This window comes from Stenella coeruleoalba (assembly GCF_951394435.1).
Source record: "Stenella coeruleoalba genome assembly, chromosome: 2".
Taxonomy (NCBI): domain Eukaryota; kingdom Metazoa; phylum Chordata; class Mammalia; order Artiodactyla; family Delphinidae; genus Stenella; species Stenella coeruleoalba.
In genome coordinates, this window is record NC_137147.1 from 119,173,190 (window position 1) to 119,245,278 (window position 72,089).

Consider the following 72,089-nt stretch of genomic DNA (forward strand, 5'->3'; position numbering starts at 1 on the left):
TGAGAGGATTTATGGAACAGAAATGTGAATGGAAATATAGACATGCTATATCTTTTTAGTACGTCTATAGGTGGCAATGTGGATGAAAACATAGACACAGGCAAAATCAGAGACTGATTCTTGGGGAAGCTGAGGAAGCTTAAGTCTCAGGACCACCTACTTGCTTCAGCCTTCGAAAGCCCAAGGAGGGGTCCCAGCGCTGTGTGACATGGTTATCCGATTTTGTGCAGAAGATATTTTAAACATAATGGGTTAAGATTTCTGTCTCTTTCTTTTTGGCTTCATCTTTTTTCACATTTTTGGGTAGAACAGTGCAGTGGCCCCAGTCTTTTTGGGGACCTACCTTAGAGGATGAATTGAGAATCTATTTAGTCTGGGTTTATGAAGATCTATTTACATGGTTCACTGTTATTTCTATGCACAGTCAATTTATTATTAGCAATTCTGGGGTAGGAATGCCTTAAGTACACTCTGACAAGTACACTTTTACAAATAATCAAAAGTAATGAATAACATCAATACACTGAGGGAAAAAATCAGTATTAGGTGATTTGACATAAACCATTCATATTGAAAGAGCTACAAATATCACTTACCTAGAAGGAAGCAAACTGGTTAATGAGTGATGTTGAAGAGTATTTCACTCCTCAGGAAAAATTGAAATGCCCTGAAATCTTAAAGCTCATATATAAAAAGACTTGAGAAAGATTTCCCCATGTTTGACAATAATTCTACATAAAAATTGCCATTAATGAGAGTTGTGAATTTTAAAATATTTTTCCAAACGTTCAATAGTTTTAAAACTATAGTTTTTCACCATCTTAAAAAGAAAAACTAATTTTTTTCCAAATTTCTCTATAGAATGAGATATTATGAAATTAGTTATGTGAAGAGGCACTCAAAGAGTATGTAGGAAAAAATGTAAGGGAAAAGTATTACAGAGATGCCAGACTGTTAACTTGAAAATTTATTATGGTAATAATCTGGATTTTGTGATATTTGTGGCATTTGTTAAGCTTTTAAAATTTGCAATTTGTTGTGCTTCTTTTTTTGTTTTAAATAAATGATGCACTTAATACCTGATGCTGTATACTATTAATATTTTTTCTTAAAGAGGACAGTCAACATTGTGTAAGCTTCAAGGTTGATAAAACTTGTCCACTATGGGTATAATTACAAGTCAGAATGTGACTCTCAGGGCCTTCAACAGCTACAGAGCAGGATGAGGATCTGCAAGTTTGGAGGATTTGGGGCAGTAATAAATTTCATTCTATGGAGATAAGAGATGGAAGGGAATATTTGGAGAAGAGAAGACTGAAACCTGTAAGACTGAGCTAAAGTGAGATGGGGAAGACCTGGGTTCTGAGAGGCTGAGAAAAAAAAAATGCAGGAAGACATATAGTGAAGGGATCTAGAGACTACACTGCTGTGCCTTGCTCAGTATAAACCTCTTCTCCATCTTTCTTGCAATTTTTTTTAAATTAATTAATTATTTAAATTTTTGGCTGCGTTGGGTCTTCGTTGCTGTGTGTGGGCTTTCTCTAGTTATGGCGAGCGGGGGCTACTCTTCATTGTGGTGCACGGGCTTCTCACTGCAGTGGCTTCTCTTGTTGCAGAGCATGGGTTCTAGGCATGCAGGCTTCAGTAGTTGTGACATGCAGGCTCAGTAGTTGTGGCTTGCAGTCTCAGTAGTTGTGGCACACGGGCTCAGTAGTTGTGGTGCACGGGCTTATTTGCTCCATGGCATATGGGGTCTTTCTGAACCAGGGCTCCAACTGTGTCCCGTACATTGGCAGGCATATTCTTAACCACTGTGCCACCAGAGAAGCCCCAGCAATTCTTCATTAAAATAAAAATAAATGTGACTCACCAACGCTGTGGTGCAAGTGGACACTTTGATGAAATACAAGGGGACCAAAATAAGCAGAATTTTCAAGTTTGGTCCCTTGATAAAACTGAGAAAGAAGGAAGCCCAAGATAAAACAGAATCAAAATCCATGTTATAGAAACGGAGAGGAAGGAAATTTGAGGGATGTGGAATAAGCTATATAGAGGAGATGATATTTCTTTCTGCCCTAAAACTTTCTTTGATAGAAATAAAGACTCAAGCAAACCAAGGGAGTTTATATAAGAGGATGCAAGACATGTTTATTTCTACATGCTGCTTTCCGTTTTAGGAAAAATTAAACTCTATCATTTAGGTCTGTCAATCTGACCTCTTTGCCTAGGTTTTAATCAATACTATAGTTTACTTTGACATTTTTGTACATAGCAGCATCTTTTTTTCTTTTTACATCTTTATTGGAGTATAATTGCTTTACAATGGTGTGTTAGCTTCTGCTTTATAACAAAGCGAATCAGTTATACATTTACATATGTTCCCATATCTCTTCCCTCTTACGTCTCCCTCCCTCCCACCCTCCCTATCCCACCCCTCCAGGTGGTCACAAAGCACCAAGGTGACCTCCCTCTGCCATGCGGCTGCTTCCCACTAGCTATCTACCTTACGTTTGGTAGTGTATATATGTCGATGCCTCTCTCTCGCTTTGTCACAGCTTACCCTTCCCCCTCCCCGTATCCTCAAGTCCATTCTCTAGAAGGTCTGTGTCTTTATTCCTATCTTACCCCTAGGTTCTTCATGACATTTTTTTTTCTTAAATTTCATATATATGTGTTAGCATATGGTATTTGTCTTTCTCTTTCTGACTTACTTCACTCTGTATGACAGACTCTATGTCTATCCACCTCATTACAAATAGCTCAATTTTGTTTCTTTTTATGGCTGAGTAATATTCCATTGTATATATGTGTCACATCTTCTTTATCCATTCATCTGATGATGGACACTTAGGTTGTTTCCATCTCCGGGCTATTGTAAATAGAGCTGCAATGAACATTTTGGTACATGACTCTTTTTGAATTATGGTTTTCTCAGCGTATATGCCCAGTAGTGGGATTCATAGCAGCATCTTAAACTTTATTTTCCTGTTATTTAGAAAATATTGCTATTATATAGAAATACTGTTAATATTTATATATTAACCTGGCATCCTGTAATATTCTGTAATTAATTCAAGGATTTGTGTTTTATTTTTTGTGGTGTCCTTAGGATTTTCTATGTAATAATTTTGTTTCCTATGAATAATGTTCTTTTAAATATTTATGTCATTTTTCCTTTTTATTGCACTTGCTCAACCTTTAGGAAAAATGAAATAAAATAGGACTTCTTACTGATGTCTTGATCTCAGTTGAAAATATTAAATGTACCACAATTAAATAAAAACTTTTCATAGATATCTCTTTATTAGATTGAGAATATTCCTAGTTTTCTGTGAGTTTTTATCATGAATGACTGTTGAATTTTGACAAATGATTTTTTTCTGCATTTATTAGATAATCATGTGATTTTTCTCCTTTGTGCTACTAATGAGGTGAATTTAACTTTTGAATGTTGAACCAACCTTGCCTTCCTGGGACAAATCATATTTAGACAGAACATATTTTTATGTATTATTGTATGCTATTTCTCAATACTTTGGAATCAGGGTTATGCTGAACTCATAAACCAAATTAACATGGCTTCTTTCCTTCTTATTTTATGAAAGACATTGTCTGACATTGATATTTTTTCTTTAAATGTTTGAAAGAAGTTAAAATTGAAGGCATCTGGGTCTGGAGATATTTTTTGCTTGTTTCTTTGTTTTGAGGATAGGGGAATAAGAAACTTTTAAATTTTATATTTAACATTTTTTTTTTTTTTTTTTTTTTTTGGTGATACGTGGGCCTCTCACCGTTGTGGCCTCTTCCGCTGCGGAGCGCAGGCTCCGGACACGCAGGCTCAGCGGCCATGGCTCACGGGACCAGCCGCTCCGCGGCATGTGGGATCCTCCCGGGCCGGGGCACGAAACCGTGTCCCCTGCATCGGCAGGCGGACTCTCAACCACTGCACCACCAGGGAAGCCCTAACATTTTTATATTTAATTTTAATATTTAATTTTAATATTTTTATTTTAATATTTAATTTTAATAAATATAGAGTTTTATGGACTATTTTTGTTCTTTAAAATATATGTTGAACTCCTAACCCTTATTGTGTCTATATTTAAACGTGGTGCCTCTAAGAAGTAATTAAGGTTAAATGAGGTCATAAAGATGGGGTCCTGATCTGATAGCATTAGTGCCCTTATGAGAGACACCCAAGTGCCTAATAGAGTCCACATGATGCCATAGAAGGAAGACAGCCATCTGCAAGCTAGGAAGGGAACCCTTACCAGAAACTAAGCTAGCTGACACTTTGGTTATGGACTTTTAGCCTCCAGAACTGTAAGAAAATAAATTTCTATTGTTTAAGCCAGCCATCTGCAGTATTTTGTTATGGCAGCCTGAGCTGACTAACACATAGGAATATGCAAATTTTCATTTTCTTCCTGTTGACCATTTGGAAATTTGTATTTTTTAAAGTAAATTGTCAGTTTTGCCTAGGCTATTAAATTTATTGGCAAAAAAAACTTAAAACATCCTATTATTATCCTTTTAATTTCTAGAGGGTCCATAGTGATGCCCCTCTTTATTTTTCTTGATGTTGATAATTAGAATTGTCTCTCTTTTTACTTGATCAATCTAGCAAGCTGTTTATCAATATTATTCTTTTTGCTACTTATACTTTTGATGATTTTCTTTATTCCTTCTGTTTTCTATTTCATTGATTTCTGATTTGATCTTTTTTTTTTTTTTTTGCAGTATGCGGGCCTCTCACTGCTGTGGCCTCCCCCGTTGCGGAGCACAGGCTCCGGACGCGCAGGCTCAGCAGCCGTGGCTCATGGGCCCAGCTGCTCTGCAGCACGTGGGATCCTCCCAGACTGGGGCATGAACCCGTGTCCCCTGCATCAGCAGGCAGACCCTCAACCACTGTGCTACCAGGGAAGCCCCTGATTTGATCTTTTATTGCTTTACTTCTACTCTCTTGGGATTTACCTTATTCTCTCTCTAGTTTCTTAAAGTGGAATTTTATTTTATTTTTTAAATAAATTTATTTATTTTATTTTTGGCTGTATTGATTCTTCGTTACTGCATGCAGGCTTTTCCCTAGTCGTGGCAAGTGGGGGCTACTCTTCATTGTGGTGCACGGGCTTCTCATTGCGGTGGCTTCTCTTGTTGTGGAGCATGGGCTTTAGGTGCATGGGCTTCAGTAGTGCAGGCTCCGTAGTTGTGGCTTGTGGGCTCTAGAGCGCAGGCTCAGTAGTTGTGGTATATGGGCTTAGTTGCTCCACGGCATGTGGGATCTTCCTGGGCCAGTGCTCGAGCTTGTGTCCCCTGCATTGGCAGGCAGATTCTTAACCACTGAGCCATCAGGAAAGCCCAAAGTGGAAGTTTAGATTATAAATTTTTTTAATTTACTGTTTTTACTTTTAAGCATTTAAAAGTAAAAATTTCTCCTAAGAGCTGCTTTAGCTACATCCCACAAATTTTGATATGTTATATTTTTATTTATCATTCAGTTAGAATAATTTCTAATTACACTTGCAGTATTTTACTTGACCCCTGAGTTATTTAGAAGTCTATTGTTTAACTTACATATATTTTAGGTTTTCTTATCTATTTTATTGTTTCTGACTTCTAATGTAATTTCATTGATGTCAGAGAAAATAGTTTACAAGATTTCAACTTTTTTAATCTATTGAAATTTACTTTATAGCCCAGCATGTGATGTAACTTGTTGAACACTCTCTGTATAATTGAAAAAAAAAATATCAACATGTATTTACCATTACTGGTGTAATGTTCTATAAATGTCAATTAGGTCCAGTTTTTGATAGCATTGTTCAAATCTTGTATATATGTAATGATTTTTTGTTCAGTTTTTCTATTACTTACTGATAGAGATATATTGAAATCTCCAAATATGACTCTGAATTTATCTAGTTCTCCTTTTAGGTCTATTTTTTTCTTCATTTACTTTAAAACTGTGATTAGATGAGTATATGTTTCAGATTGTTTTACCTTTGTGAATACCTTTTTTTTTTTTAAATTGGAGTATAATTGCTTTACAATGTTGTTAGTTTCTGCTGTACAGTAAAGTAAATCAGCTGTATGTATACATATATCACCTCCCTCTTGGACTTCCTCCCCACCATCCCACCCATTCAGGTCATCATAGAGCACAGAGCTGAGCTCCCTGTGCTATACAGCAGGTTCCCACTAGCTATCTATTTTACACAAATGGTAGTGTATTTATGTCAAACCTAATCTCCCAATTCATCCCACCCTCCCCTTACCCCCATGTCCACATGCCCATTCTCTATGTTTGCATTTCTATTCCTGCCTTGCAAATATGTTCATCTGTACCATTTTTATAGATAAACATTGATACTTTTTTCATTATTAAATGACCCAATTTATTTCCGGTAATAATATTCCTTGTTTTCAATCTACTATGTTTCATATTAATAAAATTACATGAGCGTTCTCATAATTACTCTTCCCATGGCATATTTTTTTCCATTCTTTTACTTTCAATCTATCTGTGATTTTATATGTAAAGTGCATCTCTTGTAAGGAGCATCTCATTGAGTCTTAGATTATATCCATTCTGAATTTAAAATTTTTTACATGGAATGTGTTACACCTATTTACATTTAATATACTTAACTATATGTCTAAATTTAAGTCAAACATTTTTCTTCTGTTTTCCTATTTTTTTCCATTTTTTGGTTTCTTTGTTTCTCTGTTTTTGTTTTCGATTTAGATTAATATAGAAATTTAAAATATCCCATTCTATCTCTTCTATTGATTTTTTAGCTATACTTATTTGGATTATTGTTTTTGTGGTTGCATTTGAGTTTTACTCTATGCTTTCTTAATTTATCACAATCAGTCTTGAGTTAGCTTTGTACCATTCTGTGTATAATGAAGTAACCATATAACTGTGTAACTTTATTTATACTTTCTCCTACTTTTTGTGATATTTTTATCATACTGTAATTTTAAATATTAAAACCTCATAATACATTGTTATTTTTTTCTTTAACTAGTCTTTTAAAGAGTTTTTGATTTTTAAAGAATTTAAGAAAGTAAAGAAAGTAGTCTTTATATTTACCATTTCTCTTAGGTCCAGAGGACTGTGAGACCACAGGCATGAGGCTACATGATGGTAAGACCCCAGTTAGATATCAGGAAACAGATCCTGACAAATGTGACACTGTGAGTTGGTGAAATCTTTCTGCTTTTACTCCCAGCCTCTGCTTAATTGTCTACATTCCCCTGTAAAGGAAAACTTGACTGAGAGGATTCTCTCTGCCTTTGGGCTTCTCCAGATCAGTCTGTCATGGCATCCCATAGATTCATCAAAAAATCTGGTTTATTTCTTCTTGTCTAAGTAAATACTGTCCTTTCTGAAAGATTTGTTCCTCAGACCACCAGCCCAACACCTTCAGCAATTGACCCAAGGTTTGAGTTTGTCCTATATTTTTCATTTACTAAGAAAAGTCTTGTCTTTCCAGAGTTTAGTTCTTTTGAATTTCTTTGTGTCCACAGATCTTTGATGATATTTTTAAAAAGTATGTGTTGTTTGTTGTTGTCTTTTAATTGTTGTTCATTTGGGGATTTCTTATTATTTTCTTGGGAGTTAAAGTCTATCATTTCTTTCTTTATCCTAAGCAAAAGTGGGAGATTCTAGATTGTCTCACTCTTTTCTTCCTTCATTCGTTCTTTGATTCCTTCCTCCCTTCCTTCCTTTCCTTCTTAATATATAAAATAGATTTCTCTGCACCTCATGTTCCCACAATTCAAGATTAACCAATGCTTTAAAGCTCAGTTTAAGGTTCCCTTCTCTGTGAAAATCTTTCACAAATATACACATACATGTCCACCTCTGACAGAATCTTATTTAGCAGCGTTATCATTCTTTTGGCATTTATATAGACTGTTCTTCATGGTTAGTTTTTTTTAAGAGTTTTTTAATTAAGAGTTCTTAGTCAAGAAGTGTTCCTGTCCCAACAGAGTTCTACTTCCTTGAACATAGGGGCCATGTTCTTTGTTTGTTCATTTGTTGTTGTTGTTATTTTATTTTTTTAATTCATTGCAGCTCAAGAGCCAACAGAGTAACCATGAATTTGTTTGAAGATAACAGTGCCCATAATTATGACAACAATTCTCTTGTCTGAGATTACAGGAAATAAGAGATATGAAGTTGCTTTTCCACATAATAAATCTTCATTGGCACAATAAAAGATGTAATGAAGCACTCTCCAAATACACATGTGCTTACTGTGTATACATTATTATAACATAAACATGAGTATCTTTAAACATAAAGTCAGGATGTCTGACTCTGACAAATATAAATATACTCAAATGTGTAGATAACCTTATATGCTGTGACCATTTATTTTATTCTGGGTACAAGTGTTTAATATAGGCTTTGAGAATTTACAGATTATGATAAAAAACATAAAATTATGGTGAAAAATATCTTATATTTAGTTCATTTAGGAAATTAAATTTAGGAAATTTAGGAAATTAAATTAATTTAGGAAATTAAATCCTCTTTATAAACATATTAAGAAAATTTTTAGTGATGAAAATATTGTTTAAAAATTCAAACACAATTCAGTGTGTCTTTCTTTGAAAGCAAATTTCTAATTCTCAGATGCCCCTCCTTTTAGTATCCAGCATACTTGTAATGATTCTTCTTCAAATTCAGAAGTATTATGAAAACATTGTTTATGAGAATGATGTTCACTAATCATGGTCATAAGTTAGAACATTATGTTACATTCTCAATATATATAGTTACACAGGCATTAGCTGAAAAATGTAGAGTACATTTTGAGTTAAGAGATAGTATTTTCTATAACAAAATTATCTACAAATGCTATATAAAAATTACTTAGTGCAATAGAGGGGGCAAAATATAGAGAAAATTACTTGAGTGGATCCACAATCAAAGGTCATTAACTAGGATTTGCATCCTGGCAAAATTTTGACAGTCAAGATTTATAATCCAAGTTTCTGGTGGTCACTTTCCATGTCATGATTAAAATTTTGAATAAGTCACCTTAAGGCGGAGTAGCTTCATGGCTTACTTTTACTTCAGAGATTCACCAGGCCCTACTTCTTGTTCATTTCCCTTGTACTCTAGAGTGTCCCTGGATCTGTTCCCCTGTTGAGAGCGTCCTGCTTCATCATTCTCTTTCTCCCCTGTCTCCCTATTTGGTTCTTTAAGGTCAAAAAGAACAGAAAGTTGTGAGACCTATAACAAACTCAAAAAGGCAAATTTATTGGTTAAACATTGGGCTTAAAGAATCTGTTCCTAAAGAAAGTTAAAGAATTTTAATTAGAGTTTGAAAAGCAAACCCAAGAAATTCACTCACCACACTGAAAATAAGTAAAAGTAAAATCTTTCATTTATGTCTTTCACATTACATTGTGCAATGTTACTTAAGGTCATGAGGAATATCTTACTCATGCTTGCATCTCCAGCAGCTCAACAATGTCATGGCTAAATACTGGCTAAATTAACTAAAACAAAACAAAACAAAGCAAAAAGGGAAGAAAGGAGGCAAAGTTAATTTAATTTAATAAGTTAAACAACTTGGACTTTAAAATCATTTTAGTCTGAATCCTAGGACAAAACAATCATATTTAATTTAAAATGTTTCTTGATTTATTTTTCAATTTATCACTCACCTTTTACAAACCCTTTCAGATCTTAGTTGAATCTCTCACTTATTTGACTTGTCTCATATGCGAATTTTCCTGTACTCTTTAGTTACAAATCTGCAAACGTATGGGTTGAATAATGACTGGCATTTGTTTCTCCTTAGAAGCTGTCAATCATTGCCTCCCCACATCCTCCCTCCTCTCAGGGAGTCCATCTTCATCCAGGGACTCTCTCAGGTAGTTGGTCTTACTCATCCATGTTTATTCTAGGAAACAGAAACCTCATCCAAACTGGTTAAATGATAATAGAAATGTCCAAAAGTAGAGTAGCCTTTAAAGTTAGTTAGAAATCTCAGTGATGGCACTACAGAACCTCTTATCTGTTTGATCTGATTTATGTAGAATCAGCTTCCTCCACGATTTCAAGATGGCAGTCAAGAACTCTAAGAGAAACATACTTTTTCTTCTACAGTGAGAGAGAGAGAGAGAGAAATCTGGATTTGAGCTGATTCAAAAACAAGTGAGAAGTTAGGAAGTTGAAAAAGTAAGTATGGACAAAACTTTTGAAGAGTTTTCTATAAAGGGAACAGAGTAATAGAGTGATAATTGGAGGGAGATGTGGAGTAAAGGGGGAATAAGAGAGTGTGTGGGATATTAAAATTATGATGATGGTGGTGATGATTTTTCCAGAAGGTTGGGCCAAAAATAACTGTTTGAGCATGTTTTTCCATGTTTACTCACCATTTGTATCTCTTTTTCTGTGATGTACTTGTTCTTTGCCTATTTTATTAGGTTATGTGTCTTCACATATTCTTGATTCTAAGTCTTTTTTTCTACATATATTGCAAATATTTCCCCCAAACTGTCACAATTTTAAACTGGTATGTTACTGCAGAAGAGGTTCAAGAATGAAATCAAATGGTTATCATCTGAGGGGATTCAAACCTGGTCTAGAATTTATATTTTAAACATTATGATACTAAAACTTTGCAGATTACCATTCAAATATCTTAAATATTAGAACACTAAAATACTAGCCACTATTTGTTAAGGGTATCACTAACACCAGACACTGTGCTTAAAAGTTGCATATGTGACCTTATGTAATTTTCATAATCCTATGAATTAAATATGGTAATTTGTATTTCACTGATGAAAAATTGAGCTTCAGAGTGTTTAAGTTCATCACCTAAGTTTACACATTAATGACAGGAAAGAGTTCAAATTTGAACCCTGGTCTGACTCCAAATCACTATTCTAAACCTTTTAAGGTAACTTCCAAAATCAATGATCATTAGAATTTAAATTGACCTTGAAGATCTCTTAACACAGCTACCTGAAGAGGCAGTATAGGGTGGATGTTAAAAGTGTGGAGTTGAGGGCTTCCCTGGTGGCGCAGTGGTTGAGAGTCCACCTGCCAATGCAGGGGACACAGGTTCGTGCCCCGATCCGAGAAGATCCCGCATGCCGCGGAGCCTGCGCGTCCGGAGCCTGTGCTCCGCAACGGGAAAGGCCACAACAGTGAGAAGCCCGTATACCGCAAAAAAAAAAAAAAAAAAAAGAAAAAGAAAAATGTGGAGCTGAATCTTGGCTATGCCTTTTAGTAGCAGTTTTCTGGATCTTCATTTTTCTTATCTGTATGAAAAGAAGAATATCATCAATCTCTTACTGTAGTTATTGGGATACATATGATGAAAAAGAAGCACTGGCATACAGTAAGAAGTCAGTAACTATCACCTATTATTATTATTACTATGATTATTATTACTTTTTCTCCCCACCTGACACCCAAATCTCTTTGTCAATGGGTCCAACAAATGACTACCCAGTCCTGAGAGATCAATCTCTCTTGCTAAAGTTAACTCATTACCTCTTACAGAGGTCTGTTCTATTTTTGGAAAGTTCTAGTTATTAGAATGTTCTTTCTTATAATCAGATGAAAGTTGCCCTTCTTGAAACTGTTTTAACAAGACTTTCTAGAATTACATACAACAGAAAACTAAACTTTTGAAGATCATTATTATTATGTCTCTGTAAGTTGTCTACTAACCAAGAAAAAAGTCATCAATGTTCCTCTTAAACTTCTGAACAGAACCCTCTTCTGTAGGTGTGACTGAGACAGCCACAGGTAAGCAGGATTATTTTCTTCCCTGCTTTGCATCATCTATTATGTGGCCATGCCCACTTTGCTTACTTATGCAGCCATATTGTACAGCTGACACATATGCTACTTGCACTCATACTATCCTGATTTTACTGAGGTTTTAGACTCAAATGTAGAGTTTATATTTGACTTAAAAACTCAAGTACCTGGAGTAAGTGGCTGTTTCCGAGATATTGTTTCCCTATTCTTATAGTATAATTAATTTCTCAAATATAATATAAATCAAATGTTTAAACTGGTGCTTAATAACAAAAACCATGGAACTATTCCTTAATAGCTTTTTAAAAAATGGTTTTGATTAATTCCATCTACTTCTTTAGAATTGTCACCTGTGCACACACTACATATGAAACTGCAATATAATTTGATTATGTCTATATACTGCCTTGTTTCTGGAAACTGTTTGATTTCATTTCTTATTTCTTCCCATTAGCCTAATAAATAATCATGAACAGTCCTTCCTCCTCCAGTCATTCTTCCTATGCCTTACATGTGCCATAAAATTCATTCTACTTACCTTGCTATGTAAGGGGTTGCCTGATTGCTGTTTCTAATTCTTTCCCTTCCTCCCTTCCTTCCTTTTTTTCTTCCTTCCTTCTTTTTTTTTTCTATAAATCTTTGTTTAAATGAGGTCAGAGACTTATTTTGTTATATGGGGCAATTAATATGTGAGAGAGGAAAGCATAGAGGAAGGTGTTGGCACATGACATGGTAGATAATTCAACCCAAGCCATCATCCCACAGCATGAATAATGAAAAACTCACCCTCCTGGCACTACTTAATAAACTGCATCTTCTAAGTATTTACAAGTCAATAGTCAGTCATGTATCCCTATATCTTATTGTTAGTTTTTTAGTATTCACATACCGTTCCTCTTCTAACAAAAAATACTTTTAGGTGCTTGCACTAAAAGAATTATGCAATCTGACTGAACATTATCACAGAATATATAAAATCAAGTGATGGAGAAGGATGTTATTCAAAGATACACATATAATTGCATTAATAACATCAATGGCTGCTTTTCCTTCTTCTTCAAACACTTCCACTTATCCTACAAGAATTCCCACTCTATCCAGAAAATTTTCCTCTATCTCTGCTTGTCAGAAAATTTTCTCCTTCCTTGATGTTACTCAGTGGTTTTCAACTGAGAGTTCATGTTAAAATCATAGAGAGAGCTAGGGAAAACCCGACATCCTGTAATCCACCTCAATCCAATTGAATCAATTTGTAGAAAGGAACTGGTCCTTGAGAATACTGCTCCCTCTGCAGCTCCCAAAAGAAGAGGATGACTTATAATTATTTCCCAGATTCTTCAGGGTCAGAACTGTGGTCACTATTCTTGATCCCCATTATCTCTTTTGACAATAATTTCCTTGTGCTTTTATAAAAATTCTTGCACTGATTCTGCATCCTCTCCTCTTTTATCTACAGATGTCTTTATCTTGTCCTCTAATTCATAAAGATTTTGGAATCTGGCTCATAGTTTCCCTTTCCAGCCCTAATCTTATTATCATTCTCAAAAATAGAGTGTGATGAATATAATAACAGGTTCTGGAACCTGGGTTTGAATCCCAGCTCTGTCATTACTAATCGTGTTGCCACGGGAAGATTATTTAAACTCTCTTTGCCATGAGGTGGAGAAGGCACTAGGAGTGAGTGGTACCTCTCAGTGTTAGGATTCAGTGAGCCACCATGTTTGTTTCTCTGGGTTATCGCCCATATTATGCTTTGCTTGGATGATAGTCATAAACTTTTCATTGACACCCTATCAGAATTCTCACCCCTCCTCTAGTCAACTACCTTTCAGTTATCTTTCACAAATACAAATCTAATCATGTGACTTCCTTACTAAAATTCCTCTACCTTACTATTGCTGCAACATACAATATAATTTTCTATGAGCAGCATATAAACCATTCACTGAGCTGGTTTCCAACAAATCTTCCTCTTGTGTCTTCCTTCACTTAACGCTTTCCCCCTTTTTCCTTCTTTCTCACTCTGGTCATGTATATTATGCATTCCATAGATATAGCTTCATGTTTTTATCCAGTATACACTGATCAGACTTGAAATATGTGGGCATGTTTCCTTAGATACGTTTTGCAAGCTTTCTAAGCTTTAATATCCTCAGCTATAAAATTAGAATAATAATAACACTTACCTTGAGAGATTCTGTGAGCATTAGATGTATTTACAGATCCATACACATTTACATACATACATATATATTTACAGAAACATATCCAGATACATTTACAGGAGACATATACCCATGATATGGGCTGAAAAAATATCAGTAGCTGCTTTGAATTTTGTCATCAATATTGTTGCTTTTATTCTTATTATTAGTAACATCATTATTGTAGCTCCTCTGTAAAGCTTGTTCTGTGTCCCCTTCTACTTATTCTCTGGGTCCCCCAACCCTTCGTATCTATGGCTATGATAACTTTTTGTCCCCTGGGTTGTGACTGCTGTGTTTTATAACCACCATCCCACTAACATAGGATCATTTTGAGAGCACATCCCATCCAGTATCTGCTCCTTGGAAAGAAAATATTCCCTTGATCAGATTCACCAAGTGCTCACTTCAAAGAATTGTATACACTTCAAGGTCATCAGGAAGAGTGTGAATTACCTGACACTGGAGAACCTGACACTGACAGGCTTTCTGCTGTGGCTCAGCTTTCTGTAAAAACAGGAAAACTGCCTCCTGAAAAGGTTGATGCCCCTTCTCTGTGCAACCCTCCCTCTGCATGCAAACCTCCCTAATTTTGCCATATCCAAAGGTTTCTTTCTTCTAAACTCCCCCAAATTGTGTTTATTTCTCATTGAAGAGCTCTCTCCCTGCCCCTCTTTGTCTCTCTCCTTCTCTTTCTGCCTCTGTCTCTCTCCAGTTTTTCTCTCTTCTCCCCCTCCCCTCCCCTCACCTCTTACTTCTGTCAGTTTTGACCTTTTCTATATTGTCATCTCAACGCTCAGGGGGTCCCCATCTCCTTCTCATCCTGCACTGGTTGTCAGGCCACCTCTCTCTTCTCACTCAGTCTCTGCCTGATAATCGTCCAGCAGTGAAGATCTGATTTAGAATCCAAACATTAGAAAAGGAATGAAAAAAATGTATGGATTTTTATCCCTGGCACATGACAGTTACTGCAAGTTATTTCCATGAAGCATAGAGAAGAAAAACAAACATGTTATAGCTTGGGAAAGCCAGTGTCCATACAGCCTTGCGAGGCCAGGGTTCCCGACCTGTCATGAGAAGGTTTTATCAGGACTCTCGGTCAGACCCACTAAAGGGCAATTTCTCTTTCTTAGAATTAACCCTCAGTTGGGAGTTAGTTCAGGCAAGGCCTTGCTCTTCACAAACACTCCAGGATAAGGTGATAAGAAGATTACAAGTAAAGCCTCTTTTTAGCTATTCTACATCTCCTGTCAGACAGAACAAGTTAAATTACAGCGCAGGCCACAAATACATTGATCATCCACTCGGCTTGTACTACCCAAGGTTTTAAAGAACCATGCTGAGGATACGTGAAGTCAGCTCAGCCAGTTTTATTTTAGCAAGGAGGGTTAACCAAGTTCAAAGAGGTGAAGGACTGGAAGGGGTTCCTAATTCCCCAATGCTGAGTTCGATTTATGTGTGATCTTCATCAGTGAATATTTCCTTACGGCTCAGGAGGGGTGTTGAGAGAACACATGGATGATGCCATAGCCCCTGCTCTTAAATGGCTTACATGTGTCTCTATCAGTCCCCGGCCCCTCCCTTGGCTTGGAAAGCCAGGCTCAAAACACAGAGAACAGTGCTAAAAATGGCTTTTATCCTATTTAGAGTTTGTACATCAGTGTTCAAGATGCAACATCAGTTAAGTCTTATTACATTTTACATGTTCTGGTTTATGCCTAAGATATAAAGTTAGTTTTTGTCTGTTTGTTTATTTGGACAAGATGCTCTCTTGTAAAAAACTTCAATTACCTTCGTTCAGCTTATAAAACCTACCATGTAGTTTAACAAAGATATAAATTCTTTGAATGGTTTTGAGAGTTCAGTCTTCATAGAAATACCATAGGCCATTTTGAGGCTAAAACAGAAAAGAAAAGATAAATTATTAGAAACACTTAAACATTCTATGCATGACACTCTTCTTTATTAAAAAGACCCATTGTAAATTGGAAAGTTCCGAAGTCTTTGTGGTGAGGGAGAATGAATTATAATGACATCACTGGGTCGTGAACTAGGCCCACTGGCTACTTTCCAGAATGAAATTGACTAGGAGAGATCAGATGAGCCCATTCGTAACCATCCAGGATGCAGCCAGGGAATCGAGGTTCCAGCCCCCTATTTAAAACACACTTCCTCTTCCTCTTCGTCATCAAATACCATTGCAATTTCCCAGGCAAGGTTTCTAGCCTAGCAGTGTATTTCCATCCATATTCTAAAGAACACCCCGAAAGTTCTTTGTACTCATTTTCAGTGAAAGGCCTCATGAAAAATATTAACATGTCAACATCTGGCTGACACCTTTGGTGCATTTTCATCATGTTGCTGATGGGAAGCATTTTGCCTTCAAATAAGCATAATTTTCCAGTCTTTTCCATCTCCTTTTTTGTCTCTCTCGCAGCATAATAAATGGTGTCTAAAGCCTAAGAGAAACTCATTTCTGTTAACAGATCATTTGTAAACCTTTAAGGGCAGCTGGTGAGAAAGGGGCATTTTTTTCTTCTGTCTTAACTTTCCTGGTTGTCTCTCTAAATGCAAAATGACACCTCATTCAAAGCTTTCTGGTGTCATCTTAATCTCCCTTATTTTACACTTTCTACCTTTTTGATATTGCTATAGACTGCATGGAGGCTTTTTACCTAATACTGTAATACCTATTATCTGAGGCATTTAGGTATATAGGCTCTTGCCAGCTAAGAATAATGCAGATCAATTGGATGTCAGAAGTCCAATAAAGTCAGATAGTATATATATATTTTTCAGCATAGAAAAAAGGATGTCTGCCTACCTGACCTTAAAGCCGGCACATTTCAATATTAATATATTTTATGCATGCACATGATAATGTTTTACAATTCTTATGGATATGTAGGGAAGTCTCATTTTTCTCAGTGGAGGATTATTACCTACTCTGAGGGGGCTATGATTATAGATACTTGCTAAGACAAGAATAATTGACCATAATATACCTTTCATATTCCACAATTATTTTTGCATTGACTAAAAGTGTCAAGAAAATCTGATTTTATTAGCTGGCCCCTAATTTGGACTCCATTTAATTTTTTATCTGGCTTTTTCCCCCAATATGTTTTTAGTCTGGGAGAGTTGGCAATTGTACAAAAGAACAATCTGTTACAGAACCTTTACTGAATGGAAGTTTTATAATCCAAGCATAACATCAAGTATCAAATAAAATAAAAATGTATGAGATCAGCAAAGGGGACATGCTCCAAGGTAAGGAACTGATCTAGGGACTAGGAAAAAAGAAGTTTAAATCAGAATCTGACAGCTCAGCTATGAAGTAAGGCTGTGGAACAAAGGGTCATATGCAGCTTTGACCCCTCATTCCCCTCCACCCACCAAGAGATCAGATCCCGTCAGCACTGAGCCTATTTCCAGTAAGAAGCAAGGAGCGGAATTGTGCTTGTTAAGAAGCAGTGTGGACATATCTAAAGGACACTGGAGGGGAAGAGGGAGGAAGTATATTGCCTCTTCAGGAGCCAGGGGATGCTGTGGACAGGAGGAGTAGCAGTGACATGGTACCCACTTGACTCTCAAAAACAAAATCCACCCTGGTTACCACAGTGCTTCTTTTCATGCCTTTGTCTTCAAAATATTAGAAACAAGGACAAATCAGTGATCACAAGTGGACATTGTGGTCAAAAGCATGACTGCTTCTGAAAAGAACTCAGATGAAGAGGAGGACAAGTGTTACACTGTCACTGTTAATGGGTGGAGGATCTTGGCAACTCCTTTCTAGGACTAGCATTCTGATTTTGGAGATCCTAGAGGCATAAAGGCATTGGCTTTTCAGGTAGTAGAGGAAGCAGTGGACAGGAAAAGTGGAAGTGACATGGCATCCATTTTACCCTTGCAAATAAATCCTTCCTGGCTTTCATATACATATCAGTCAGTGTAGACTTGTCTTTACTTTATGACTAATCTAACTCCATAAAACTTATTTTTTTATATTTTCCTGAAATCAATAAGCATGGTATACAACTGAAAATGAGACTCATGGGTACCCCACACTCTCAAGTCACCAGTGAGCCAACTACAGTTGGGGCCAGATATTTCCCCCAGGTGATGTGAGTGGAATCTGCTACCATCAACCATACCTCATTCAACTCAACCTCACACCTCATTCCCAGTTTACTGATGGAGGAAATCATGGAGCAGAAAATCTCTCAGCTCTGTGAGGAGTGCAGGCTCATAGGGAGAGGCTATTTTCTTCCCATTCCTAAAATAACTGGTTGCAGGATGGGAGATTCAAGGGGATAACTTGTAGAATCTGGAGGTGCCTGTGGGAAAGGGAACTGACTTATTATGCTTTAGCTGAGTGTTTGCTTGAACCAAGAAACCGTAGCATATCCTAATGCTGCCATGACCAATTGGAAGAATATGGTGAAGGAGATTCTGTTGACCTAAACAAGTGCCTACTTGTGTTTTAGGGCAAAATGCCCATGAGACTGGACTCAAAGTTGGTCAAAAGAGGTCTTCAAAGGGAGGAAGTCTACTAGGAAGGAGATTAAAGATGGCTAGGAGAGTGGGGCTTGCTGGGACTGTGATGCAGTGTGCTGGGAAGAAGACAGAGCCACTGCCCCCACCCTAAGTGGCCTTCCTGCCCCCAGAGGGTGAAAAGAAGACTCAGTGGTTCCATCTCCAAGTGAGTAAGCACAGAAACTAAAGAGGGGTCTGGAGACTTAGGGCTGCCCAGGAGGCTAATTGGCCAATGGAGAAGCAGGCTAAGAACTTCTGGGGACATCAAGGGAACAGGTAAGGTCTTCAGAAAGATGTTCTGAGGTTAAACTACACACCTCAGGGAGAAAGAGTACATCATGAGTGGTGGTTACTAGTTGCAAAGAGAATCGCTGAAGCCAAGGACCATGCCCCAATCTGACTTTTCTACCAATTTAGATATATCCTTCCTCCTTTAACTTCTTCCCCAATATCCTCCATTTAACACCAGAAAGTCAATGAAGGACAGGGGAAGTCAAATATGCATTTAGTTCTTCTTGATCAGGTCAGATCAGGAAGGCCAGAAGAGCTTGACTAAGAAGAGGGAGAAAGATGAGAGTGTCAAGGAAAACACTTGCCTCCATTTTCCAATCCAAGCAGCCATGATCAAGTCTGTCATGGGGTCAGCTGGGGGAAAGAGGAGAAGAAATTTGAATCCAATATGAGATTTTAGTTTTAAAATAGGCTAAATGGAGTTTTAATATCTGAGAAGGAAAGTTATAGAGGCCTGCCAAGTTATTTTTAAAGAATGGAAAAGGGAGGTTTTTGCATAGCATGGTTGAAGATCAGGATTAGAAAACAAAGTAAAACAACAACAAAAAGGACCCATTTTGTTTCTTACTCAATTTAAGGTTATTTGATGAACCAGTTTTACTGCTAAGGTGTTCATTGTACTCTCTGTTTATCTGACCAAAATAATCACCTTCTGACCTGATTAATAATTTAACATAAGCAACAGGAACACCTAAAGAGATTATTAAGGGGTTATCTGTCATATAAGTAGCTGTTGATGATTCCAAAGCAAACCATGACTGCTTTGTCAAATTTAATTACATATGTAGGACGAAAGTTCCTTGCTTCTCTAGAACCTTATTTATTTGGGAGCATTCACTGCCATTTCTGGCAGCCACTTCCATTCGTAAGGTTTCATTTAAGAGAGACAATTGTAAGAATCATTTATAAATAAACACATAACACTGATTTCACCCTCAGAATAGATAAGAAATACCTTACTTTATGCATCCCACTGTTGCTTTTGGTATCTCAGGGAATGAAAAGACAACATAGTGATTTCATCTTATATTATTGAAGGAATAAACATATAAAACAGATACTTCATGTTAATTAGCAGAAGTTTCCTATGGTGATTCATCATTTCATTTTCAAGACTCCACAAATTTGGTGGGTATAAACACAACACCTATAATGAAAGAACAGGGGGCTGTCCATTTAATATTCCAGAACAATTGGTTATACTGGTAGCAATCAATCAACCACTTTTATTTTCCATCTATTTCCTACTGAACTCAACCCTGAGCTCACAATCCACAGCAGCCTTCATTTCCATTTCTGTGTAGAGGGCTCTACTTACTTTGGCTCATGGGCTCAGGCACCTAGACCAGCCTGGATTCCTGAAATGAAGGCATCCATGGCTTCCCTAGTCTTTGGCTTGTATTCATTTAGTATTTCAAAAGATGAACATGATTTTGATGTACTGTGCCCTGTATCTTATCCTTTGAGTTATCTTTTTCTCACTCTTTGACCTGGATGCTTGACTTCTTTTGTCCTAAATCACAGCCTCAAGACTGGACCATAACAAAATATAGTAAAGTGACTGTAGTTTTCACTGCACAGCATAGCAGGGTAAGTCATCTTCAGCAGATCCTATAGGAAACATTCCTAATAGCTCAAATATCCTGAAATTAATTCACTTGCAGAGTCATTCCATCCTCTTTCAGTTGACCTCAGTGACAACTAGACTAATGTCAGGAAGACAACTTGTTCACCTCTCCTTCCTCTTAGGAAGCCATCACCTGATAGAGCCCATAGGTTGGAGAAGATACCATGTAGTTATAACCAAAAGTGTTATTAACCTTGACCAAGAGTGAGAACCATAGAGTCCCAGACTCAGACTTTAGAGCTGGATGGATGGGCTCCAAATCCTGGCTCTACCTTTTTCCAATGCGTAGACTTAGGCAAGTCACTTAACGTCTCTGCACCTTCTCTGTAAAATGGAAAAAAAAAATAATATTTCCTCAATCAAGTGGATTAATGAGGTGGCATAGAAGATAAAAGCCCAGGCTAGATAGCAAACTGCTCTCGATTAGTGTCCAGGGTCACCACTAATCAGGTGTGATCCATGGGCATTGAGTTCTCTATGTTTTAGTTTCATCATCTATGTAATGAGTAAGCAAGTCATTGAAATGCTTTGGATATGAATTTAGTTATTATTGACAAAGTGTTTAGAAAGTGCCTGGCCATGGTTAATACTCAATAAGTGTAAGCCATTATGAATGATATTATTGTAATATACTATTATTTGTATCACTACCCATAATCAAAACAATGAGGTGAATATTAATAATCTTCTTAGCAGGTTTGACTTGGAGCCAACCATAAGTCATTAGTTTACTGAAGGGGGTCTAAAGCCAAAAGACTGAGAAACAAAATGTCCCTAAATTGGTCCCATAACCACTCAAGATCCCAGCCACTTTCCATCTCTGCTGGGAACTTAGCAAATCACATCTTATGGGGGGTTTCTTGTCGGGCCCCAGCCTCTGCCTGAGGACCTCTAAGTTGGGTGAGTAGTAAAGAGGAGATAACTCTTTTTTTTTCTATTCTAGAAGAATCAATGGTATTAGAAGAAATCCATTGCTTTGATAGCAGGAGCAAAACCAGTTCAGCCAGGTTTCCTGGGTGATGGGGAAGTTGTAGCACATCTATCAATGCTTACTATACATCAAGCTGTATAAGAAAAAAGACAAGCCTCTTTTCATCCAGGTAAAGCCCATAGATAAAATGACCAAGAACCCCACCATGATGGAGAGAGTGAATGTGAAATACACTGGCTTTCATTCTTCAAAAAATAAAAAAAAAAGAAAACATACATATATATAGTTTTAAGTTGAAGGCACTGTGGAGAATACCAGGCTAAAGCAGTCTCTGGTTTGTCTAGTGTGTAATGAAAGTAAAATAAGTACACAAATATCTCTAATGCAAAGCAGGAAGTAGTAAATGTCAAAGAAATCCACAGATGTGGTGCAATTAAAGTGCTAAGGCAGTAGAGAGGGCTTCCTGTATAAGCTCTGCAGCAGAAGTGGCATTTGAATAACTTTTAGGTTCTGTTAAGGACTCTTATGCCAAACACCAACTCCTACCCCACCACCAATGGACCAAGCATTAATCCATGCCCTGAATGTCCCTTTTCCTTTCTCTGCCTAGCAAGCATGTACTCATCTTGTAAGACTCACTTTAAGGGTTATTCCTCTGATGCACCTCTCCAAATAGATTTGGCCCTCCCCCATTTGGGAACACACACAACTTTGTATCCACTTCTCTTCCTTTGACATTTTAACTCATTACTCTGCTACAGTTCCAGTCTTTCAATCCTCAGTGCCCGGGGATAGAAAACTTTGTGGAATGATTGAACTTCAGTTTTTATAATGAAGAAACTTCTTGAAGAAAATGAAGCTTCCTGCCATCTATGAAAAGGAAAACATGGAAGAAAGGAGCTCCTTGTGTGTGATTGCCTGATGATACATGATTTGATTTAATCGTCATGATCCAAATATTACCAGTTAGCATCATTATCTCCTTTGGCTCTTGTGGAAACTGAGGTTCAGAGAAATTCAATGACTTATCCAAAGTCACAGAGCTGTTAAACTGAGTAGCTGGGATTAGAACCCAGGTGGTTTCCTTCACTGTGTGATGTTCTCAAATAAGGAGATACATCAGCAGAGTGACATAGATGCACCACCTCTGAGGGTTACTCGATATTAAAAAGTCAATAGTCACTTTGGCAAACTCTAAAATGGGTGCTTCCTACCACCCCCAAAACCACCATGGTGTTTGCTTTTAAAAAAAATTTGCCTACCTGGAATAAATGCATCTGTTCCTGAGAAAGGGAAATCAGGTTTTTTTTTTTTTTTCTTGCCCTCTTCCTCCATCTCTTCTTCAGTTTCTATCTCTCTCTCTCCCTCTCTCTCTCTCTCTCTCTCTCTTCTTGATGTAGAGGAGGATTAACTCCCTCAAGTGAAGATGGTGGTGATGAGAATGATGATGATGTTGATGATGATGATGATGATGATGATGATTGGGTCAAGCTTATGCTAGGATATTGGTTTATTCCCTAAAGGGTCTGCCCTGGGCTTCAGTTGCTAGGATGGTACAAGATTGAAATTTAATTTCAATTTTTTGATATCATAGGAAATAAAACAAGCTGAATATTTTGTTTAAAAATTGTTTTTTTAAGGAAAAATCAGAAATGAACAAAATGATTTACGTGCAAAATTAGACATTGTTTATAATTTTTTAAACTAGAAAAACTAATTAAAAAATAAAGAACTAGAAAAATTCAATGTTCAATGATAAGAGTTTAATAAATTAAGATAATTTATACATATGGAATATTCTATATTTATTCAAAATATGTTTACAAAGAGAACATGAGATAAAATGTTGTGATATGTTATTAATTCAGACATCAGATTACAAACATATGAAAAGCATAATTTTAATTAGATAAACACTATATATATGTATATATTTGAAGAAAAAGATAAAGAGATTAGAAAAACATTAACAGTAGTTAGCTCTGTCTGACTGTGTAACTGGTGATTCCTATACAGTTTCCTAATTCTACCAGTAACATGGAATTCTTTTGTAATCAGGAAATAAATTCAGGTTTGATAAATGCTTGTCAAGCGCATGGAATTTCATCTTGCAATTCCTCCTAGAAAAAAAAATTTTTAAATATTTTTTTGGTATTTATTGCTTCATCCCAACCACGGTTTCCAGGAAGGAATCTCTGTCATCCTGTAGCTAGTGTTTATTCATACCTCTTCACTCTTGCACCCATCAGTCTGCCTTCCAAAAAACATCCTTGATACAGTTCAGTGCATTGAAAAGAAAGTAAGCTTCAGAACGAGGCAGATCTGAGTCTGAATCCATTTTCCCATATTTCTCAGCTGTGTAATCTTCAGAAAACTCTACTTTCTCTGAGTTTCAGCTTCAGGATTTGGTGAGAATTAAATAGGGTTTCATATGCAGAGCAACCAACACAGGCCCTGGAATACAATGCATTAGTCACTAACACAGGTCATTACTTCCTTCTGCCTCTCCTTCTCTCTGCACCTCTCCAAACTTACTGATTTTTCAAGTTCCAGCTCCCATTCTGGTTCAAAGTCTTTCGTGACTCTCCCTGGGCAGCATGATGTCAATTTCTAATTATGTTTTCTGGACAACTCACTTAGCACTTATACACAGATTCATGCACTTAGTGAGTACATGGCAGGTCTCACCACCCAAATAGAAGAAGCAGCCCACTCATTGCATCTAAGGCTCTCATTTATTATAAACTTTCAATCAGCAGCTTATGATGCAGAGCTGAATCTTATCAAGTTGAGTTTTGAATGCTAAAGTAAACTTATGAGTCATAATATGTAATAGAATAGTAAAAACTTCAGTCTGCAGTCATGTTTCTTCTTGTTTCACCTGGAACAAGCTGAAAAGCTATCAGTGGCCCGTGGGTGGTACCTGGTGGCTGTATCTGAGTTGTCAAGATAGGATGTCACCATCCAGAGAGACAAGAGGCCTCAAAAAGCCCAGGAATAGTCCTGATTCTTGTCAGACTGTGGAAAAGTGCTAAGAACATAAATTGGTGAGAGCATTTGATAAGGTAAAGTGAAGTACTTGGGTCCTACAGCTATAATTTCTTCTCTTACAAGTCCATCAGTCAAGTAGATTACTTGGGTTTCTATGGTAAGGAAGCAGAAAAAAGAGAGAGAAGAACAGAGGCACACAATAATATCTGTCTAAGGTGTGTTTCTATTAGTACTTTTCTGTCTAAAATTATTGACATGCCAAATCTAATGATTAAATCCCAAGCTTTACGTCCAAATGCCTGAAATGCCCGTATTTTACTTCCAAGAAGTTACGAGTTCTTTTATTCTCATACACTTACTTGTCTTCCAAGCAGTGAACAACATAAATAAAGCTATTTTTATATTTGATAATTTAAAACCATCACTTAATAATATATCTTTAATATAACATTCTTCTTTTCTTTCGAGGTCTTATTTTTTATATTCAGGAGAAAACAAACTATATTTACCTCTTCCTGCTGGTGTGTAGAATGTAAATAGGAATAAATATATAGGTAGGAATCATGTGTTGTGCTGTCAGTTGAGACTGATTTTTTTCTTCAAAAATTGAAATAAAAATGCACTAAGCGGTGCATAGGAAGAATCCCTTTTCATTACATTGTCCCCATGAATGAAAGTTGAATTGTTTGGCCTCAGTTAATTTTTTAGGAAACTTGCAAATGAAGAGGAAGGCAAGCTTTTAAGAAACCTTTGGTCATAAGCATAAGATTTTGATGCCAGAGAGTAATTAGTGCTTTGTTCCTATTTTGAATAGCAAGGGAGGGAAGGTTTTTTGGCTCTCTCTCATTCAATTCTATTGATCTGCCAAAATTTTACAGAATTTAGTAACATCTATTATTTCTTTTTACATATAGTTATCCCTATCCCTTACTTGTATTATTGCCTGTTTCTTCTTTGCTTTTTTTATTTTTCATGTCATAAAAATGCTGAATTTGTACAACTTTCAGGTAATTATTTTTATGAGCTCACTGCAGGTTATCTTCAGTGCTATCACAAAGCCTTCCAGTGGTCAATGAATCATACAGAATATTTCATGATTCCTCATGCAGCATTGCTGTAGAAGCATAAATCAGTCTGTAGAAATACTTTTAAAAGTTGGGAGCAAAGAGCATCCTTATAACATTGTTTTTCTAATTATAAAAGCAGTACACACATTGTGAAATATTTAGAAAGTAGAAAAAAAAAGCGGAAAAAAGTAATTAACCTCCTCATAAATATTTTTAATATTTTAATTTATATCTTTCTGTTGCTAACATGCACAAATGTAGAGTTTTGTACTCTGATTTATTGTCACTTACATCAGAAAGAGAATATTTTCCTTTGTCACCAAAGAGTTTTCAAAATTTTTAAGAATCATTTTTATATCATTGTCTGAATAAACTATAATTTAAACTGATATTGACTTTTCGACTATTTTGGGTTTTTACCTGAAAAAAAACCTAACATAGGAAAATAGAAAGATATGATTTTATGCAGTTTAATTTGGTCTGGTTACACAAATTCTCCTTCCCCCACCCCATGCCTAAGTCACACATAATTAAGATTCTCTTCTAAATTCAATGAGTTTAAAAAGTTTAATAAGCCTTTTCTGAAATAACAAAAGATAAGATTCAAGTTAAAGAAAAGCACCTTATTCACAGGAGATGATAGTTAAATGGTAAACAACAGCTGTCACTAAACTGAGAGCAGCTAGGAAGGGTCTGTCTTTCTGTAAGATGATTCACATACTTGAACTAGAACTTCTGAACTCTAGAACAGGGGGTTCTGTGGCAAACTATGGCCCAAGGGCCAAATCCAGGCCCACGGCTGCTTTTGTATTACCCATAAGACAAGAATAGTTTTCACATTTGTAAATGGTTGAAAACAATCTAAAGAAGAATGATATTTTGGGAGGCCTGAAAATTATATGAAATTCATATTTTCATGTTCGTAATAAAGTTGTATTGACATATAGTCAACACTCATTTGCTTAAATATTTCATTGGCTGTTTCACACTATTAACAGCAAAAATCAGTAGCTTCTGAACAAAGCACAAGACTATTTACTATCTGGTCTTTTACAGAAAAACTTTTCAGAAAAAAGAGTCCTGCTCTAAATGATCATCAGGTTTTGAGTAAAGTAGCATTAGAAAAGTCTAGGTTCATTTTCTTTCTGCCCTCACTCTGAATCCCTTTCCTTTTACTTAGCAGTATTATTTGCTCCCATCAGGGAAATAAGGATTGTCAGTATTCATTTGCTATCAGAGTTGCCTTTGAACTTCAGGAAAGCCGCCATCTTGTTTTTGTTCACTTCTCTAAAGCTTAGTGTCTGCCACATGAAACACAAGTAAGTTCTTTAAACTTCTTGTTATCTTGAGACAGGGCAAGACCTTTACCCAATTTATTTAGTTATGGAGGAGAAGAATGAAAGATTGGGTCCTAAGTGTTATTCAATGGCATGACATGGTTTTCCCTGGAAAGCAGCCAGAACTGATGCTTATGAGGTGTTTGTCTGATGAACTGTACCCCTGTGACACTAAGCAGAGCCTGGAGGAGGTGGCAGTCCATCTTTCTAACTCAGGTTTGACTTACAAATCAGAAGAATGTGCAAAAGTCCATGGAAGCCAGACCCACCCCTAAGACAGTCTAACAAGGGAACTATAACCCCTGCTTGTTGAATAACCATTTGGAAGGTGGGATGATTTGGATTGTGGTTGAAGTGTATTATAAGATTTTCGTGAAAGCAAAATAGACCCTAGGTAACTGCTGACTGTGATGTTTGCTTTAGTAACAGGAAGTATGGGAAATAATTATTAGCTAATGTCTATAGGTTATAGAGAAACTTTCTACATAAAGGAAGCCATATGTTGAATGTATGGAAACTTCCAGCACAGCTGACATAAACAGAAAAAAAATAACAGAAATGTTGGGAGGTTGAGAGGAAGGGAACACTGTGTCAAAATGCCTCCAGGATAAAATTCCACATTCAGAAAAATAAGATGAGCCCAAATATTTGATAATGAAATTCTCTTATAATAGGATTTTATTATTACAGAAATCTGGATGTACCATGAGTTACTTCCTGCTACCCCAACTGTCCTCAACTTCAGTTTTAAAGTCAGATTGGAATTGTACATGCTCTGTACAAACTCATGAGGCTCTAAGAACTGATTTTTGTTCTGGCCATGAAAACAAATTCTACAAGAGTGTTTGACAGTGTTTACAATAAGTAAAATTCTGGGTAACTGAGGTCAGTATGAAATGTAATGACTTTGCAAAGACACAATTGCCTTGTATGTGTTACTGCATTAAATTTAAGTGACATTTTAGTTTTTCCAATTAAAAAAGTAGTATATTTATTATAGAAAAATTAATAAAAAAGAAATTTTAAATAAAACCTCCATAATCTCTCTACCCAAAGGCAACGTTACTTAAGGAGTGCTTCCTTTCAGTCTTTTGCTGTGATATTTTTTCACAGTTCTAATTATACTCGAAGTTCAGTGTAGTCTCTTGCTTTTTCACTTAACTGCATAACATAATTTCCATATAAGACATTTACAGTTATCTTGAAAAAGCCTTAGGGATGGATAGGCAACCTATTAGAATGTTTAGATATTAAGAATAAAACTAAATTCAATACCCAAAGTGCACATTTTCTGTAATCACAGAAGAAGCAAAACTTTCGTAACTTTTTTTTTTATCTCATGAATTCTTTTTTGGCCAAGATCTTACAGTCTGAGTGAAGACCAAAACAAAACAAAACAAAAAAGTGGGGGAGGAATAGGATGGGGAGAAACCAAAAAAAAAAAAAAAAAAAAAGTCAAGAAAAAATGAAAAGGAAGAGAGCCAAAGAATTGAAAAGAAAATATGCCATTCCCGAAATACATCTGGTCCTGCTGAGAGTAATAGTGTTTGCGTAAATGTGTAGACAACTCCCTAAGCTGAATTTTTTTAAAGCCTACCTCTCTGATACTTACTGCATTAATCCCATGGTCCACAATTGACATTCAATAAAGATAAATAGACCCAGAACAGAATTCATTTTTTAAAATACTATAGTCTTTTAAGTTAATTTTTTATTTCACATTTTCCCTTCTTATTTCAATATTGGCAAATTAGATATGGAAACAAGGCCATGCCAGAGTGGCATGGCTGGTATTGACCTGGCGGGGAGCCGTCTCCTTGCAATGGGTCACACAGCATGGCTGTGGCCGGTCTCAGGAGTAGCACAAAAGTCATAGGATCTGATGCCAGAAGGCAGAATTCCTTTTACACTCCAATTACTTACTTACTCTCCAATTCTTTACACTGCCCAAAACAAGTTTTTCCTTGAGGTCTTCTTTTTGTGAAATCTCTGTATTAGGGCTGTGTGTGTCCCTGATACAAAACCCCAATGCCACTTGCCCTCTTCACGGGAACCAGGAGAGAAAGTAATCCGAGCTTTTCTTGGTCTACCTCAACACTGAGACATCATAACATTGAAGTGTAGATTTATAGCATGCTTTATGTATATTTTCTTAGTCCCAGGGCCCCCCTTTTCACAGATACATACACAACATGTCATGTAGAAAATATAAATCGTTGATGGTATAGGCACTTTCTTCCTTTTTAAACCTTTCCAAAGGTCTTTTTGTTAAATACACCCAGATGCCGTTTGACAGATGAGGGGCTAATTGCTCTGTGAATTACCTCTATCGATTCCTGTTTCATGTTGAGCCAAACAAACAAAAGATATTAATGCTTTGAAAAAAATGAATGATGACCTTTCTCTGCAAACACAGCTTGCGGTCTCTGATTATTGGTGATTCCAGAGAGCAGCGGTCAATGGCAATAGCTGTAACGCTATGATCACTATAATAAGCTTGCCTGACCTTCTCTGCCATGTTAAGTGGTTTAAATTTATTTGCCCAACAACAGAAGAGCTTTCATTTAAAGTCACAGAACATTCAATTCAATTTAAAGACGTAGTGTCTTCTTTCCTCTCCTTCCTTTCCTGTCCATTTCCCCACTTCAAACACCTCCATCCCAAATTTCTGAATTGTTTTGCCATTGCAGAATAACCACCTTACCTGTGAAACCCATTCCTTCAGTTCTTGTTGGAATTCTGAATGCCATTTTCTCTTTTCACTTGTTCTTTCTTAAGACGCTAGAACATTTTGTTTCTCTCTCTGTGTAAGTTTTTTTCTGTGGATCAGGTTTGGTGTTCTAGATAATATGAGCTGTACAAGAAATCAAGAATGCATATTATTTAGAACACCAAACCTGTATACTGTATAGCACTGAACTCTACTCAATATTCTATAATAGCCTATATGGGAGAAGAATCTGATAAAGAATGGATATAGGTAAGGAAATTTTGGGCTGTGTTAAATGACAATATAGATACAATCAACGGAAAAAACAGAATGAATGAATAGTGATGCTGGGTAATAATTCTAAGAAAACCAAGAAAATTGTTGCTCAAATAAATATTTAGAAACATTCTCATTTAAGAAAAAAAAAAAAAATGGAATGAAAGAGGGTGTAGTCCTAAGTTCACTAGCCTGGGAGCCAAGAGATCCAGTTCTATTTTTGTCCTTAATTAATGAGACTTTGAATCAGCCTTTTTTTTTTTTTTTTAACCCCCAGAGCATGCTCATCCAACTTGGTAAATGCAGAGGACTGGATCCAGTGACCTCAAAGCTTCTTTTCAATTGAAACATAATAATTTTCAAGATATCTCTACTTAAAAAAAAAAAAAAAAAACGAAAAAAAACCCAAAAAACTCTTCCATGTAAATAGCAAAGTTATAACTTGGCAGTTAAGAAAACATGTTTGTGGTGCCTTTAAGGACTTCCTGAGTTTTTGTCAACAAAACTTCATAATAGTGAACATGAGTAAACCACAAATGGCTAAAGCCTTGAATGGTTAGGAAGTGGATGCAGCCCCCCTTGGTTTAGGTGGAAATCTCTTGAAAAGGGTACCCCTGACACTTCCACCAGTTTCCTGGTAAAAGACAAGCCAAAAATACCAAGGAAGTAGTTCTCCTTAGAATAGTTTGGTCCCTGTGCTATAAGATTAAAGCAGGAAGCAAAGAGAAAAACACCACAAATAATCAAAAGGCTTCCTGCCTAAGTTTGACATTCTCAAGAAGTGAGGTCTGAATTTAGATAGAGAACTGGGTGATTTTTAAGGTGACTTTCCTTAAGCATTGTCTCCTCAAGACAGTGACCAATAAAATCACCAAGCCATTCTTGAGCTATACCTGAGTTTGCCATGTTAAGAACCTCATGGAGTATAAGAAAATGCGAGATATGGTTACTGACCATGTCAGATTCCTCGCTCTGCCCTCAAAGCAGCAGGATCTTTCTCAGCAATAGGATATTTGCAAATGCTGTGTGCTTTCTCAACATAGAATGCCTTTCCATCTTTCTCCCCTTCAAAATCCAAACCTAGGGGCTTCCTAATCCCTACTTACTCTTTAAAATTTTTCTAGGCTTATCTCTCCTCTGCCAGAATGCCTTCCATAACACCCTATGGGTTTCATCATAGCGCTGAGAATATACTTTCATCTCAGCACTTTGCAAATCTATATGATTTGCTACTCCTTTGTCTCACTCCCTAGAAGTTCACCCTTTGTGTCTCAGGGTGTTGCCACAGAAGTTGGGTCTTATTAGGTGTCCAACTGATGCTGGAGGATGGATAACGAATGAGTCCTACTGTATCAGGTAACTATTGCTGTAAAACAAGCCACTCTAAATGGCAGTGGCTTTAGACAGCCATTGTTTATTATCACTTGTGAAGATGTAGGTCACCTGGGGCTTGGTTGATCAAAGCCGAGCTTGGCTGGGATGACTCCATTATCTGTGTTTTTCAGTTTCCTCTTGGAACCTGGTATGTGCTCCTCAAGGCCACAGCAGAAGCACAAGAAGGAAAGCAGAAACTCCCAAAGCCTGTTGAGGCATACTATCATTTCCACCTTGTTCTTTTGGCCAAAGCAAGCCACATGGGGAACCTAAGTCAAAGGACAAGTCGATACACTCTTCTCCTTTAGTCACATGACAAGGTCACATACTAAAGGGTATGGATACAAAGAGAGATGAAAAATCAGTCTCAGTCATGAATCCAAACCCATTAAGAAGGAAATACTGACAACCATATTAAGATAGGAATAGAAAATTTGTTACTCACCATTAAAGCCATTTGGCCAAACTCCAGTGTCATCTCCTTTATTCTCATATCACCAGCCCATAGCCCAACCATTTAATGACCTATGTGGTCCATAAATATTTACCAAATTAGATTGGATCATAGACAGTAAATAGAGTAATCAGAATTGGAAGAATCCTGATATCTTCATTTTTTTTTTTTAATTAAAGAAAATAGGTATGGTGGTCAGATGTGTTATGAATACAAAACAAAAAGCTTTAAACACAAAATGTTTGTCCTTTATGAATGAAGACACTTTTACACCATATTTCACTATGGAACTTGGTTTAAAAATGTTCAAGGCCCTAATAGTAGCTCACACAATAACCTTCTTTTCACTTTTAAACAAGCTTGGAGAAATATCCTGTAGGCATTTCTGGGGCTTCTTCTTTAGAGAGTTTCCGCTCAATTCACTGCGTTGGTGTTAAACCTCTAATGTCCAGGCGTTGATTTACTAGGAAGAGCATAGTTCACTTAAAAGCAGAAGAAGCCCTGGCAGTAATCAAGCCCTGTGAATTCCTGGCCCTTTTCCTTGAAGGCCCAGTGGGACCCACTCAACTGGGCCAACCCCACACTATGCACACTGGATTGGTGGTCCTCTTATCATAGAAAATTCCACCAGAGCAGCCAAAAAATACAAAAGGAAGCACATAAGAAAAAAAAAAAAGTGAATATAATATACAGGCCTGTGGATTGAGTTTTATGAAAAGAAAAAAATAAGGAGGGGAATTTTTCTTAGCTCTTTTTCAAAATTCATTGGACAAGAAATAATGGGACAAATGGCTTATCAAATATAATAGCTTTACTATTTTTAATGATGTTACGAGGACAACTTTAAAATGTCTCTCCTCATTTTCCCCTATAATCAGATCATTTAAATGTGACTATTTGATCAATAGAATCATACATTTTCCCATGATTTTACATTTCATTTCCTATGCTGAAGAGTTTGTGTTTATTAAAGGTATGCAGATCCAAATATTCCCAACATTTCTTTCTTGCTTGACTTTAGTTTGTAAATACGTATGGTATCAGAACCCTGCCCTAGCTGAGAAACATGAAGTTCCTGGAGGAAACAGGATTCTTATGGTTGTTGTTTTTTAAACCCACCAACATTTCAGAATCTAGTCCTTCAGTTTCAGAAAAGATTAGTGAAAGAAGAGAATGTGCTTTCTTGCTTCGCCCTGCCCAGTCTCCTGGATTTGTCTGTGTGTTTCAGCATGTAGAGTCTTCTTTACATGGGAGCAGCTCCAGCATTTTAATTTTTCCACATTTCTGCTTATAATTCCTCTCTATTTTCTGCCGAGAGAACTTTTAAGTAATCAGCTGAGAGTGTAAATGTTGAATCCTGATACCATTTGAGCAAAGGAACTGTGACAGAGTTCTCATGGTCATCAGTAAAATTCTGTCCAATGTGAGACTGGACCTAGGAAATGAAAAAAATCCCTAATAAATGTCAGACAGGGCTCAACTTCTTATCTGTTGCCTATGAAATGTTAGAAAAGAAATGAGTTTGTTGCTAGGAATTGATATGATCCAACGTTCTCATTCATTCTTTTCTGTTCTATCATTTACTCTAATGTTGGGTAAGACACTCGTTGAAAATGTGGGCAGGAGACAGGGAATTGCCAGAAATGGGAAACCATGCTGCTTTACAAATATTCACAGCTGCAGCTTTCTGTAGCCACGCTCCATTTTCCAGTGGACTTTAAAAGAAAAATTCATGTTATTTTGCCATAAAAGGGAATAAGTTCTTAAGTCCAGCTTCCCAAAGACCTCAGACACGAAATTACCACAGCACTCCCTAAGGTCCAGAGTACAGAATTTTCCTCCCCTCCCACATGCCTATCCCTAAGAAAAGAGTTTTCCCACTAGATAAAATAATTAAAAGCATTCTCAGAATAGAAAACAAAACATGTATGGCTTGGACATGAGCCTATTTTCAGGCATAATCAATTTATTGCATATTTACAGTTTGGTATTCCAACAGCTGTGAAACTATTATATGTGGGATTTAATGGCTTAGTGGAATCAATAAATAAAGTGTACAAGAGTAGTTGTGTGTGTGTGTTTTATTATTCTGCCTACCTCTGATTTGTAAACTAACTTCACGGAGAATCCTTAAAAGGCACAATACACCAGCCCATGTGAAGTCATTGGTTATCTCTGAGCTGGAACCTGTTTTTTTAAATCCTGTCTAGGTAAATTACCTTTCCAGTGCAGGGTATTTCCTTTTAGGAGATTCCTTGGGAAGGGCCTCCAGGGAACTGAGTAACTTTTTAATGGTTCACTCAGATTAAGAGGAAGGAAATGTGAACTCCTCTCGGGGGAGGCACCACACTTGAGGCTGTCTGCATCCTGTAATTCTTCCCGAGTCCGTGAATCATACTTTTAAGACGCCTTTTCAAGGGCATTTGCCTTCCTTTAAGAGAAGGCCAACACAGAAAAGACAAGGTTTAAAATAGGTCTCAATCAAGCTTTAGCGATAAAAACAATTGCCTGATTCTCCCACTGTCTGTCCAGAGAAGGTCTCTCTGCATCCTTTACCTGCATGCTGCCCCTCACCTTGCACAGTACTTGACTGGATTACTTTTATACTTATTTTGCTTTCAGAATTAAGATGATTTCTAATATCATCTAAGAGTCTCTGAGTTATAATTCTGGACCATGTTGTCCATTACAACCAGCCTCTGAGACTGATTTCACTTACGCTGTAAGAATTTGAAGAAATGAGCTATCATAAGAAGCTTTTTCAAAGTATCTTTAGATAGAAATCTTGCTTTTAAAACCATGTCTTTATTTAATAAAATATCTTGTATGTAGGCAAATATAGACTATGTTTGCACCTTTTCCCAAAAAGCAAGAACACTTCTGAAAATAGTGTTGGCACTGGGTAGAGTTGAACAGGGATTGAAGCATGAGATCATTCAAAATTTCTGTACAAGAATGAAGTAACAAGAGCATATTTCTAAAAGGCAATATCAATTGTATTGCAGTATCAATAGTATTGCAATATCAGTTACTCAGTGAATAAACTGTATTTTATTGATCATATACTAAACAGCAACTTCTAATTTTTTAAGCTACTACAGAGAATGGAAAAGCCCTATAAAAATATGCAAAAGGACAAATGTGCAATGATAAGGCATACTCATGTGAACCCTAATGTAAACTATAGACTTTGGGTGATAATGATGTGTCAACATAGGTTCATCGATTGTGACTAATGTATCACTCTGGTGGGGATTTTGGTAATGAGGGAGGCTAGGCATGTGTGGAAAATCTCTGTACATCCCACTCAACGTTTCTGTAAACTTAACGCTACTCTAAAAATATTAAAATCTTTAAAAAAACTATCCAAAATTAAATTCAAATTATATTAACAGAATGCTCTATGTTGGTTTGTATAGATCTCCTATACAATCTCCTGTTTGTGATTTCTTAATTTAAGAATTTCTAGGAAATCAACATTTATTTATTTGTGTGTCTGTGTGTGTGTGTGTCTGTGTGTGTGTGTGTGTGTGTGTGTGTGTGTGTTTTGTTGGCTGCCTCTCTATGGGAGCCAACCTGTACTGACTTGAACTCATATGTTGCAAAATGTAACCTGAGCTGAATAAGGTCTATGTAGTCTTTATGTCCATTTAGTGTGAGTGTTCATATGTGTTTTTGCAGACATATTCATGTATGCCACGCCAGACCCCACTGGTGATGGGGGGTAATGTATGGATATATGCACCATGTTACTTCCAAAAATCCTAACAGTTCTGACTTATGAAACACATTTTACCCTAAGACTTTTGAACAGGAGATTGTGGACAAAATACATTGAAAGAAAGTAGGAAAGGAAGAAAAGAGCAGAAAAGGGAACAGTTGAGTTCTATTTTATCCCTTCCCTGATTTTTTGGGAGATTTGAGTCCTAGGTGTCCATGCGGATCTCCATTACTATAATGGTCACTTTTTATTGAAATTTATTGTCAGTAATAAAGTACAAAACCCTAGAAACATAATTGTGTTTTCTACTCACATATATATCTTAGAGGTTTTTATATGAATGCTTATAGCTCACATTTTGTTTCTATAGTTCTATTGCAAGAGAGTACCTGGAAACATGTCCTTCTTTCCTCTTATCCACTGATGTCTATGATTGTATGGTTCATTGCTTTAGAATAAAACGACAACAAATATGTCTGAAAGCCAAGTGTACATTCAATTTTAGCAAACTTAGGCCCAAGGAAATAGCCCAACTAATCATGTCTTCTGGGTTTAAATTTTAAACATTAAACTTATGTTCCTATGCACGTACCTCAACATGTTAAGATCCCATTAAAATAAAGAAGCCAGACACTTAATTGTGTGTTGAAGTTTTCCAAGCCATACTGCCGGCCAGTAGATGGAGGTCCAAGTAACATTACACCTGTAACTCTGAAAGAATGTCTTAGATAAGTAGTCATTCAAACATGAGGCGTGACTGGTTAAGTTTAAGTTTTAGAAATATTTTCTTTTCTCTCCTTTTGGCTCCTTTGCCCCAGTCTTCAGTTTAAATATCTCCTGATTTTCTTTGCCAACTATTGGATTCTTCCATATACTTGCATACACTCCATACGCACTGAACGATGCTTGAGGGGTGAGGCAGTTTTCTTAATTATCCAATCTCATCCAATTCAAGACAAAGGGCATTTTGCATTTAACAACATGCTGAAAAAATATATAATATTTTTAAAGACACTAGAGTGTTTTACCAATCTAGATTTTTAAAGAAATGTAATCTTTTATTTACCTAATCATAGTGAAAAAAACAATTAGTACGTGTTTTTGAACATAAGAATCACAGCAATATGGGCAAAGATATTGAAAGATGAAGTGGTAGATTTTATTTCTTTGAATCGGTGGTTGTTTGAGATGGCAAAACTGAGAGATAGCCTTCTCCATCCATGATAACTTCCGTATGTTGTGGTTTTTGAGGTAAACCCGAGTGTTTATGTGGTGGGAACATGATGGGAGACAGAACTTAGACAAGTTCCCTTCCAGCCATCCTGAACCACAGTGTCGTTCTCTGTAAGGTGGTAGTAACAATAACTCCCTCACCGAACTAATGAGAAGATGACAGGAAATTTATCAGGCAAATTTCCTGGAGACCTCCATCTCTGGTAGCCTCTGCACAATAGAAATTGCCAGGTTAGCAGAGGCCAAAATTCTCGACCATCAATTAATTTCATCAAATGTTACTATGTTAATTTTCTTTACAAATATTATTACTGACAGGTTAGTCCTTTCAGAGGGCCTAAATCAGGTGCTAGGGAGACAGTTCTGAATGAAGCAATGTTGAAGGCTTTGAAGTGTTTGGGTGTAGGAAAATTGTCTTCCTCATAAAATGTTGAATGTTTAATTCTGTGTAAAAGAGTAAAAAACGTGAGGCTAAGGACTGAAAGCATAAATTAGGAGTTTGTTGTTGAAAAGGAAGGAGGGAAGGAGGGAAGGAAGAAAGGAAAGAAGGAAGATCAAGGAGAGACATTCCAGTCTCCAAGATCCTCATTAAATTTTTTTCCCAATGCTTGAGAATTGAAAAAAAGACATCATAGGCAGATTCTAATATTCTAAAACTGCAATCCAATTGCATAAAAGCATAAATTTAAATCTAAATCATTTGGGACAAAATATTTAAATATCCTCTATTTTTGTTTAGTGCTGATATCTATAAAAATCAGTTCTGTTACACAGATCTATATTATAGAGATTATATATACAAATATTTTATTACTTATGCATAAAACATGATTTGTTGGGGGATATAAACTATGGCTTTCTCAGGTATCACTGCTACTTGATTGTTCTGAGTATTGGCTTTCTGACAGGGTTTGGAATGAAGCCATTTTTATTAATTTAGTTATTTTTGCTGATATAAAAGGCCGTCTATCATGTTAATGATGTATTGGTCTGCGGTCCCACTGAACAATAATTACAGAATGTTCCTAATAGTAAATCATTTGTCACAATCACAGCTCAGTACAACAACCTTTTGTTGAGCAGTGGAAGACATTATCCCAATAGCAATATACCTTTATGTGGACCCATTAGAGGACGCTAACACCCAGCGCCCTGCAAATCCCTGAGTTTCAAGTCTGAAATGACCTCCCCAAAATGTCAGCTTGGGGATGTGCACATGCCCTGCTGAATTTCCTGCAGTCAGCCTATCTGATTAGATGGAACCAAAACATTCTGCTGAGGATGGAATAGGCTAGGTTCCAAAAGAATCTAAAAAAAAAAAAGCTCTCCTCTGAAAAAGTGGCAAAGCAAAATGATCAGAAAGGGGAAAATGTTAAAGATTTTACTAAACTCTATTTTTAGGAAGAGCTGGACAACGAAAGCTTCCAATATTCCACCCTGCCCCATCCCCCACCCCCAAAATTAGAATTAACAAGAAGGCATCAATATCTAAATTAAGTGAAAGTCACATCATAAAAATGATCAGGCTCTGTTTTGTAAAGAGTCACAACTTGATTTCAGTTATTGCTAAACAATACTTGTAAATAATAAAAGCAAATATTATTGAGTATTTCTACCTGCAGGAACTGTCGGTTTTCTTGCTGCTATTCCTCCCTCTCTCTCTCTTTTTTAAGTAGACTTGATTTTTTACAGTAGTTTTAGGCTCCCAGCGAAATTGAGAGGAAGGTACAGGAGTCCCCACACACCCCCACACCTCACAGGGTGCACAGCCTCTCCCCGCTATCAATAGCCTCCACATTTGTTACAATTAATGCACCTACATTGACATACAATCATCACCCAGAGGACACCGTTTGCATCAGGACTTCTCTTAAGCAAAAACTTTGAGATGAGCTCCGTTTTAGAAAAGAGGACACAGAGGCACAGAAGAGTAAAGTCAGCTGTAAACTGTGGAGGGAAAAAAGGGGGATTTCTGAGATTTTGCCAATTTCAAATCCTACCCCGATTGATTAACCACTGCTCATTATTGAGGTAACAGTGAAATAAATGGACATCATTTGTCCAGCACCCATACATTTATTGATTTTTGCCAAGGTGATGTCAACCACGCTTGTTGGGCAACAGTATCCTCCTTTCATAGACAAAGTAACCAAACCTCAGAGGAGGGGAAGCCAGGATTTCAATCAAGGTGCTTTGACATGAACCTGCACTATGTCATATTGCCTCTGTCACTGGGATTCTGCAGGAAAAGCTGCCATGGAGCTGCTGACAAATAATTGAGTCATGGCTTGCTTTGCTGGAGTGACTGTGTTTTTTATAACATTGATACCCAAACCAGAAATCCACAAATTTTATCTAAAAAACAACAACAACAACAACTTTAAAGTAGATTTCTATTTTTAATTTTTCTAAATATGTCGATTTTTGGTTAGAAATTTTATTGAGGATGGAATGGAATGAGTGTATACATAGGAAGAGATTCTAAAATACTTATTCACTAAGCCTGGTGATTTGAAAATAGCCTAGCCTCAAAGTCAATTAAAATATAAAGGGTACGGTTTGGGGCAGGGGGAGCCATAGCTGTGAAATGCCTCTAAAAGGCCACATAACAGAATAAAGAGGTTTTCCTTAAGCATCAACAATGGAAATTGTTCTAGAATTGTACGCAGAGGAAGATGGTGAACAGTGTAAAGCCCATACTTTCCAATTCTCTTTGGGTTTTAAGAAACCTCTAATAGAGCTCTTTGCCCCAAAAGTGAATTTGTGAGGTTCAAATTAGCATTAAATGGAATAATTTGCATGTACCTTCTCCCTTCAGATGTTTACCATGTTTTTTAATATCTAGAATTCTGTTAAAGGTATCTGAGGATTCAGCAAGCATGGCTTGCTTTGGATTTTTAATATCAAATTCCAAATAATGATTACTTAGTATAGTAAAATGCATATTCCTATAGATTTTTGACAGCCATTGGTAACAACGAAGAAGTCCTTGGGTGAAGCTTGAAGGCCAGTATCAAAGGACACCAGGGGACCAGAAGGATGGGTTTTGCCAAGCCTTGCATCCCTTTTCCTCCTGTTCACTAGACAGCCTGTCTACAGAACTTACAGCATCTTCTCTAAGGAACCCGGTTCAAACACACAGGCATCCTTGACATGGGTACTGCTTTTTCAAAGGGGAGAAAGTCTCTTAAAAAAATCAGAAGGCTTCCTCTTGCCCCAACCCCAATGTCCCCTACCCCTATGTTCTGTCCAGAAGAAAAATCCCTCAGCCGCAATGGTTGTTTTTATTAAATTCTCCTCAATAAAAAGCTCAGGCAGGATTTATTAGGTACTCAGGGCGGACGTTTAGTATTTCGCCAGTTATTAAGTGAAAATCAATAGAAAGCAAAGAAAATGGAACTCACTGCACTGTTAGCGCACCGTTGTCGCCCAGATATTATGTCGGCTGTCTCGTAGATTCATGACAGACGAAAGAGGCTGGGAGAGAACTTTCTGCTTACATTGCATGCGCCAAAGTGGGGTTATTCATTAGAGCAGGCAGCCGGCCAGATGGATTTCCAGTTCAGGTTTACCATTTATCTTTAAAACGCCTGTATCGAGTGAGAAAGAACACTGATATTATGTGATATCAATGGCAGGTTTATGTATCTAAATCAGGATTTATTGTTATTTTGTTCCAAAGACCTTTTTTTCTCAAGAAATACCATTTCACTGGAAGAAAATAATAGCTAAAACCTTGTCAAAGATAACCTTTCATGCTGTCCGCGCACCACTAGCTGTAAAACAAATAGAACCCGGTATATAAATAGTTTTAACCACATCCTTACAAATCATTTCTTCTGAATCTATTCCCCCCATTTCAATATGTGCGTATGTGTGTGTGTTTAAATACCGCAAACATGATTTTTGGTCATTTGATGTTTTCTATGACAGGAGTTTAAATAATGCTAGCAATTGTTTGAGTCGTGTTTAAAAGGTTTAGCAGGTTTATGTCCTTCGGTGGAATGCTACTTTTTCAAAACGCGTGCTTTGGAAAAGCAAAGTGATCTGCTCTTATTCTTTTCTTCCCCCACTTTAGAATAAGCTTTAGAGTCAAAAACACTGATCACTTTTTTTTTCAAACTATTTGAGGGTCTTCAAAAGCAGGGATGTGTTTTCCTTTCACTTGAATGGATTTTTTTCGATAGCCTCTGGGTTTTCGATTCCTTCTCATTTAAAAGCCAGTTTATAGCCAACCTGATCAGGTTGGATCTTCTGTCAGTCTTGCTAAGTAACTAAGCTGGCCAAATGCCAGGGTGAACCACTGTACTCTCTTCATAAATTGCTCGGAAGAAAGCATATAATCCATGTATTTGTAAAGTGTCATTAGTGACACGATGAGGAGGAAAAACTGATATCTGGGTTTTGATTGAAGCAGTTGCTAATAGGAACTTGTGAACATATTTTTAAGCCTCCTTAGTTTTATTCTTTTTTTTTTTTCTTTATGTTTGGGAAAAGAGACTGTAAATTTAGCTCTATGTAGACGAATATTAGACAGTAGCCAAATACAGATGCTTACTTAAAGATCAAAATGCACTTAAATGATACCAACTTAGAACAATTCTCTAAACATCAACTAAAGCTTTTTGCTTCTGTTGAACAAAAGTGATGTTATATTACAGAGAAAAAATAATAATAATAAAAGTATATAAAAGGATTAGGAAATATTTGTTTTTACTGATCTCCTTCTTTATCGAACCAGGTGAATTCATCAATGTTTACTAGAAATCCCTTCTTGTATTTTCCTATTTAGACATGGGGACCAGTTTTTCTCTTTTTAAATGTGCCAACAAGCCAAACTGCATTTGCAACATAGATGCTATCCTCAAATAAAAACATGGGAGGATCTTTCTACTTTTCCTGTTTCTTTAGAAAGGTCATGCTTAACTTTTCCTGTGTTTATAAATGTCTGTATGTACTTATGTGTATGTGTCTGGACCTGTTCACGGAGAGTCAATACAGAGCAGTGTGGTTAAGAAGTGGGCTTGAGAACTACATTGCATAAGTTCAAATCCCAGCTCTGTCATTCACTGGCCATATGATTTGGGCAAGTTTTTATAGACGTGTACCTCAATTTTCTCATCTGTATAATGAGCATAATAATCTTATAGATTTCTAACCAGGAATAAATGGGTCAATATATGTAAACTTCATAGAGTATTACTTGCCTAGTATTAAATCCTCTGAATGTACAAAATCCAGAACATAAAGTTTCCCCTTTTAATACTTTAGTTTTTTTAACAAAATAGAATGTAGTCCCACTGGGAACTCAATGAATCCTCCATTTTCCTATTTACCCATGTATTGGACTCTGCAGAAAGATATAAAGTCTTAAGTTTCAGTCATAATGAGAAGCCCACTTTACCAAAATTTTGTATTAAATACATTTGCTTTAAAAGAAGCTTTTTTTGGTGGTATCAACATTCAATCTGAAATAATAACAACAACAACGATAATGACAATAGTCAAGGAGGATAACTAAAATACTGATTTACTAGTAGCTGTAGTGATACAGTAATCATGAGGCTTAATGTCTGAGTGGGGACCTACTTATAGATACCGTCTTAATTTGTTGAAAACAATGTCTGGTTATTTCATTATCTAACAATCAACATCAGTAACACATGCAGCTATGAGAAAGAACTGATACTGCTAATTAATATGACTTGGGCAGTCAGAAAACGAAAACATTGGAGCCAAGAAAAATCCAAGTCAATGACTTGGATCCCTTGCTCCTGTACATCATGTCACTTGAACACCTGCCAAGACTGCTTTACTTTGACTTTACAGAGTTAACCCACTAGGCTTTCATCTTGCTTCCCCTCTGAACTTTAGGTTTCTTAATTGTACAGCGGGTGTACTCTGCCTTCTTTCTTCTCACTCCAGTGAAGAGCTGAAGGAAGAGAGTGGAAAGCACTTATTAAAAGAAAACAACACTTTCTATAGTCAGGCTGATGGGAAAATTGGTACAATTTTAAAACACAGTGCTGTTATGAAAGAGTAACTATTGTCTACTTTCATGCCTGTCCCTGGGTACTCCACATTCTTTCAACAAAATTGTGTGGGCATTAACAACAGGGAGGTGCACAGTGTAAGTTCTGCAATTAGGCTGCCTGGCCTAGCACCCACTCTTCCTCAAGATCTGCAAGACCTGAGCTAGTGATTTACCTCTCTGGGCCTCAGGCTCTTCATTTACCCTGTTGAGATAACAACTAGTCCCCACTTACGTACTGAGAAAAATAGTACTTATTCATGTATTAAGTGAGGTCACACACCTAGTAAATACTCGATGAATACTTTTGTTATGATTTGTTCTCTAAGGGGGCAATATATGCTGGTCAATACTCTGATAAGTCCCTGACCTCACTGAGTTCATGGTTGATCAGGAAATTCAGATAAGCACCCAGGCAACTTCCATATGGTAGGATATTGGAGAGGACAACCTCACTGTTCTTTAAGGCTCTGGGTGGGGGTAAGAAAGACTTCCTTGTGGAGGTGATATCTAAGCTGAAAATTTAATGAAGTCGTAAGGTAGTGATCTTCTGATCACTGCAGACCTGTGATGTCCAAGGGAGATCTCTGCAGGGATGGAATGATCAATAGTGGCACCATCCAAGATGGTGGCCACTAGCCACGTAACATGATTGAGTGCTAGAAATGTGCCGAGTGCACACTCCATTTTCACTGTCATTTAATTTTATATTTTTTAATTTCAATTTCAATAGTCACTTGTACCTAGTGGCTTAAGTACTGAGCAGCATAGCTCTAGACAAGAGGGGAAAACATATGTAAAGGTCCAGAGGTGAGGGAGTTCTTAAACATTGAAGACCTGATATTTTGAAGAGCAGATTCATGAAGGATGAGATCTTTGGAAATTAGCAGAGGCAATGCATGGCTTACTGAAAATTTCAAGCTTCCACTGAGGGCCATGGAAAGCCATTGAAATGACAGTAAGAAGGAGAGAGATGTGATCAGATTGGCATTTTAGTAAAACCACTTCAACTGCAGTTAGTATAATAGCTAGAACAATTAACATTTTATAGTTAAACTTTTCTGATAACCCAACCTCATTTAATCTTCCAATAAACTATATGAGATAGATCTATAACATCTCCTTTTATCCATCTTTACTTACCTGTCTTCAACTTAGCAACTTATGTTCATACCACGACTCCCTCCCAGAAGACAGACTTGATAAAAGTAAAACATTCACATGGTATTTGTGCATAAATTCAGGCATGAGAATGTTTGATGAATCAATTTGGAAATGGCACCAGTTTACTTCCAAAGAAATATTTAAGAATCTTTTTCCTGAATGTGACCTGCTTTGGAGGTGCAAATCCATCATCCACCCGTGGGCTCACGGGCTGCCCACCACTCCTGGCACATGAATTATCTCCTCCAGCTGTTGGCGGTGAGAGGGCTGAGCTTTCCCGTGCACACAGGAGCCGTGGTGATGATGGAGCAGCCTCGCCTTGCTTCACGAGCATTTCCTTTCACTCACACATCCATCTCTATCCTCTCCTCCCAGAGAAGTTGAAAGGAGAACCCGGCCTAGACAAGGCTAGCCAAGGCCATATGCTGACAGCCCATGCTGACCTGACTCTCCATGTCAGGTCTGCGAAGATAAAAGATGGCACCCTTCCAAGTGGAAATGAGGAAGGAGCACAGCCTTCCCAGGCTGAAACCACCTTCTTCCCGTCTCTCTCTCTCTCTGTCTCACACACACACACACACACACACACACACGCACACACACACGAAACTTTCATTCAGCAATTCTTTCAGTTAAAACATTTCAAAAACACACTAACGTCTAATTTTATTAGATCGAGTCATTTTTTCTCTCTCTCTTTTAAGGAGGATTACTCATAAAATCATCCTTCCTTAAAAAAAAAAAAAAAAGACAGGGAATGTAAATGCTGCACTAATTTAATTACACACTGGCTCTGTAAGACACTAATGTAAATATTCTGGTGAGGAGGCCTAAGACACTTGAAGTAATTACTTAAGGACTCCCTTTCAAAGAATCTCTCCCTTTTTTATTAAATGCCTTTTAACATTAGCACTTTCTTCCTGACAAATTAAATGAAATTTCATTACTCTCCCTGACTTAATGGCATGAGGCTCCTGCCGAGGTGTGAGTTAACCCTCCCTGGACAGCTGACAAGGGAGCCTCCATTCAGTCAAAACGCCAGTGTCCTAACACACAAGAGAAAGAAGGCCCCGAAGAATCCTTTGTGTTTTCAGCAGAGCATCCAGAATCCTTCATCTCTTCGATGTTTTTTCAGCTGTGAGCCTTACAAAAATCTAAAAAACAGTAATATTGCTGTTTCCCAGTCTCCTCAAGTTCACAGCAAAAAAATTAAAAAATTAAAATAAAAATAATATCATCAGCTGAGACCCCATGATGGCCATATCAAGGACTATAACAATAGCAAACAGTTACAGATTACCTATTAAATACCTTCCAAGCAAGTTACCTCTTTTAACTCATTTAAGCCCTCACAAAAATACTATAAGGTAAATACTGGTTTACCCCACTATCTGAAAGTAGAGCATTCCTATGAAAACTTTTGTAGACTGAAATAGTGTAAACTGAAGAGGCAATTACCTTAGGACACGACTTGCTAATGGATGTACAAAATACATCGAGATAAAGCACAGATGCTCACAGACACAGTTCAAAGCTATGGAGCCTGGATGCTGAGATGCGGTGTGTAGTTCCTGCGGAAGGAGCTTGGGGGAGCTGTTCTCTCTAACCAGGGTGTGGGCTGCCTCCAGAAGTGCTCTCTGCAAAACAAATGCTGAATACTAATTTCACTCTTTGTCTTTTTTTCTGAAAAGCAAAACTTCTCTTCAAATTTCTTTCAGTTAATGAAAACAGATAACTTGTGCAGTCTTTCATAAAAGTGAAATGGTGTAAAGCAAACTTTCAAAACTTGGGGAATACCAAAACAATTGATATTCCCACTCTAAATTGAGGAAATGAATGTACAGAGTGGTTAAGCAACTGACCTGGGGTCACAGAGCTAACAAGCAGGAGAACTGGGATTCAACCCAGTTGTGTAGCAGACATCACATACTTTTGCACATACAGCTATCAACCCTGGACAAACTCAGAATTATTCCCATATCTCTTTTTACTTTTGTGCAAACTGAGAATCATATGTTACACAACAGCCCCAAGATCCTGCATTGCATCTCTATCCAGGATCTCATCCCAGCTGTGTCTTCAAAACAAAACTGAGCTTCAAAATTAAGTTTCCAAAAGGTGAGACCTGGAAAAATTTATTTCTAGACCTGCTTTATTAAACCTGTGAGGAAAAAAAATATATAGTAATTTAATCTTAAAAGAAAATAAAGGAACCATTACTTATAAGATTGAATTTATTCTTAATAGCTTAGGAATCGTTATAAATATTTAAGAAAATACAGAATAACTACTCAGGAACTATGGGCTGAGGTCCTTATCCTACAGGTTTCCATATGAACCGAGCGTAAATCCATGTCCATTTTTCTTAAAGTAGTCAAGAAAGCTTTTACAAAACAAATCCTGCCAAATTTTTTTCTGTTTTGAGAGATACACTGTGGTTGAGAATACGCCAGAGAAAGAATATTGAGATAAGGTTGACACTCATGAGAATGGCTTGGGGATGCGCTCCCTAATGGGTATCCCCAGCACTTTTTTTTTTTTTTTGTATCTTTTTCAGAAGAAATGGTCCTATTTTCTGTCCATCAAGTTTTGCATCTAATATTTTTGAAGACTACTTGTTACTCTTTGCTTAGACCTATCTTTCCTTCTCACTCTCATTTTGGGTTTAATTTTACCGTATCTTCCATAGTTTCAGAATGTTCTGTGTACTGCATAGGTTCATGATGAAAGAACATTCTATCTGGTCAATTTACATTTCAAGAGACAGGGCCAACTGTTAATGAGAATGCATTACGATTTTGCTTCCCTTTTCTCTATGTGACCCAGTGATATTTCTCTTTGGCTGAAACTGTTTTCTCGAAGCACAAGCCCTTTTCCTGTCCATGTTACCAGTAGCTCGAATTTCCCAATGTCATATTCCATCTTCCCAAAAGGGTGTCCTTTCTAAGACCTCAGGCCATGTGGAAGAAAAATAATCAGCTCCAAGTTCAGAAGACAAATGTTACAAGGGGGATTTTTTTTCTCTCCTCTTGGTTGTTCTTAAACATATGTAGTTTTAGGGATCAGTATGTCACTGTTTTGAAAGAAGCAAGGACTTGAATTTATTTTGGTGCAGTTATCAGATTTTGAGGAGCTGGATCATTTGTTTTCCTCTTGTGAGGTCCAGGTAAAACTTCATTCCCTCCATGGCCGGGTGCTTCTGACAAACAAAAATCAAGGACCCAAAATAAGTATTTTATCTAAAAAATGTGAGCTATCCCAAAACAAACATGAAAAAGCACAGCTGCCAAATTCCACAAGTAAAAAAGAGTTGAAGGTTGAGACAGCTCAGGATCTCGCTGGGGAGTAAGGGGTGAAGTTTGGCCAGCTGCCCTTAAGGCCTTCAGGGACACTCAATCCAATTGCCATGTCTTAGCGGATGTGAATTTCAAGGTTACACCTGGGTGTTCAAGGGCAGGGCCAAGTGTAATCGGCACTTAGATCATAGATTAATCTTATTTGCCATCTATTAGGTTTGATTCCTCTTCCCTCTCTCCCTCCCTAAAGCCAGGATTATTGTGATAGTTTAAGATAATGGATTCTAACGGAAGAAAGGTCATGCAGGCATGGAGATTTGGAACCTTAAGATAATATGATTAATCTAAAAGCTTCTTTCTCAAAAGGGAGGGAGGGTGACACTCTTCATATGTCTGATTGAGAGAGGAGAGCTGAAAGACCAAGAAAGAGCAACAGAAAAGGGAGTGCAAAGGAACTGAGTCCTTGTCAACAACTGCAATTAATTATCATTGTCAGGATGATCTTTCATTAGTTTTCACACTAATAAGATAGATTTGCCTCATGCCTGAAGCTGATAAAACCTTATTGGCAATGTTGATAAGACTATGTCAGTATGGAGAGGCATTCATGGACATCTTCATCTTATTTTATTTTTCTAATTTTCCGAAACTAAATGACTCAGTGGATATTGCTAAACGTAACTACATCTAGGTGGTTGGGACACTAAGGTGCAGGAAAAGTCCTTAACACAGCACTTGGCATAATCTAAGCAGTAAGTAAATGTTAACCATGGTTATAAATGCTACAAACACAGGCATGCGTGTTATATATTTTAAAGTACGCAGTTTACTCCTATCCCTTTTAGATATTTCCAGATAACCCTAGCCAACCAACATGGAGCGATCCATAGAAAGAAATTAAGGCTGATAATATTTATTTATTAATCATGATGAATCAAGATTCTAGGCTTCTAACCATTATTCTTGGTACATCTGAAAAAAAAAATGAAACTTAAATGTGGGTTCTCTACTGTTATATTTTTCCATTCTTCTAGGAGAACCTGTTTTGTTTTATTCTTTAGTTATTGTAAGTGCTAAATAGTTTTCATCATTGTGGCTCAATGTTATTCTGGGGTTATTTAAATGTACAGAAACATTTGTATATCCTTTTGCTTTATGTATATATATAAATGTGTATAAATATATATATATTTGCTTGATATACACATATAATGTTATATAACATTATAGTCTGTGTATATCAAGCAAATATATATATATTTATACACATTATATTATATGCATATGTGTATATCAAGCAAATTTATATATATTTATATATATGTATATATGACCTAAAATCATTTCCATTAAATTCAACTTACCTTTTTTTCCTCACTTCTTTTAACTAAATAAAAATGTGCTCTTGGATTTTTTAAGGCAAAGAGCAGAAGAGAGGAATAGCCCTCCAGTGTAGCTGACTCCCTCCCGAAGGCTCAGATTTGTAGCCTTAGGGGAAGAAATATGAGATTTTAATTTCTAATTTCATAAACAGGTTCTTTCTTTTAAAAAATGGATCTCCCTTGATTCCTTCACAAGGAATAAAAACAGACCAGGTGTTGTTTCCTTAACCAAGATGATGGGCAGGATAGAGAGGAGGCCATTCCTGGACATAGGGAACCCAATGCAAGGAAGGCATGCAGGGCAGCAGCACAGTTAGCATGTGAGCCACGGATGCTTCATACAACATGTGAGATAATAATAGATGTCCGTCAACATCTGTTGAGATTCTCAAGACTCCACACAGTATTAAAGCTGTAGGAAATAATTACTTCTCAGTACAAATCCTGCAGCCTCACATGAGATCCAGCTGCCATATGAGTGAAAATGCTTGTGTTCAAATCGGATTCACCGGCAATCGCTTCAAGATGTACAGAGAAGCTAGAATAAGTTGATGTAGAACATACGGAAAAGTAAAACACATTCCTCTGGGTGAAACTTCCTTTTTCTGAAATTTTGAAACTTCTCAGTAGATAAAATGCTGTAATTCATGGACTTCCCGACTGGAAAATGTAGTAGTCACTAATTCATTCTGTAGCTAAGGGAGTAGAGAAAAACATACTTATAATTTCTGGAACAACAACACAAAATTACCTTCCATTCTCTAAAACTAAATTTTGATTTAAAAAACAATTTGACTTTCAAAAATGTGTAAAATGGAGCATTGGGGAGTGTAAAAGGCAAAATGTGTGGATTCAAATGCTGACTCAGGGAAATTAGTCGATTCCTGACCATTTGTTTAAACTGGCTAAGATTGAAATGTTCCAGGGTCGCCTGTGATATCAGTTCTTCAGTGTTTTGTTTCATTTCAGTGTGTAATAATTGGAAAGAGAAACAAACAATGTGAGCCCTATCCTGTTCCCTTTTTCTAAGGAACCACCACAAAATACACCAAAACAAAAATGAAGCAAATACCGGCTTTGACTGCTCAGTTTATTCTGATCTAGAGGGTGTTCCAAGATAACTGGCTGGGTTCTGGTCTGTAATACTCCTTCCTACCCTAATCTCACTCCCACTTTCTGATCTTCCTTATCCTCAGAAAGAGGTGTTGGCATTCGGCAACCCCCATACCTCACAGCTTTAACTAATATATGATGTGTTTATTCTTCCCAGGCCACAGGCCATATCACTCTCAAATGACTGACAACAACTCTGAAATGAAGTGGGCCCAAAGTGGGCTCTAATAGGTATGGGAAGCCTCTCTAGTCAAACATAAAGCAAATTAATGTGCGCCCCTCCTGCACCTTCAGTCTGGAAATGTCATAAAGTAATAAGCAGGGAGCCCCTCTCAATGTGGAGGGCTGAATTTCAATCAATTTACATATTAAAGGGACAGGCCACATTTCATTTGCTCTAATATCAAAGGCATAAGTTTCTAAATTCTAAGGTGTGTTTTTTTCTAAAGTGTTCCTGACCTTAGACTGAATGCATTGATGAGTAATGACACAAATACAATTATGTATCTGTCTCATTCACTGTCTTTTAGTTGTAAAGAAGGAAATCAAGAAAAGATTTAAGAATAATTTGTATGGCTATGTGTTACCATTATTTATATGATGTCAGAATGTGTGTGTGTGTGTGTTAACAAAGTGGTATAGAAAAATAGACTAAGGAAAATACAGAGAGCTACAATATAAATTGATAATGCATTTTAAAATGTTCCTATAATTTCAATTTTACCCCTTTCCACCATTGCTGGGGAAAGTGGTCAAAAAAAAAAAAAGTGATAGACCTAATGATTGGTATGCTTGAGAAGATTGACATAAACAGACTCATAATTTTTATCAATCTTTGAACCTTTAATATCCTAAAATATCTGGTCTAAAATTGTATCACAAAGCCACCTACTCTGTGATTAGATGGCTGTGGATTGTAAGAGACTTCTTATGCCTGATTTCCAACTTGCTTTAGTAAATTCCTTTGTTCTTCATTTATGTTTGATATGACTTTCCTACTATGTTAGGCATCAGACTAACCAAGTAAGTTATTAGTGTGTAAAGAGAAAACATGCATACATGCATTCTATCTCCTCTCTCTCAGACACACACACACACACACACACACACACACACACACACACACACACAATGCAATTTTTGGTTATCTCTTCTGAAAGCAAAAAAAAAAAAACAAAACCCTGTGCGGGCAACTTAATATTGCTAAAACAAATGAGCACACAACAAACAACATTTGTTGTTATTTTGTTTTTCAGTTGCTGCTAGGATGTCCTAGAAAAATTATTGATTTCAAATGTTTTGAGTCAGTTTACAAATAAAGTGCAATGTAAGCTTTCTTCTGAGTGAAAATAAGCCAATTTACCTCTTATTAAAGAAACTGAGAAGGGTTTGCAAACGCTGATCATTTTAAGGAAGAAAAAAAAGAGCTAGGAAACAGATTCTCTAAAATTTTTTTTAAAGTTTTGTAACTTATCCCCAGAAGTTTTCATTATTTAGGATTTTTTTTCCTTATTCTTTCTTTTCTTTCTTTTTTTGTTTCCCCCAGTTTGTTCCAAATGAATGGAATTAAAATGCAGCTTCTAAGAAAATCTATCTAAACCCAAAGCCAAAGAGTCGCATCAAAATATGAAAGCAAAACAAAACTGCACCTGGCATAGAACATATTTTATTAAAGGATTATGCATATTTTCTTAATTTTTCCTCTCTTTTAGATTATGAGATTTACAGGTAAACTTAAAAGTTATGTGATTACTGTTTGTAAAATTCAAAACAAACCTCCTCTTCTTTCTGACGTTTTTGAAACTAAAAGATATTACTATTGTGTGTTCATTTTATGTGTGTATATGTGTGTGTATGTGTGCATGTGTTTAGACCGGCAATAATTTTGATCCCTGGAACCTAGTACATTCTTTCTTGTGTAGTAAGATAATTCAATATTCTGCTGATTACAGAGCCAAGATCAAAAATACACATTTAAAATAGTGTACTTTATAAAATAGATTTTGGTTGTCTTTATAGAAATTAAAATAGAAATAGCTTGCTTCCACATGCCATAATAAGGAAACTCTGCTGCTTTGACTTGGGTTACAATTTTTGTGTTTTCATTAATCTTATTAATTTTGTATTTATTTCATAAAGCATTTCTGCTTTTATATTTTATAAGAACGTTCCATGTAAAAAAAAAAGTGTTTATTTAAGATCTTAATAAAAACTTGGCCTGACAAAGGGAACATGTGTTAAATGTTTATGCCTTTAAAAAAAATTGTCTTGTTTGTGAAAATATTAAAAATTTAGAACACCAAGAGGATTAAACAAAAAAAAATCTTTTCAGTACACCAAATTGCTTAATGCAGCATTACTGAAGCTTATTTACAACAATATGCTATGATATGTATGGTCACTTAACATCTTGCATTATATACATGTGGTTCCAAAAAGTTCTAATTAGAGGAAATCCTAGTATTGATATTTGAAAAGAAACTGGTAAGACTTTGCCAATTAATAGAAATAAAAGCCTGAAGCTGGACACTCGGCAACCTTAAAAGTCAAAAGATCTTTCTACCTTCAAGCCCCACACAAAGAAAAAAGAGCAGAATCCAAGATGGCCTTTCAGAAGGGAGAGAAACCACATATGCTACAGAACATGTTATTTTTTAATGCATTTTAAACTGAAGTATATCCAAAAATGCAATCAGAAAGTGTGGATGACATATATTATGTGGGAGACAATCATGCGTATTTTTTGGGGTAAGTTATACCTACCATTATTTCTGTGGAAACACAAATGGAAGATTAGCTTTTAATAAAGAGATACAACATTTTAAGTGTATAGCTTTTTAAAATCAGTCTCTCTTTTCAAGTAAAGCTTTATTACTTTTGAGTTCTTGACAGGCACTTGAAGAAAGGTCACATAATAAACTGTGCTTATTTCTCATTGCAGAAAAACAATAAGTCATGTCTGCATCCATTATTTACCAAATTGTCTTCATTTTTCTTCACCTGCTGGGTTTTCAGGAAGAAAGACAAATAATATTATAAAGCCAGCCTAGATATTTTCACAATTATCCAGAAATACGATAGTTAGCTAGTCTTCCAGATGTGAAGAGAGTAAAGGAAAGAATTTGTTATCCAAGTCATTTACTAGAAATATATTAAAGGTTATTTTCACAGAAAAGATACATCTGAAATCAGAAATATATGAATTGGGAAAAAAACATTTTAATAGAAAGTGATGCAAAAAATTTCATTATACTATTTTCTTTCAAAGAAATTATATTTTTTTATAGGTAAACACCAAGTACCTTCTTTTTCAATTTTTTTCTCCCTTCCCTGCTCTGTCTTTGATAGTTACTGGCCTGATTAAACTCCTCAGTAGAGCAAAGAAATATTTTTAAATGTGTTAGCAAAGAAAATAAGGTATTTTAATGTGTTTCCTTAACAATCAGAATATCTTAGTGGTTAAGAGCCTGTCGTCAAGGGCCAGATTGCAAATCTGTGCTCTGATCCATGCATGCACGGAACTGGTCATTTAACTTCCCTGTGCCTCAGTGCTCCTGTACAAGTAAAATGGTGGTAATGTTGTTTATAGTCTCTGCTCTTAAGTAAATTGCCCAAGATTATATAATAAGCAGGCTGAAGCTGGGATTTGAACACAGACAATTTAAATTTAGCATCTATGCTCTTAACCAAAATCTAGCATGCCCCATATTTCTTCAATTACAGGAAGGAGCTTCAGAAGACAAACTTATGTCCTGTCCTGCCACCCTAGTGTTAGTTTTTTCAGTGGGTCCAACCTAGCTTAGTCAAAGTGTCTTATCACAAACTGGATTCTACAGAACTCTATTAAGAGGACATGAAAACTCAGGAATGTAGAGAATCCATCCTCTGCCATAGTCAAGAAGACAATCTGTGGAGAAAGAGAACAGAACAGATGGAGAGATCTGCAAACATAGAGACACATAAGGCTCCTACGACTAGAACAAGAGTCTCCTGGCTTCCTGAGAGCCTTCCAGGCTTTATCATGCCCTTGGTCAGCAAGAATATTTGGTGAGTCTGTGTGTGTGTGTCTGTGTGTGTGTGTGTGTGTGTGTGTGTGTGTGTGTGTGTGTGTGTTTTGGGGAAGGTCATGAGATTTAAGCCAGTTTCAGAGAGTGTTTATTCTTCATACACATAAAATTCTTAAAGCATACTGGTAATATACTTTGCTATTTTAATTGAATTTTGGTATGTATTATTTTTTTATGGTTTCCCAATGCACATGGCATCAGATTAACATTTTCTAGCCTCTTCTTTCAGGTTCATTATTACCTGGCTCCAAAACAATCCATGGCCCCACTTCCTGCCCCTCTTCCTCCTTTTGGGGCTGCAGCACCTTTGCCCCTGCTCAGCTGTTTCTTCTACCTTCATTCCCTGCTCCTAGATTTTCTAGGCGGTCTCCTACTCAACTCAAAATTCAACAAAATATCCCCTCCTCTGCAATGTCTTTCTGAAAAATTTGGGAAGGATGAATCATTTCTTGTTCTTATTCTCACAATATTTTATTTGTCTTTTAATATAATATATGATGTTATCATTAGAGGTTAAAATGTTTCCCTTCCAAGGGCAGAGACTTATCTTTTTAACTCTATCACTTAGGATGGTGCCTGCGGCAAAATAGGTGCTCAAAAGAAACAAAATCTGTTTTAGTGCAACTGAACTTGGCAAACATCATAGGAAACTTATTTATGTATATATGAAATTTTGTGAATTCTACAAAGTACTTCATCCAGAAGTAGTACAAATACATATATTATATGAAATCTATATAGCATATGGTACTTACAATAATCAGCAAATATAGAGGTTAATGAAAATGGAGAAATATATTAAAATGAAGTTTTTTAAAAACCAAAAGGCAGGGGTATACCTTCAAGATGGTGGAGGAGTAAGACACGGAGATCACCTTCCTCCCCACAAATACATCAAAAATACACCTGCATGTGGGACAGCTCCTACAGAGTACCTACTGAATGCTGGCAGAAGACCTCAGACTTCCCAAAAGGCAAGAAACTCCCCACATACCTGGGCAGAGCAAAAGAAAAAACAGAGACAAAAGAATAGGGATGGGACCCGCACTTCTGGGAGGGAGCTGTGAAGGAGGAAAAGCTTCCACATACTAGGAAGCCCCTTCACTGGCAGAGACGGGGGTGGCGGGGGTGAGCCTTGGAGCCACGGAGGAGAGCGTAGCAACAGGGATGCAGAGGGCAAAGCAGAGAGATTCCTGAAGAGAGGATCAGTGCTGAGCAGCACCCACCAGCCTGAGAGGCTTGTCTGCTCACTTGCTGGGGTGGGTGGGAGCTGGGAGCTGAGGCTCCGGCTTCGGAGGTCAGATCCCAGGGAGAGGACTGGGGTTGGCTACAGGAACACGGTCTGAAGGGGGCTAGTGCACCACAGCTAGCCGGGAGGGAGACCAGGAAAATGTCTAGAACTGCCTAAGAGGCAAGAGACAATTGTTTCAAGGTGCACAAGGAGAGGGCATTCAGAGCACCATCTAAACGAGCTTCAGAGATGGGCATGAGCTGTGACTCTCAGCGCAGACACCAGAGACGGGCATGAGACACATGGGCTGCTGCTGCAGCCACCAAGAAACCTGTGTGCACGCACAGGTAACTGTCTAAACCTCCCCTCCAGGTAACCTGTGCAGCCCGCCACTGCCAGGGTCCCATGATCCAGGGACAACTTTCCCAGGGGGAACACACGGCGCACCTCAGGGTGTTGAAACATCATGCTGGCTTCTGCCGCCGCAGGCTCGCCCCACATACCATACCCCTCCCTCCCCCCGGCCTGAGTGACTCAGAGCCCCCTAATCAGCTGCTACTTTAACTCCATCCTGTCTGGGTGGGGAACAGACACCCTCAGGTGACCTGCAAGCAGAAGTGGGGCCAAAACCAAAGCTGAACCCCAGGAGCTGTGTGAACAAACAGGAGAAAGGGAAATCTCTCCATGCAGCCTCAGAAGCAGTGGATTAAATCTCCACAATCAAACTGATGTACCCTGCAACTGTAGAATACCTGAATAGACAACAAATCATCCCAAAATTGAGGTGGTGGACTTTGGGATCAACTATAGACTTGGGGTTTGCTTTCTACATCTAATTTCTTTCTGGTTTTATGTTTATCGTAGTTTAGTATTTAGAGCTAATTATCATTGGTAGATTTGTTTATTGATTTGGTTGCTCTCTTCCTTTTTTTTATATATATATTTTTTTCCTTTTTCTCTTTTTGTGAGTGTATATGTGTATGCTTCTTTGTGTGACTTTCTCTGTATAGCTTTTGTCATTTGTCCAAGGGTTCTGACTCTGTTTTATATTTTTTTGTTTTGTTTTGTTTTGTATAGTTTTTAACACTTGTTATCATTGGTGGATTTGTATTTTGGTTCGGTTGCTCTCTTCTTTCTTTCTCTCTTTCTTTTTTTTTAATAAATTTTTATTTTTAATATATATTTTTTTCTATTTTATTAACTTTATTTTATTTAGTTAGTTTTTATTTCTTTCTTTCCTTTTTTTTCTCCGTTTTCTTCTGAGCTGTGTGGCTGACAGGGTCTTGGTGCTCTGGCCGGGTGTCTACACTGAACCTCTGAGGTGGGAGAGCCGAGTTCAAGACATTGATCACCAGGCCCCATGTAATATCAAACACAGAAAGGTCTCTCAGAGATCTCCAGCTCAATGTTAAGACCAGAAAGCTAGAGTGCTGGACACCTTATGCCAAACAACTAGCAAGACAGGAACACAGCCCCACCCATTAGCAGAGAGGCTTCTTCAATCATAATAAGTTCACAGACACCCCAAAACACATGACCAGATGTTGTCCTGACCACCAGAAAGAAAAAATCTAGCCTCATCCACCAGAACACAGGCAACAGTCCCCTTCACCAGGAAGCCTACACAACCCACAGAACCAACCTTAGCCAATGGGGGCAGACACCAAAAACAATAGGAACTATGAACCTGCAACCCACAAAAAGGAGACCCAAAACACAGTAATTTAAGCAAAATGAGAAGACAGAGAATCACACAGCAGATGAAGGAGCAAGGTAAAAACCCACCAGACCAAACAAATGAAGAGGAAATAGGCAGCTTACCTGAAAAAGAATTCAGAGTAATGATAGTAAAGATGATCTATAATCTTGGAAATAGAATGGAGAAATTACAAGGAACTTAATCAATAGCAGAATAACTGAGGCAGAAGAATGGATAAGTGACCTGGAAGATAAAATAGTGGAAATAACTACTGCAGAGAAGAATAAAGAAATAAGAATGAAAAGAATTGAGGACAGTCTCAGAGACCTCTGGGACAATGTTAAACACACCAACATTCGAATTATAGGGTTCCCAAAAGAAGAAGAGGAAAAGAAGGGAACTGAGAAAATATTTAAAGAGATTATAGTTGAAAACTTCCATAATATGGGAAAGGAAATAGTCAATCAAGTGAAGGAGCACAGAGAGTCACATACAGGATAAATCCAAGGAGAAACATGCTCAGACACATGTTAATCAAACTATCAAAAATTAAATACAAAGAAAAAATATTAAAAGCAACAAGGGAAAAACAACAAATAACATAGAAGGGAATCCCCATAAGGTTAACAGCTGATCTTTCAGCAGAAACTCTGTAAGCCAGAAGGGAGTGGCTGGACATATTTAAAGTGATGAAAGGGAAAAACCTACAACCAAGATTACTCTACCCAGTGAGGATCTCATTCAGATTCAATGGAGAAATTAAAACCTTTACAGACAAGCAAAAGCTAAGAGAATTCAGCACCACCAAACCAGCTTTACAACAAATACTAAAGGACCTTCTCTAGGCAAGAAACACAAGAGAAGGAAAAGACCTACAATAACAAACCCAAAACAACTAAGAAAATGGTAATAGGAACATACATATTGATAACTACGTTAAATGTAAATGGATTAACTGCGCCAACCAAAAGACATAGACTGGCTGAACAGTTACAAAAACAGGACCCATATATATGGTGTCTACAAAAGACCCACTTCAGACCTAGAGACACATACAGACTAAAAATGAGGGAATGGAAAAAGATATTCCATTCAAATGGAAATCAAAAGAAAGCTGGAGTAGCAATTCTCATATTAGACAAAACAGACTTTAAAATAAAGATTATTACAAGAGACAAAGAAGGACACTACATAATGATCAAGGGGTCAATACAAGAAGAAGATATAACAATTGTAAATATTTATGCATCCAACATAGGAGCACCTCAAAACTTAAGGCAAATGCTAGCAGCCATAAAAGGGGAAATCGACAGTAAGACAATCAAAGTAGGGGAATTTAAAACCCCACTTGCACCAATGGACAAATCATCCAAAATCACAATAACTAAGGAAACACAAGCTTTAAATGATACATTAAACAAGATGGACTTAATTTATGTTTATAGGACATTCCATCTAAAAACAACAGAATACACTTTCTTCTCAAGTACTCATGAAACATTCTCCAAAATAGATCATACATTGGGTCACAAATCAAGCCTTGGCAAATTTAAGAAAATTGAAATCATATCAAGTATCTTTTCTGACCACAATGCTATGAGACTAGAAAACAATTACAGGAAAAAAAAATCTGTAAAGAATACAAACACATGGAGGGTAATAATACACTACTAAATAACCAAGAGAACACTGAAGAAATCAAAGAGGAAATCAAAAAATACCTAGAAACAAATGACAAAACACGACCACCCAAAACCTATGAGATGCAGCAAAAGCAGTTGTTAAGAGGGAAATTCATAGCAATACCATCCTACCTCAAGAAACAAGAAACATCTCAAATAAACAACCTAACCTTACACAGAAAGCAATTAGAGAAAGAAGAACAAAAAATCCCCAAAATTAGCAGAAGGAAAGAAATCATAAATATCAGATAAGAAATAAATGAACAAAAATGAAGGAAACAATAACAAAGATCAATAAAACTCAAAGATGGTTATTTGAGAAGATAAACAAAATTGATAAACCATTAGCCAGACTCATCAATAAAAACAGGGACAAGACTCAAATCAATAGAATTATAAATGAAAAAGGAGAAGTAACAAGTGACACTGCAGAAATACAAAGGATCATGAAAGATTACTACGAGCAGCTATATGCCAATAAAATGGACAACCAGGAAGAAATGGACAAATTCTTAGAAAAGCACAACCTTCCAAGACTGAACCAGGAAGAAATAGAAAATATAAACAGACCAATCACAAGCAGTGAAACTGAAAATCTTATTAAAAATCTTCCAACAAACAAAAGCCCAGGACCAGATGCCTTCACAGATGAATTCTCACAAACATTTACAGAAGCACTAACACCTAGCTTTCTCAAACTCTTCCCAAATATAGCAGAGGGAGGAACACTCCCAAACTCATTCTATGAGGCCACCATCACTCTGATACCAAAACCAGGCAAAGATGTCACAAAAAAGAAAACTATAGACCCGTATCACTGATGAATATAGATGTAAACATCCTCAACAAAATACTAGCAAACAGAATCCAACAGGACATTAAAAGGATCATGCACCATGATCAAGTGGGGTTTATTCCAGGAATGCAAGGATTCTTCAATATATGCAAATCAATCAATGTGATAAACCATATTAACAAATTGAAGTAGAAAAAACATATGATCTCAATAGATGCAGGAAAAGTTTTTGACAAAATTCAACATACATTTATGGTAAAAACCCTCCAGAAAGTAGGCATAGAGGGAACTTACCTCAACATAATAAAGGCCATACATGACAAAACCACAGCCAACATTACTCTCAATGGTGAAAAACTGAAACCATTTCCACTAAGATCAGGTACAAGACAAGGCTGCCCACTCTCACCAGTATTATTTAACATAGCTTTGGAACTTTTAGCCACAGCAATCAGAGAAGAAAAAGAAATAAGAGGAATATAAATTGGAGAAGAGTATTAAAACTGTCACTGTTTATAGATAATATGATACTCTACATAGAAAATCCTAAGGATGCCACCAGAAAACTACTAGAGCTAATCAATGGATTTGGTAAAGTAGCAGGATACAAAATTAATGCACTGAAATCCTTGTGTTCCTATACACTACTGATGAAAAATCTGAAAGAGAAATTAAGGGAACACTCCCACTTACCACTGCAACAACAAAAAAATAAAATACCTAGGAATAAAACTACCTAAGGAGACAAAAGACCTGTATGCAGAAAACTGTAAGATACTGATGAAAGAAATTAAAGATGGTACAAACAGATGGAGAGATATACCATGTTCTTGGATTGGAATAATCAACATTGTGCAAATGACTGTTCTACCCAAAGCAATCTACAGATTGAATGCAATACCTATCAAACTACCAATGGCATTGTTCACAGAACTAGAACAAAAAAATTCACAATTTGGATGGAAACACAAAAGGCTCCAAATAGCCAAAGCAATCTTGAGAAACAAAAATGGAGCTGGAGGAATCAGCCTCCCTGACTTCAGACTATACTACAAATCTACAGTAATCAAACAGTATGGTACTGGCACAAAACCAGAAATATAGATCAATGGAACAGGATAGAAAACCCAGAGATAAACCCATGAACATACGGTCACCTTATCTTAAATAAAGGAGACAAGAATATAGAATAGAGAAAAGACAGCCTCTTCTATAAGTGGTGCTGAGAAAACTGGACAGCTACATGTAAAAGAATGAAATTAGAACACTTCCTAACACCATACAGAAAAATAAACTCAAAATGGATTAGAGACCTTAATGTAAGGCAATACACTATAAAACTCTTAGAGGAAAACATAGAACACTCTGTGACATACATCACAGCAAGATCCTTTTTGACCCACCTCCTAGAAAAATGGAAATAAAAACAAAAATATACAAATGGGACTTAATGAAACTTAAAAGTTTTGCACAGCGAAGGAAACCATAAACAAGGCAAAAAGACAACCCTCAGAATGGGAGAAAATATTTGCAAACGAAGCAACTGGCAAAGGATTAATCTCCAAAATGTACAGGCAGCTAATGCAGCTCAATATCAAAAATGAAACAACATAATCCAAAAATGGGCAGAAGATCTAAATAGACATTTCTTCAAAGAAGATATATAGATTGCCAACAAACACATGAAAGGATGATCAACATCTCTAATCATTAGAGAAATGCAAATCAAATGTACAATGAGGTATCACCTCACACTGATCAGAATGTCCATCATCAAAAAATCTACAAACAATAAATGCTGGAGAGGGTGTGGAGAAAAGGGAACTCTCTTGCACTGTTGGTGGGAATGTAAATTGATACTATGGAGAACAGTATGGAGGTTCCTTAAAAAACTAAAAATAGAACTATCATTCATACAACCCAGCAATCCCACTACTGGGCATATACCCTGAGGAAACCGTAATTCAAAAAGAGTCATGGGGCTTCCCTGGTGGCACAGTGGTTGAGAGTCCACCTGCCGATGCAGGGGACATGGGTTCGTGCCCCGGTCTGGGAAGATCTCACATGCCGTGGAGCGGCTAGGCCCATGAGCCATGGCCGCTAAGCCTGCGCATCCAGAGCCTGTGCTCCACAACGGGAGAGGCCACAACAGTGAGAGGCCCACATACCGCCAAAAAAAAAAAAAAAAAAAAAAAGAGTCATGTACCACAATGTTCATTACAGCTCTATTTACAATAGCCAGGACATGGAAGCAACCTAAGTGTCCATTGACAGATGAATGGATAAATAAGATGTGGCACATATATACAATGGAATATTACTCAACCATAAAAAGAAACCATATTGAGTTACTTGTCTTGAGGTGGATGGACCTATAGACTGTCACACAAAGTGAAGTAAGTCAGAAAGAGAAAAACAAATACCGTACGCTAACACATATACATGGAATCTAAAAAAAAAAAGAAAAATGGTTCTGAAGAACCTAGGGGCCGGACAGGAATAAAGACGCAGACGTAGAGAATAGACTTGTGGACGGGGGAGGGGGAAGTATAAGCTGGGATGAAGTGAGAGAGTGGCATGGACATATATACATTACCAAATGTAAATAGATAGCTAGTGGGAAGCAGCCACATAGCACAGGGAGTTCAGCCCTGTGCTTTATGTCCACGTAGAGGCGTGTGATTGGGAGTGTGGGAGGGAGACACAGAGGGAAGAGATATGGGGATATATGTTTATGTATAGCTGATTCACTTTGTTATAAAGCAGAAACTAACACATTGTAAAGCAATTATACTCCAATAAAGATGTTAACAAATTGTTTTTAAATAAATAAGAAGAAAAACTAAAGGCAGACTAGTGTTTTCTTTCTTTTTTCATTATAAAAGTAAAATATTATTTTAAAATAAACAGCATAAAAGTTTAACATTTTGAACTAGAATTTTGAACTAATTCAAATCAGAAGATGGATTCATTCTTCTTACTATTAAGAAATGTGCATATTTGTGTGTGTGTGTGTGTGTGTGTGTGTGTACTAATGTTTTAAAATATAAAGTATACATTATTTTCCTCAAGCAAAATATTCAAGCAAAAATATTCTTAAGGACTTACTTTTACATATTTTATTATAGTGAACACAGTATATTTGATAATTTTATATATATTTATAGTTATATTTATAATTGTATTATTATAAATATATTATAACATATATAATACAAATATATATGATAAAATATAAATAAGCATAATAAAATAATATATATAATAAAGTAAAAATATTATATATATATTTCATTATTGAATACACATTCTAGTAACAAACTCATTTTCCATTAGTGCTTCTTCTATCTGCCTTTTCCTCACAAATGGGAACAACACAGAACATTCCAGACTAGCAGCCGGGAGATCTAGGCCTGGCGCATCAGCCCACTTGAGTCTGCAACACAGGCCTCCTCTTAGCTCTTCCCTACTTAAGTCTGAATGTTGTTGTGAAGATAAAATAGGATAATGTGCATGCTAGTGCCTTGAAAATTTTAAAGCACTATATAAATGTAAGATGTTATTGTAAAAGGGTGCTTAAAACTATAGCATAAAAAGACTTGTTATAAAAATAAAAGTGACTCTAGTCACTTATTTTTATGAGGTACTTTTCTCCTTTGGAAAAATATAATTTACTAATTCGCGAGAGAGCTATTAATTTCTTAGTCTTTCACAGCCATTAAAGAAGGGATGATGACTTCAGTTCAGTTTACAAATGGAGTGGGCATACTGCAGGGGAATGCTACTCTCATGTTACATATAAATGAAATTAAATTAAATTAATGAAAAGGGAAGAAAAGCATGTGTAGATAAACAACTAACTCATCCCCTCTGAGGCCCAATCGATGTCTGAAATGAGGCACCAGTTAAAATATATTCACTTTTGCACATCTCTTTCCCATGCTTCTTCAGATTTCACTTGGAAATTATTTCTAAAATACTATTAATAAAAATAATATCTGTATGGCATCTACAACACTTATGAAAAAATTATCATCAGGTTTTAAATTCAATGGGGCTTAGTGAGCCTCTGTGTATCTACAATGAAATATGAAAGGAATACTTAATGATTTTGTACAGTGTTTCCAGAATCCACTGCACAAATCTCTCAATGTCAGAAAGTCATCTTAAATGGTAAATGGTGGAAAACTGAACTTATGTCAATAGATAAGGATATTCTCCATACTTTGATTTTTGACTATTATATCAAACTGCTTTGGATTCTTTAATAATTTCCAAAATACAATGATCAATCAAAAGTGTAGAGTGTAAGAAAAGGAAAGTAATTCTCTAAAGGGCATGAAGCTTCATTTGTTCTGTAAGTTATCATCTGATTCAACCTTCATGATGGTTAGTAATAATCTGCTGCTGACAGCACATCCTGTTGGGTTATTGAAGAGGGAGATCTCTGAGTGATCTTAGGAAAATTTGTGAACCTCTCTATGACACAGTTTCCTTATTAGCAAAATGGGGACAGATACTTAATTTTCAAGCACTTTGTAATGCTTAAAAGGGTTAAATGTTATAAACCAAATTACATAAACTTTAATCAATGTAACTTTTATTAATATGCCACGATGTCATTGTAAATATACGTGAAATGACATATTCATTGGGGAGGGGTGTACTTGTGGCATGACATAGGACTCTCTATACATAGCTATTTTGTCATGTTTTCATTGATAACTTGTAAGAAGGTAAAGGACACATTAATATAATCTGCTGATATCATAAACATAAGGATATCAGAAATTAGATAGCTGTATTGATACCTAAAATGAACTTAAATTAAGAAGATGAAACTTACAAACATGTAGGGCTTGTAGAGAAGCTTCCTAGTGCATCTAAACACATGACAATAAACAAATGACTCATTCAGAAGCACCAAGGCATCCATTCTCTTCAGTTCATCAGCCACACCAGGACAACACTGCAACCTTCTCTTTGCAGCTGAGGAGAATCAAACTTTTACATTCATCAAGTTAAATGAATTCATTTTAATGAAAGGAGACACTCTGCCATTGTTTATGAGGTACAATAAAATATTGCACTTGTTATGGACTCTTGAATCCAAATGCTATTGTTGGATTAACACTTATTGAACATTTCATAATTTGGGGGGAATTTTTATGTGTGCATTATCTCAGACATATAGTATTTAACTTAATTTTAAAAAAGAAAAAAATGGGCTTAAAGACTTAAAATCTCTTAACCAAGATCACAAGGCTAGTAAATTATAATACTGTAGTTATTGTGAGTCATTTGTTGAGAAAGCCCAGTCTTTAAGTTATACTGCAGACCTGATGCTGTATCTTCCCCATGGAACCTTTCCCTCTCTCTCTCCCTCTCTCTGTCTCTCACTCCGTCTCTCCTGTGACTGGTCACTTTATATTTAACAGAAATCCATCTGCAGTTTCATGGCATAACATGTTCATGACCAGCACAGTTTTCAGTTATGGATATTACCTCTAAATTCTGCTGAGGAATGAACTGGTATTAAATCCTCCTTGTCTTTTCTGAAGATAAACCTAATTTCTTGAAATGGACCATTTTCACTTAACTTTAATATAATCTGCTTGGAGCATCTACTGAAAATAGTACCTAAGCATAAGTTGCTGATTAGAGTCTTAGAAATATCTGAAAAAAAATTATGACTGAGTAAACCTTTACTTTTCAACAAACTTCATATACTCTTAGTTGTCCATGTTTCTTTCTATTCCTAATATTTTTTATTACAGAAATGGAAAAATTTCCTTGTATAAAAACATGCAGGCCATGTCAGTGAGAAAGACTGTCAGTCTCTACGTTGTTTAGTTTTAGCATGAGAAAAATCCTTTAGTTTAGTGGTTTTGTTTTTAAATCTGATAACATTTTTAAGCTATTATAACTTGTTTTTTATTTCATTTAATTTAGTATTCTGCTTTATTCACCCACACGTCTAAGGCTTTCAGCAATGTGCCAGCTTAAAAATGCATATAGGAAACAAAATGGTACACTGGGAATCTCCAAGCTTTTGTTCCCCCAAAAGAAACATTAAAAAAAAAAAATTCTGCAGCAACGTTGTCAAAACTCTATAAAATAATCACAGGCTTAGAGCAACCAAGTTAACAGCCAATCAAGAAAAAGTCACCTTTAAATTGTAGGAAAACTTTGTGGCATTCTAATTCATCCTTGCCCCTACTCTCTCCCTGGCACAGTAGTAGTCCTGGTTTTGAGGTGGTAGCAAACTGGTTCCCAGTTCCCTCCCTTGAACAAGAGGGAGCAACATAGATCTTATCAGCAAGTAATTGTGGACATCTGTTCTAATCTGTTTGGGGGATAGCTAAAAGACTAACATGAGGTGCTCATCTCTAATTTGCCTAATTCAGAATTCAGACAGGAAAACAGCAGGCATTATTTGTAAAAACTACAAAGTGACAACAGACTTACAGACCCCTGGAGCAAGGGATTATGAATGGACTATACAATAACCATCTATCTAAAGCTGGAAGGAGAAGCTGGAGTGAAATTAGGAAAATTAAAACATTCAAAAGCAACCATGTTTAAAAAAGGAATTTAGAAGGCTGAGCACATATCCAGGCAAGATGCTTACTCAAAAAAGTCCTGTGAAGACCTAAGCTTTCACCTTGGGCTGAACCCTAGATTTAGAGCAGGCCTAAAAAAGCATTGATGGAGTGTCCCAGAACAGTCAATCTGCAAAGACTGGAAGAGATCCTGGCATTCAAGGAAATTTCTATCAAACCATTAGCTGAACATAAGACAATAAAACAGAGACTTTAGTGATCATATAGGACACGAAATGGTCTTTGAAAAAATAATTTGGAAAAGTGTCAAACAAATAGACTACTACAGCCTTCAACAATCAAACAAACACACATACACACACACACATGCACACACAAAACAAAAACAGCAATTTCTGAGGAAGGCAGAGATCTGATTTCCAGAGTTGCCACATTATACTTGTCAAATGCTCAATTATCAACAAAAAGTCACAGGTATACAAAGAAACAGGAAAACATGGCCCATTCAAAGGAACAAAATTAATTGACAGAGCCTGTCTCCAAAGAATTTCAGATGTTAGAATCACTAGACAAAGATTTTAAAATAACTGTTAAAATATGTTCAAATAGTTAATGAAAAATATAGTCAAGGAACTAAAGGAAATGAGAAAAAACAATATACAAATGAAATGAGAATACCAATAAAGAGTTAGAAATTATTAAAAAATAGCCAAGTAAAAATTCTGGAGCTGAAGAAGACAATAACTAAAATGAAAAATTTACTAGAGTTTCAACAGCAGATTTGAGCAAATCAGAAGAGAGAATCAGTGAACTTGAAGATAGAACTGAAATTATCAAGTCTGAGGATTGGAAAGTAAAAGAATCATCATCAACATGATTTTGAGGCATCATCAAGTAGGCCAACATAGGCACTATGGAAGTCCCAGGAATAGAAGAGGAAATGACAGAAATATTATTTGAAAAAATAATGTCTGAAAGCTTACTAAACTTGATGAAATGCATGAATCTACAAATCTAAGAAGCTCAATGAACTACAAGTAGGATCAACTTACTAGACACAGAGAAACATTATAGTCAAACTGTCAAAAGACAAAGATTATATATATATATATATATATATATATAAAGCAACAAGAAAAGAGTGACTCATCACATACTATATCCAACAAAACAGGCTTGCAAAAATGAGAGGAAACCTAAGATATTTTGTGATAAACAAAAATCACAGGGAATTTACTACCACTTAAATCTGCCCTACAGAATGAAGTAAGTCAGAAAGAGAAAAACAAATATTGTATATTAATGCATATATGTGGAATCTAGAAAAAAGATATAGATGACCTTATTTGCAAAAAAAAATAGAAACACAGACATAGAGAACAAATGTGTGGATACCAAGAGGGAAAGGGGTCGGGTAGGAGGAACTGGGAGATTGGGATTGACACATATACACTATCAATACTATGTATAAAATAGACAAATGATGGGAACATACTGTATAGCACAGGGAACTCTACTTAATGCACTATGGTGTCCTAAATGGGAGGGGAATCCAAAAGGGAGGGAATATACGTATAGGTATGGATGATTCCTTTTGCTGTGCAGTAGAAGCTAACATAATATTGTAAATCAATTATACTCCAATACAAATTAATTAATAAAATAAAAAGAAATGGAACAGACCAGTAAAATTACACTTGTGTGCTGCTTCAAGTACATAGCAGGATGGGTGAAAAATATTCTGTCACTAGATTTTGATATTAAAAACTGTTTCATTAGAGCCAAAAAAAAAAAAAAATTCTAAAGGGAGTTCTTCAGGTCAAAATGAAATGAGTCCAAACAGTAACTCAAAGCTTTATGAAGATATAAAAATCTCTGATAAAATAGTTATATGGGTCAATATAAAAACAAGTATTATTATAACTCTGGTTTGTAACTCCTCTTTTTATTTAATATAGAAAATAAAAGACAAAACCACAAAGAAAATATCTATAGAATATATACACACAAGAAAACAATGGGAAGGGAATCTACACAAGCCATTACAAAAAAACAACTAAACACAAAAGAAAGCAGTAATGGAGTAAAAGGGACAAAAAAAAAGCTATAAAACATACAGAAAACAAATAAAGAGGCAGAAGTAAGTCCTCTCTTATATAATTTAAATGTAAATGAATTAAACTCTCCACTCAAAAGGCAGAAATTGGTAGAACGGATTAAAAAACAAAACAAGATCCAATGACACGTGGTTTAAAAGTGACTCATTTTAGATCTAAAGACACAAAAGGGATAAAAGTGAAAGGGTGGAAAAGACTTTTCCAAGCAAATAGTAACAAAAAGAGAGCTGTGGTGGCTATACTAATATCAGACAAAATAGACTCTAAGCAAAAAACTATTCTAAGAGACAAAGAGGAAAATTACATAATGATAAAAGGGTCAAGTCATTATGAAGATATATCAAGTACAAGCATATATGCACAGAGCCCCAAAAGATATGAAGCAAACATTGGCAGAATTGAAGGGAGAAACAGACAATTCTACAATAATAGTTTGAGGATTCTACACTCTATGTTCAACAGGTGTCCTCTTTTCCCAATTGCTGATTATGTAAACTCACCTACATTTTCCATCCGTATCCTTCCCACTTTCCTTTTGTTATCATTGAGAAATATTTCCTTCTCTTATCACATATTTGTGAATTGTCCAGTTTTCCTTTTCTATTGCTTTCTAGTTTCATTCCATTGTGATTAAAAAAGATACACTGTATGATAGCAATCTCTTTAAATTTATTAAGATTTGTTTTGTGGCCTAAACTATGGTCTATAGTGTAGAATGTTCCATGTGCACTTGAGAAAATGATGTATTTTGCTCTCTTTGGATCAAGTGTATATGTCTGTATATGTCTATATATGTCTGTTAAGTCTAATTGGTTTATAACATTGTTCAAGGCCTTTATTTCCTTACAGATTTCTGCTGGAAAAATATAATAAAGTAAAAATCCAATCAAATTTCACATCCTCCTCCAGATTTCCTTCCCTTTAAACCCAATCCATGAAAAGATAGGAATACAAAATATAAGTGAGCTTACTTAGTAATTGGTAATGAGGAAAAGAAGACATTTCTTTGTAAAGCTCATTTTTCTGAAGAAGATGTGGAGATATCTTCTGTAAATGAGAAAGAAGGTGGGGTGGTACAGATGCTAGAGGAGAGATGAAAAAGTCTGCAAGAGCTGTGGAGTGTGAGAGTAAGATTTGACCAGTGTTGAGAGTAACTGGAAGTTAGGATGGGTTGCCTTGATTCTAATAAACCAGAATGCAATCTAATGTCCTGTAGGTCCCTAATAAGTCACTTAGAGGAGATTCTGCTAGATGAATTATGGAACTCTATCCAACTTATTTTATACTATCATAAGCTTTGACAAAATTTTAGGTACCTTAGAATATCAAGCATTTAAAAAAAATTAATTATCCTATTTCTCTAAAAGTCCAAAGATAACAAAACAGATTTAAACATTATTAAGAACATAAAAAATATATGTTCATATATCTGGAATCATTTAGTTAATAATAAATTTAGCTAGGGATTTCCTGCACACAAAGTAAAAGGGATGCATGTTGACATACAGATTTCTTATTACCATTATAAAGGAAATCACCTGAGAAAACATTTATTTTTTTGGTGCTAAATGTCTAGCACAAAAAGTATCATATAAATCTTCATCTAAAGGACATGAAGTAGTATAGTGGGTAATATCTTCAACTTTGAACTTCCAAAAGCATGGAAAATTCTTTAAAATGGCGTTTCCTATAATATCCTTCAGTGAAAGCTGAGAGCATAATGTTAAATCTCAACTCAGAGAAGGCATTGCTCTGGAAAATTAAGATGGTTTTGTTCTTGTGATCTGATGGTTTACTTTAATCTGAGAATAAAATTTGTGGATTCTAGAGGAGGGGAGGGATGATTTATTTGTGTCTTCAACAGCTACTCTGAAGCACCACATGTCTCAAGCTAGTCTTTAACAATAGTTAGTGTAAGATCAATTCCTAGTTGAATATTCTTATGGGGGCCTATGTAAATATTAGACAACCTTCCAGGTCACTAAATGTGATCTTCATTTGTGCTTATTCTGCTATTTGCTCATTGAATCAAAATTGTATTACTATAATTATTAGTATTATTGATAATAATAATAATTTTATGATTTGAATTTTCATTTCCAAAATCTTTAATTTTTTTTAGTGGATTACATAGCTTCTTACATATCTTTTAGGATTTTAATTGTGCTTATTTTAATACGTTGATCTAGTTGCTCTATTAACTCTCCGTTTCCCAAAGTATACTTTGTGGTGGTAGGTATCCTTGTCTTTGCTCAGCTGTGTGTGTTTCTTGGATATGTGCACACACTTATGTATCTAATTACAGAGGCTTTCCTCCAGTAATGGTGTAGACACACATAGCATGAGTTGCCTGATGAGGAGAAAACACTAGTATTGAATGCTTCGTGTTCTGAGTATGGGTCTTCTTTCAGTCTGGGTGTCCTCATACTCTGTTTCTCGATGGCTTCAGAAAGATTGGAGTGGGCTTGGTTCCCTGAATCTTCCTGATGTGGTAACCAAAGCGTTACTCCATGGGATGTCCCTTCTGCCATTTCTTTTTGGAGTAACCCAGGAGATATGCCACCTTCTATAGTGGTTTCCTGATAGATTTCTGGTTCTCATCTTCCTAATTCCAATTTCACATGCCTTTCATCTTTGAGATTTCTTTTTAATTTCTGATGTAATATGTTTCCCTTTTTTAAGGTGGAGTTAATTTTTTTAATATTTATTTTGTGTGGTTAATAGTTATTCGGGACAGAACAGGATGGGAATATTTCCTCGTGTGCTCAGTCTGCCGTCTTATTCAAATCCCTCATGATTCTGGTGGGGTTTAGAATACTAAACAAATAAACACTTAATTAAATAGCTCCTTGAGAAGATATTCCTTATAAATGGAGATACCGAAATCTGATTTTAAACATGACCAGCTTTTACTTACAGAATAATATAAAGGATTTACTCTATTGATCCACGAAGCTGAAAATGAACAAACCTAACATTTAAATTATGATTTTCCGTAGCTGAGATGTCTCTTTCATAGCTCATTGAGTATTTTGTAGAGTATAACTGCCTGCACAGAAAATCCTCATTCAGTGATTTTTATATGGATCTTTCCATTTAGAAAAATAGTCATCAACTCTTTTTATATTCAAACCTGACAATTAAGTTTTATTTTTCAGATAATCTGAATTCTTTTTCTCTTTTACAGTACTTCTCATAATAATAAGGCTTACAGTAATTTAACCAGGATTTTACATTTGTAAACTGTAAAATGCTGTTAAGAAATGACATGCCATTTTAGTTTTATGGCCCACACACAAAATTTGATCAAATAGTTGTTTGATCAATTCCAATGCTTAAGAAAAAATAGGCAAATTCTTTCTTTTCACAGATAATATGGAAATACTTATTTAAGACATAAGCAGTTTTCAAATATTTCCAGTAACATCTGGGTCACCACACTCACAATATAAAACAAGAGGCTATAGGGTGACCCTCTTCCTGTCCACTATCCCAGGGGTCGGTAACTTGGTTTCATTCATTTTTTTTCCTCTAATCTTTCTCTAATAAGTTCATTTGAAGCACATTTACATTCACATGCACAATGAGGAAAATGATGTCAATCACTTAATGCCATTTTCTTTTCTTTCTTTTTTTTTTTCTGGTAAAAAAAGATCAGAAGCCAGAATAAAGATTATTCATGAGACAGATATCATGTTAAATAGGAATGTATGCTTTCAATATGAATAATGGTCTCTAAAGCTGAAAAAAAAAGTGTCTACTTTCAAACACAGGTGACCTAATCAGCACTTTATAAATGATTAGGGGAGCTCAGTTTCTTCTTCTGGAAAATGGAATTGATAATATTAAATATTTGGTGAAGGGCTATTTGGATGTGAAATTGCATAAATTATATCTGTGATATTGGTATCTGATAATTGCATTTCCAATAGGAATTACAATTAAGACCCTTGCAATATGACATACTTTTGATCATTTTAATTTCCTTTGTGATTGCAGAGAATGATAATTCTTTGGGGGACTTGACTCCAATTTTCACATTACAAAAGAGAAGTCTGGATAATGGGATAATGAAAAGATGAAGGAAGTCTTGATCTCCAATCTCTTACTTCTACCATTCCCATTTCTTCAGTGGGATGCCACCTGTGTTCTGCTCATTATAAAACTTTTAGCAAGAGGCTAATGAAATGCAAAGCTTTCTATAAGAACAGGACTAGCCTTCCTATCAAATCATCTAAAATATTTATTTGCTTTCTTGAATAATTGATAGGGGCATCAGCTCTCCCGGTCAATTGATTTATTAAGGGACTGTTTGGAATTAAACAGCTTAAAGATATTAGATTTAGCAGTGATCTTGCTTGTTAGCATATTCATTTACCTACGGGAGCCCCCA

General features: G+C 36.3%; 1 long non-coding RNA gene across 3 annotated transcripts; it reads right to left on the minus strand.

Annotated features, from left to right (window-relative positions):
- Positions 1-23,147: 23,147 nt before the first annotated feature.
- LOC307183118 lies at positions 23,148-44,289 on the minus strand. 3 transcript variants are annotated; one of them, XR_013827365.1, is made up of 4 exons: positions 43,730-44,289; positions 39,960-40,145; positions 35,915-36,033; positions 33,073-34,032 (listed from the first exon to the last, which is right to left on the minus strand). It is a non-coding gene; the product is annotated as an uncharacterized lncRNA (long non-coding RNA). The 3 variants fall into 3 exon arrangements; XR_013827364.1 differs by lacking the exons at positions 33,073-34,032; positions 35,915-36,033 and adding an exon at positions 23,148-23,846; XR_013827366.1 differs by lacking the exon at positions 33,073-34,032 and having other exon boundaries at positions 35,234-36,033.
- Between the last annotated feature and the right edge of the window lie 27,800 nt (positions 44,290-72,089).